We start from the raw sequence: 62,640 nt of genomic DNA on the forward strand, positions 1-62,640 counted from the left end.
TTCTGCATAATGAGTACTTTTACTTTTGATATTTTTTATATTTTTTGAAGATAAGATTTGTGTAATTTTACTCAAGTAAAATATTGAATATAGGATTTTTAATAGTATATTTAGACATTGTGGTATTGCTACTTTAATAAGTAAGTGAAGAATCTTAATAATCCTTCCACCACTGGAACCTACCCCCTGACATGAACACACTGATTTTCAGCTTTTAGTGGGACAAAAGTGCATCAAGTCAAACTTTATTATCCCACCGGGGGAAATTTGGTTGTGTAATTCCAAGTGAAGTGTTGCAGCTGGAATAAATCCATCCACAGGAAAATTGCACATGTATAGAAGAAGACAGAACAATTTATAAATTGTGACATAGTGGTTCTGAGCTGATAATGACATTCAAATTACAGCCAGAGTCCACAGACAATATTCATCAGATTACATTAGTGACACTGGGCAATGCGTGTTTATGTTTGTTATTGCTCATTTCAGTGGGTGAAATAATATAATGCACTTAGTCAGTACACTGTAATGAGATACATTGGGAAAGGCAGTTCAGCAATCACATCATCAACCCAAAACCGTACATCTTTCCTCAGGCTATTGTGTGTGTTGTGGCAGTTTAAACACCTTAAACTGCAGGGTGGAGCTGATTGGCCAAACTTCAAATTCAGTCTATTAAAATCAACCTGGGAGGCTCTCTGCTGTAAACCCAGAAAGTCAGCTATTAACCCAAAGCAGAGAATAGAGTCCAAACCCTGTTTGGGTAATTTATGGACACGGTGGGAGATTGGCGACACACTCTGAGAGCTGGACCTTTAATGCAGCCATAACCCTGCACACACACCGAATGTCTTCCACATATCCGAAATGTACTACGACTTACTTTGTCACACACCATATGCTTGTGTATTTTAAGAGTTTAGGTGCAATAACATTGTTAGGGGTAATGGTGTGTACAGTGTGTGTGTATCCAGCCAAATAACTACACCATAGTGGAGTAGATTGTTAGGCCGATAACTTAATTGCTGGGCATGTTGATGCATAATGCTACATTGAGCAATTATTTAGCTGTAGACCAATGTAATCAATGTCAGCTGCAAAGTGCATGCTTTATGTAAAAATACAGAACATATTTTAGTCCCCTGAATTATTGTAACAGAACACTATTAGCAGATCCTCCCACATGCATGTCTGTGCAATATACCACATGCAAAATAAAGATTTGACACTAATCATGAATGAGTGTACTTTTGAGTTTTACATGAGACCCTAGAGTCTCCTCCAGCTGCAATAAAACCTTTGATAAAGGATCCAAAGCCACAGAGCCTCTGTGTGAAAGTGCTGCTCCCCATCTGCAGTACTGTCTCATTCATCTTAACCTGCTAGTGTGCAACAGTCACATATTTTAGCGGTCACTTCTGAGGCCATTTCATCCTCAAGAACATGTTTTATGAGGATTTTAAAATGCTGTTGTTAAACTAAAAGTGAAAGTGCAGTGAAGCAAACAGTACATACGGGTGGAACATGTGACCTCACGTGCTAAAGAAGAATCCATGCACACATATCAAAAACTCTGATACTCAAGCTCAACAATAATAGCTGAATTATCGCTTGAGAAAGCTCTTTCCACAAGCTTGCGCCTTGTAAATATTTCCAAATCCATTACAGTACATGATTTACTGTTTCAATCAACACCTCTAATCCAAATTACTGTAAAACATAACTTATACATAATACACAAATGGAAAAGCCAATATGGATGAGATACTGAAAAAAAATTGAGAAAAAAAGAGAATGGGCATTTCAAAATAAAATAATGTAGTTGTTTTTTATGGGTCTGTAACATGAGATAAGATGATATTTAAGCAGACAAGATACAGGAAATAATTCAGGTAAAAACCAAAACGTGTGAGATGATACTGTAAATGCAGTTTATTTAAATTAAAGGAGACATATAATGCTCATTTCTTAAGTCCATACTTGTATTTTGTTTTTTTACTATAACATGTTTACATGCTTTATTGTTAAAAAAACACATTATTTTTCTCGTACTGTCTGTCTGAATATACCTGTATTCACCTTCTGTCTGAAACGCTCTATTTTAGTGCCTCGCTCTTTAAGCCCCTGTCCCAAAATGCCCAGTCTTTCTGATTGTTTTGTTGAATCCCATGTTTTCGGATCTAGGCAGCACACAAAAACCCTCAGACCCAAACGTATGTGCACGGGAACTGACATTTTTTTTTTTCATGATATGTCCCCTTTAAATACAATGAGATGAGATAAGGTTCTGTTTAGTGGAATGATGAGTAGAGAGGACATTTTTGAGATAAGTAACATAAGATTCACTGGGATTAAATATATTACATTAAGTAAAACATTTAATTAAATTAAGTGGGATAAAGTGAGTTAAACAAAAGTTAATATATAGTGTGTGTATAAAGCTACAGTAAGAAACAAATAAATGAAATGAGAAGCTGTGGGATGTGGTCCGAGTGGGATGAAAGAATATGCACATTCATGACATTTCCTGTACCATATGTAATTATGATTAATATGTTCACTGTGTGTATTGGCAGGCTTTGTATATGGAAATGTGAATGAGTTTTCTTTTGTTTCATCAGTAATTGGCTGTATCTCCCCTGGCCTGGCCCGAGTCCTGCTCTGTTCCTGGCTGGATGACAGTGTCATTGACCTGATGGAAACACTGCTCAGCCTGCCAGCCGGACCACACCACAGGCACAGGCACAGGCACAGGCACAGGCACAGGCACAGCCACAGGCACAGGCACAGGCACAGGCACACACAGATCACGTTTTATCAGATGATGTCGGTATCTTGCCCAGCGCTCTGTCAGGTCATCATCGCCTAGCTGACACGCACACACACGCACACACGCACGCACACACAAACACACACACACGCGCGCACACGCACACACACGCACATGCACACACACACACACACATTGCACATTGCTAAACACTAGCAATGTTTGATGTAAGCCAACAATTACATCAAATGGAGAAAAAAAAGACCACACCATTTTACTTTATTTAAATGTATGACATTATAACAATCAACAAAAAGATCATATTAGCATCTTTACTTACCCTTTACTAGAAAGCAGGTACACTTTAGTCGAAAAGTCACAACGTTAAGTGGTACTAACAACATGGAAAGTTTCACTGTTATGGGATGGTCACTTTACATGAGTATTACCGAACAATAACTTGTTGAAAATAGCATGATTACATTGAAGTGTAAAATGCCATTTCAGTACAGACAAATATCAAACAAAGTATCAAACAGATATTACTGGGATACTACAGATGAACATGTAATATCTTCATTACAATTATAGACACCACCGACATCTATCGCTGTAACAATTTGGCCACAATTAAGCACTTACACAGAAATAATGCACAACTCTCCACTTAAGCCAATAAATTCCAATTCGTAAGGGTAGTTTAATCCACCTGGCCTTCTGAATAGATTCACAGGGACAACATAAAAAATAAAATGTACTAAATCGTATCTGACTGAACAGGGGCAAGCATTAACCCTGCATTTTGTGCATAGTACTAAGTGTACTTTTAAACCCTGGTTTGGCAGTGACTTCTTATTTCCAGAGAAAAAAAAACGCCACCACTTATGCTATGATGCAATTGATAATTTGCAGACAATGATGAAAATATATTTTGCTTGATTGGATGTTACGCAGCTGTATGGATGGACCACAATGGGTTGCTTATGGTATCGCTGTACATGCACGTTTGTGAAAAATAATACGTGTACCTGTCCCATCCCAATGCCTCGAGATCCCCCCCCCCCAGAAGAGCTGAAGGACGTGGGAAACAAAGTCTGGGCTACCCTGCTTGCTTCCACTGCAAACACGAATTCTGATAAGTGCCCGAAAATAGATGAGGATTGGTGGATTCATAAAGTCCTGAACGGAAATATTTTGGTCTTACACCAGTTTCACTGATCCCTGTAAAGATGACAAGTACAAGGATTGGGTGAGGGGTAGGAAATAACTCAAACTCTTTCAGATGTCTTCTCATTGAGTCTGTTTAAATCTCACTGCGGCCCAGTAAACACGGCAGCGTTTATTTACCTGCCACCGTCACAGTGTGCTTCTGTGTGAGTGTACATATACTGCACCTCGTCGGTATATTTAGATTACTACTGTATGTGTATGTGTTCAGCTAGCTCTTGGCCTCCTGACCGAATTTGAGATCCAAATAAGTACCTTCATTATTGTAATTTCAAATAATTCTTCTCCATTTGGGCAAAATGACCAATAAACACCTCAATTATGGCCTGTCCACCCATGGGGCGCAGCCAACCGCAAGAGTCTCGTTACAAATTAATCTTTGGTTCTACGGGTGTGGTCGAGCTCTGTTGACGTTTTGACTGATTTTACTGTCATTTGGTTGAGTAGACCAAAAAGAGGCATAAGCTGTCCTAAAACGATGTACTGTTCATGTCACTGAAAAGATAGGTAGTATAAATACAGGTTTATAACATTTTTGAATTATTATACAGAAAAAGTTGAACACATTTTTTTACTTTTGTCCAGCATGAAAACATGAAGAGTGTTACAAGAAGGGAGGGCATTCCATGTGCAACACACTTTAAAAAGTTGCATTTTTTTAGTGAGGTTGTTGGGTGAACTTCTTCATAACAAAAGGCATGCAATAATTATATAGTATAAGTATAATTTAAATCTTGTGTTGTGTTCGGGTCAAATTTGACCCGTTGTCTAAATGTCTATATCAGAAATATGGGTTTCTTCAAAATAACACGGATGATTCCATACAACGCCTTTTCACAAGAACAACAAAAATCTCTACTTTCATGGAATTTTGTGTGTTTTGTTCAGTGTTTTAGTATTTGAAAAGAAATTTAAATTTTTCGAAACAGTATCCTGACTGAACCTTGACCCTTCTGTGATTATCCTTCCTTTAATATTAGTCTAAATAATTCATTATTTCGGCTTTTTAACTCAAGAATTAGGCATAATTTCCTATAAATTAGTTTTTTTTGGATTATCCATAAATTCCAGAAATAATTGTATATCTTACAATGAGTTGGTGTTAGTGGTGTTTATACATGGTGGTGAAAAGAAGCATTAAACGTCAAAGTGCCAAAATCATTGAAAAAAAGCGCCAAGAGAGACAAAAACGTTAGAGAAAGTGATTTTCGGTTTTGACCGGGGAGGACGATGCATGGTCGAAAGGAAGACAACCCAAGGGTTAAAGCGGTGTTATTTTTACATTAACAATGGACCACAAGACTCATCACCAGGGTGAAAGTAAATAATTAGTCTAGTCTAGTTATTGAAACAAAGTGTTTTCTTTTTTTTTGTGTTCAAGTATTTTTTTTAAATGGGTAATTTTTACTTTTACATAAGTACTTTTTTAAAGAATTTTTGGGGGGCCAGTGGATAGACAGGAAAAATTTTTGCGTTTTTATTTTGGGCGGGAAGGGTGCATAGCGACGGTCGCACCCGGCCCGGGGCCTTGTATTTATTGAACAGTACAAATGCACAACAATGCAATTAAATAAAGGACCACGTCCTCATGGGTTATGGTTAGCATCATTGTACCTCAATCTAATTAACATAAGGGGTCAAGTCCCCCTTGTGTAAAAAAATGTAACGCAGTAAAGTTTATGAATTTGTACACAAATACTTGTAGTTTTACTTGAGTACAATATTCTAGTAGTCAGCCCCAAATTAGCGACTAGCTGGTGAACATAGTGCAGCATTTAGCGACTAAAGATCCAGATAATTCTCTCAGCAGTTGTTGGAGAGTTGGAACTGAAAAAAAAAGAAAGAAAAAACTGTCTCTCAAAAAAATAAAAAGTGACATGAAGAAAATATCAGAAGATTGAAAACACATCAGAATGCAAAATCATTTTTTTTTTAATGCCTGTGTTTTATTTTTCAGTGGAACTTGTATCAGTGCCAATACATGTTTCGGTGCCAATACAACTTATTCCAATACAATCTTTTCAATACGAATGTTTCCTCATTCAGTTCAGGTCTCGTTTTCAATGCCAAATTTGATTTTCGATGCCAAAGTTTACTGCCTCTTGTCACAAGCTCCATAGATCCAGAGGGGGCAGGGAAGAAAGATTGAAAGAAGATAACAGTGCAAGCAATTAAAAGTATGAAAGGAGCCTCAAAAGATCTCACGTCTTTTGATGGTGGTTTGATGAGATTGCGATTGTTAGATATTTTTGGGCAGCTTGCCCTCGCTCATCAGTATGACTCACTCATCACGTTGTTGTTGTTGTTGCCGCGGGCTGTTTCATGCGTTATATTTTTTACAAAAAGTGAGCAAACCTTAGAAATGACTAATGATCTGTTAGCGTGTATAATATCACAAGTCAATATGCTTTTTTTTTGGTCAACTGGCAGCATACTGCATGCGTCTCTTCTGTTATGCTACTTAGTTGGGAACCATAAAATGGCAGCAAATGCTCTGCACTTTTCTCAATTCGTAGAGAAGCATGTAATCCTCCCTTTAAAGTTACGCCATGAAAATTCCCTAAAGTGTTTTTTTCACAGTGACAGGAAGAAAGACTATCAGTGATGTAGGACAGTCTCCGTGTTCAATTAGCCTCACGCTGCGGCCCACAGGCATTATTTGGAGTCAGAACATTCCATTTCATAGCAGAAAACCATTTTTCAGAGTTCCCTTTTTCATTTCATCTCTCAGTTCGTTGCTGAATTTGGTGCAGTCAGTGCATCAGAGGGATTCATTGTAAGCAGCAGCTCAATATGTTCGACTGCATAGAGCTTGGCTCTGTCGAGTAAATCTGCGGTCATACCCTATAGAGCATTAACATTTTTTTTTGCTTGTGTATCTTCTACACACACTGGCTGTTATGGCGGTTGAGTTTTCTACAGTGCCAGCATTTTTTGGTATCTAAATTAAGACATAGGGGCACATCACAGTTGTCCAGTGATTCCTGATATTTCTGTAGAACCAAACAGTTCAGGAAACCAGTGCTAAATTTCAATGTAACTCCAGTGAGTTACATTAAATGACTGGTGGGTAATTTGAGTAGCGGAACAAAGTCGACCAGATGAGATTCATTAGGTAAAACGCTCCCTTCTTTTAACCCCCCACGCATGTTTGTGTGTGTGTGTGTGTGTGTGTGTGTGTAAACTATATACTGCCTACTGAGAATTTGCAACACATGCATGAAGACACAGCTCTCTCTCTCTTTGTCTCACACACACACACACACACACACACACACACACACACACACACACACACACACACACACACACACACACACACACACACACACACACACACACAGGAAAAGTAAACTTCCCAAGGTGTTCTATGAAAGAGGCTTGTGTTTCGACTTTATTTTCCACCACACTCGGTGAACTCAGTGAACACAAGCCAGCACTTATGGAAACAAGTACGCCAGGAAGTTGAAGGGAAAACCTGCCCAAAAAACTGATTTTGCAATACTTCACTTATCCCTGTAGGATGATTATCTTCTCTCTTGTCCCCTAAAACGGACATCAGAGGTCAGCTACAGAAAAAGCCTACCGGGAGCTGCCTGGTGGGGATAAAGTGTCTTACGCACAGACTTACCACCCCAACCTCTTGTGATTAATTTGCTTACATTAAGCCACATCAAAGCAGAAATGTCAAAACTAGATTGCTGACAACTTTTGGTGCTGCACCACTGCTATTGTCGGCAAGTTCATTTGAGTTTCTGCATCAAATTGGGCTTAACGTGATTTTTTATTGCAGTTAGAGCCAGAGGTGTGTAAAACTCATCCGCTGACAGCAGTGAAAAGCTCTGTGGGTGAGTTTAATATCTCTGTATGGGAACTTGAACCAGTATTGTGTGACCGTGTTGTGTGTGAACAGTTAACTTTGTTAAATACTGTATGTGGGGTTTTTCTTTTGCAGGGGGGGAGTGTTCCACCAAAACAAGTTCCTTCCCAAAAACTATTTTGCAGAGCCACCATTTCTGCGACTGGAGCTTAGCCCCTCCCCCACCCACCCCCCAAGATGATTGTGATTGGTTTAAAGAAATAGCGAACCTCTGCTTCTCAAGACAAGTCCCCAGGGACTGAGCCACTGCCGCTACAATTTTCTGTGTGTTACATCTTTAATGTGGCTGAAATGAATAAAAACAACAAACTCACCCTGACATTTTTACTTGCTCGACTACTTCTCTCTAGAATGTCTGCAGTAAAACTCCTGTTGCGTACACCGGGCACACCATACAGACAGAAGTAGTACATAGAAAACAATAAGCTGGGGTTTTGATGCACTGTTGGCTACAATGTATTTAGAAGTGAATTGCTATAATATAAATATGGGAGAACTTGACAGACTACTTTGGGTCACCGCTTTTTCTGCACCTACCATAGCTCAAGTTAGCTCACTTTGGACAGTTAAAAACAGCAACATTCAAGTAACTCACAAAGGGACTCATCTCAGCACAAAGAATGGTCTGGGTCTGTGATTTGCCCCCCTCCCTCCTACACAAACCACTCAGGTGCCATATTTCATTTGAGATGCCAAATTGTGCTGAAAGGATGTAGTTGCAAACCATGATATGACATGGGAACAACGCTGGAAGACACACTGCATATCCACAAGGGAGAAAGGAACATGTAAAAAGTCAGTTTTGCAAGATAATAACGAATACTGAATTCATGTTCTTTTTCTTTATGGTCTTCTTATTAATTCAATCCTTCATAAGACAGCTTTTGTCCTGAGGAGAAAACTGTACTAGCAGTGTGTGAGACATGGCTGACACTTGGCCTGACAGACGTTAGTTTGTGTTAGAACATGCTAGGCGAAACCAGATGATGAAATTATGGGTTTACTTAAAAGGTCTCCTGTTGCCTGTAGGTGAGTGTATGTGCATCTGCACATTTGTGCGTTATTGCTGTGTGTTGTAAGTCTTGTGCGTGTGCTTATGAACCATAAGTGTGTATGTTCCTGTGTATGAGTTTGGTTAAGAAGCCTCCCCTCTATAGAACCAAATAAGGGCTGTTAGTATTTTGAGCTTGTGAAATGATGTTTAGCTGTAAAATTATTTTGTGCATATGTAATTAAAATTTGTGGAGGTGGTTTCCAATGCTGTAGATGCGTAAATCACCATGCTTATCAATATCCCTTCCCCATCAGTCAGGCACAAGATCTGACCATAATTACACTTGTGCTTTCCATAAACTGGCGTTGCTTTAGCTTATTATTTCAGTTGCAACCCTGGCAGTGGTAAGCGATCGTGAGAGCAAATAAAAAATCTAAAAACATAATTCAAACCGATGTGCACATTAACACATGGCTCAACAAGGCGACAAATAGCCTATATGTAATTCCCTCCTCTGAAAATCTATATCTTTCATAAAAATACCCATTAGAGAATGTTAACAGGGTTGTCGGTCTCTAAATGTTTGAACTTTAATGAGTGCGTCTCTCTCTCTCCACGCACCGAGCTCCACCTGTTCTTCTAAGAACGGTGACGCCGTTATCAACCGAGTATTGATTGGTCAGTAGGCGGTGCTTTTACACCGGTTGATCTCTAATCTCCAACATAACCTGCTCCAGAGCAGGTTAGGTGTTCAGCATAAGTTACTACGGTGATTTAAACCGGTAACAAGTGATCCACCGTCGTGATACACAAAACCCTAGGTTGAACCTGAAGTTACCTCGTTAACGCCAAATCTTGCTTCGTAGTACAGGCCTCTGATTGGACAGTTTGACTTGGCTAATGTGCTGATTTGCTCAGCTCAGGCATAAAAACAGGGTCAAAATGTGTGCTTGTAACATCAGGGATGGAGATGTGTGTGTCCGTCGCACAGACCTTTTGAAACCTCACTGGTGAAAACATTCCTCCACACATGACATGAGAATGACACATGCAGTAAATAATTCCACAGCCACAAAACTTTGATTTTTACACTTGTGCAAATGACATCTGTGTACACAAAACCTTTTTTCACACAAGCGCAAAACAATTCTACAGCTGAATATCATTTTGCAAGCTCAAAATATTAACGACCCTTTTGATTCCATACCTCTCCATCTGCACAACAGCAGACGCAGCGCTAGCAAACAGCTTTTTTCCTCCACCCCTCGCTGTGAATTCCTTACATTCACAAGACCTGAGGGCAAGTCGGAATGAGAGCGCTCGTCACAAGTGTGTTATGTTTCCCCTGCTCTCCTTTTTACAGCGCTCTCCTGTGCCTATTTTAAAAGTGTGCGTGTGTGTGTATGTGTGCCTCTAATTCATTGCTTCTTTTCTTAAAGTGCTGTTAGAGTGAGTGTAAATAAGTATAATGTAGCCGCAGAGCTCCTATGTAGCTGTAAATAACGTGTGGTAAAAGGTGGCAAGACTGGGAGGGCGGTACATGTGTTGCTTATTTTATGGCTCCCATGTGCAGGAATATACACATATATGTATGTAAGCCAAGCCACAAGCGCACACACACACACACACACACACACACACACACACACACACACACACACACACACACACACACACACACACACACACACACACACATGATTACATAAGAGAGAGAGAGAGAGAGAGAGAGAGAGAGAGAGAGAGAGAGAGAGAGAGAGAGAGCGAGAGAGAGAGTGTGTTGAGGTTAAGCGTCCTTTCTCTCACTGCAGCTACTTGAGACACGGCAGGTACGTGCTGACAAAATTAACCCTCCCTGCACCCCCCACCCCCTCAACAACTCAAATGTCCTAGTTTTCCAAAACACAACTTCTTTTGTCTCTTTCTCTCTCTGGCCCGTTCCCATGCATATTATCTTCTTTCGTCATGTGAGTGTTTGCTCTGGTCTTTTCATCAAAAATAAATAACTGACACAGATTGACACGGACATACACTAAATGGCAGCGAACAAACGGAAAAGGAAAGTTCTGAAGTGTTTCAGTGTTTTAAAGGCAAACGTTTAATCTCTTGACATCACAAAAAAAAACTTTGAAGATGCAACCCGCCATGGATAACACAAAGTATGTTTTGAGTTTTCTCCAACCGGGAACGCTATGTGACCAAATCACAGAATAGAGTGCTGAGGTCACAAATTGGGCGAGTAATAGGTTCAGTATGCTTTTAATGGAGTAGTTTGTACAAAGCACACACTTTTGTGTTCTAGTTCTGTGAGAAATATGAAACCAGAGCTCAAGAAAGTTCAAATCCTGCCGACTGTACTTCTGCATACCCGGGCAATCGCTGTGTGGTTTCAGAAAGTAACATAAATTTATATATGCAGCCTGCTCAATTCCAACGTCAGAAAGATTGGATGGGAGGGGTGCACACGTCACAGTAGTGACGCTTTGAAAGATATCTATTTATTTAGAGGTCAGAGAAAGTTTTAGCTTTGGTGACTTATTTTCCTCCTACTCTCTGCTTCTTTTGTTTCACAGTAATCCAAATTTAAAGGCATGACCTCTGGCAAAAGGTCCAGGCTTAAACGTCCATGATATTTCCTTTTAATGCGTCATTGGTCTAATTAGGCTTCCATATCAATGGCCCTCAGGCCAAACTTAGTTCTCCAAAACATTATTGTTTGTCCGCCAAATGGCTCATTATAGTGATAAGGCTTTGCTTTTGGTCTGTTTATGATACATTTAAATTACATATCAAAGGAATGATATTATCAGGGGTAGCTGAGCTAGGACTACTGCTATACCCAGGGGCGGACTGGGACAACAATTCGTCAACGACAATTCCGTCCCTTACCGGCCCAATTTCAGACGGGGACGTACTGTGCTTTATAATTGCAAAAATCAGGCTCACACGGCACCAGTGTTATGCGGTTCACTTACAGGCTTTCATGAGTAAATCAGTCCCTCCAGAAAAACGCAATTATGCGATCGCATAATTCAATGCATAATCAGCCAGAGTCCGCATATTCATGCGGGGGCCGCATTTTTTTAAAATATGCCGCACTTTCTTCGCATAAATTGCCGATTTCCTTGCATGATTTCACAATCCCTGCATTTTCGTTGCAAAAAAGTCACATAGATCTTAGCAGAAAGTTGAAAAAATGTTGCGTTTACTTCACACAAGAGCAGCCATTTTCCCCTGTTGCCATGGGAACGTTATGAAGTGACGTAATTACGCGACGTGAACATCATGGAAAAGCAGGTGTTGGAGGTTGAATTTGACATGTACTTTGAGTCTCTTAAGTTGGATCCAATAAGAAAGCTATCTTGATATCTGATGTCTACTCAAATCTCTTTGTTTAAGTGCTCCTGCTGTCTTTTATTAACGATTTTTGAAAGTCTGTCTCTTTTGTATCTTTTATTTCCCTCTGTTTAGACTATTACTTTTATTTTTACTTTAATATTATATTATTTGTATATATTTTTGTATCTTATTTGTTTACTTATTGCAATGACTGAATATCTGTAAACTATTTTTGGAAATTAGGTTTAAAAAAAAGCAGGGTTTTGGGGGAATCACTTTTTCTTCTCTTTTTCATCAAACCGCAGTTTCCGCAATATTTGCAAGTTCCCGCATTTTTTGCAAGTTCCCGCATATTCCATCGCAGTTTTTAAGAAAACGTGTAATCAAGGATTTTTCCCCTCAACAATCACAAAAAAACTCTCCAGTTTTTCTGGAAGAACTGGTAAATACTACAACCACAACAATATTGGTTAACTTTAGTTGCACCTTACTTTTTCAGCACCTCCTTTTCTCTTCTAACTTTTTTTTTCTCCATTTGGCAGTGGTTTTCACGTAGGCCATACTTGTTATTTCACTTTAATTCTGTGCGATTTGAATCACGACCCCTGAACTGTCTGGGCCGATCCACTTGGGGGCGGCTGGCTCCCGCTCGCCACGTGAACGACAGTATGGTGTTGATTATGATTAAATATCCAGCCTCTAACCCCCCCCCCCTCACACAAAAGTGGGCAAGCCCATTCTATTTAGTAGGCTGGTATGATATGCCAATGTTGCCGCCTGTGTTGAATTTCTTTTTTCCAGCGGCACAAATCGGCACAAGAGTGCATCGGCCCTTCTGGCATTTGCCAGAACTGACAGATTGCCAGTCCGCCCATGGCTATGCCCTTTTGTCACCAAAATAAGCGTGCATGTGCATGTTTTTGAACGCAGGAAAACCCACTCAAAATAGGCGATAGACTTAGTAGACGAGTATGCCTATCTGTCTGTTGGAGGTCATGAACGTGCCATACAATAGGGTTGGTAAGCAGCATGGGGGCCAGTGAAAATGTTACAGTGGTTATTTGGGAGATGGGCTCTGTGAGTTGCTGGTTTACTACTGCATTCATTGGTTAGTTAGTTTGTTAGTTCTGTTAGGTCCTAACCCTTTTAGAACACCAAAGTCACACATAACACAAACTAGCCAATTTGCATTATTACGCCATGCAGGTTGAAGTGGTCTATTGAGAGTCTTCCCCACAAAATAATTCTTAAAGGATGCTGGGCTGGAACAACCTCATTGGCAGAAACATTGGATGATTCCTTAAAAGCGCAGATTACTTCCAATGCCAATGTATTTTTTAACATCCAATGCCCAAAACTTAAAGATAATTTATTTTTACAATATCCAAGAGAAATCAGTTAAAGTGATAATTGAAGCTTAATTATGGTAAACACACAAAAAATGTTTTCAAAGGGGTTCGCAATGGAGGTAAGCATTTCTGCTCTGACAGTGACATGAATGACGATGATAACAAACATGTCTATGCATGCACACATGTGTGCACACGCGCACACACACACACACACACACACACACATACACATCATGGACACACGGAAGCTTTCACAGATTGAAACACCCACGTTGCTCTCTGGCAGCAGAATGATTGTGTCTTTGCAGTTGCTGTTGACGACAGATTATGGTCATCATGGCCTTCCCTCAGGGGGTATGACTCATTAGATAAACACATGATCAAGCCAGTGCTCACATTAACACTTTACATCACAGCCTTTTAAGTGTTCGCCAGAACAACGAACACTACTGTGTACTGGAGACACAGATAATGACATCTTGAGACTACTGGATCAAACTCCTCCGCAATTCCTTCTAACATCTCCTTTACTTGCTCAGCTTGTCAAATTATCTCTGATACCAGACAATAACATTGAAAGCTGTGAAAGAAGTAAAATTTACCTATTTCATCGTTCCAAACAAAAGTCTAATATCCCAAAAGTGAGTTGACAAGAAAACGTGGTTGACATTTCTACAGCACTGTGCCATTATCCATTTTTGACAGATCACATTAACTTAATACAGCAGACTTGGTGTAAATCTCTCTAATATGTGTTAAGCAGCTGTTGCTAGCCTAATTCAGCATAACCAATGGATTTCAACTGTGGCCAACATTAACGGCATTAAAAGTATAAAAACTCCACATAAACTTCTTAATCCACTACTGCAGGCTAATAGGCCTCTTTCACCAAATACATTTTGACTAGGAAAAGAACAGGTGTGAATAATCGAATGAATGATGGCTGGATTTGGGTTTTAGGGTCCTGGCATTGTGCATGCTACTGTCACACTGTCATGACCTACTGAAAAGAACGGAGCCATCGTTAATGTTATTAGAAACACCTGTGCTTTTCCTACGACAACAGTCTTTTCACCAAAACTATATAGAGCTACACATTGATGCTAGCACCGATGTTAGCTTGGCGTGGCTGTCATTCAAACTCAGTCAAAGTAGGTAATTCTGTGAGCTAGCTTTCTCTGGTTTAAAATAAAGCTGCAATGTATGCTCCCCTCCGATACCTATGTCATACCAGTTAAAAATGCTTTGAACGTCTTTAGCCTGGGTCTTGCCGTCACGCTTCAATTCCAACCCCATGAGTGCCGGGCCTCTCTGGCCCTCTGCCCACCGACTCTTAGACAGCTAGAGGTGATTTTAATGAAGCAGAACAAACTGGCAGAGAGAGAGAGAGAGAGAGAGAGAGAGAGAGAGAGAGAGAGAGAAAAATGGGAAAAGAAGGGAAGAAGAAACATGATTGATTTCTCCTCTCTACTCTGCCTTTCTTCTAAGGCCCTAGTCAAATGCCTAAAATGTAAAACATATGTTAATGTGGTCAGATAGGAAAAGGAAGGAATGAAAAATATAAGGAAGAGAGTAGATAATGGTGACAAATGTTGATGCTGAATATTGGATCTTGCGCAGAGCCTGTGAATATCCAAGTGTTTAACATTCAGTGGGTGTTTGTCTGCGAGATTAGGGTGACCCCCTAATCTCCCATTGCCAGACCTTCCTCGACAGCGCTGAAGAGGAGGGTCTGGCGAGTCCACACAGCATTCTGGGATGGGAGAATGGGGTGCTCTGGTTTATTGGCATTTCTTTAAACCAATCCCAATCTTCTTGGGCGGTTGTAAGCGCCGCACGGAGCAACGGCGCCTCAGCAAAGTAGCCTTGGGAAGGAACATGTGTACGTTCAAAGGTTGTTTTTAGTCGTGCAACAGAAAACTCAGATTCAACATGTGATCTAGCTAGCTGTCTGGATTTACCCTGCAGAGATCTGAGAAGCAGTTAACCATAGTCTTCATAAAATCGACCGGAGTTCAACACAAAGAAAGCCCAAGGTGACGAAATGAAAGACATCCAGTGGAATTTCCGGCGGCCCCTGAACAATCCCGGAAGTGGAATGTCGTGGATATAGACTAGGGTCACCCCTGCCGAAAAGAGCTGCTAACTTTATTCGTCTGCATGGTTTTTCTAAATACGGTTTAAGAGGGACTAAATATGTATGAAACAAAAGGAGAGGCCAGAGAAAGTGAGGGAGGAGGAGAGCTGTGTGAAAGGTGAGCTGAGAGCTTGGCATGTTGCCTGAGGCAGATGAATGCTTAAAATGACAGCCCACTCCTTTGCATACCACACTGCTTTTCTACTCCTTTGAACTGCAGGTTCTATTGACTATTCACCTCTCTCCCAGCAGGTTGGTGTCAATCATCTCAGAGACAAATTGTCACTATGCTCAGCTACTTGATGTAGAGTTTATGTTATAAGTGAGTAAGCTGGCGGATTGGCTTCTGGGGCTCCAGCCCAGAATGTTTTCTTAAAAGCCCCGAATCTAACTTTACTGTTTTTCAGAGGCTGTAGCAAGCTCCGTTTTAAAGCTAGAGTGAAGATATTGGATGAATGATAGATATCAAATTAAACTAGATGAGCTAAGGAATCCATTGGTTTCACTGTGTCATGCTAGCTTGTCGGAAAGGGGGCAAAATAATGCTCCAAAGTTAGGCTAAATTTTGGCAAGTGAAAAACTAGCATTGGCGTTTTCAAAGGCTCAAGATATCAGAATGGAAATGGGTTCTTTGACAATGGTACTGTATTTTTTTTTAAGGTAACACTTGTATCAATGCAGAACTTTAACTTGTCATGGAGGACTTTTTATATTTGTTTATAAAGGTCTGGATAGCTGTCAACTGTTTTCATTAGAGACTACTTTCTATTGAAGTTTTATTGCTACTGGTCTCAATGGAAATTTTTCAAAACAAGCAAGCCAACCCTTTTACTGAGGGCTGATGGTTATGTGGCTCCTGAAATGGCTTAACAACTCTCCCCTCAGGCAATTTTCCATGTCTTAACTGCATCACTGCGTGTATGAAATGCCGTAATACAGAGGCATGTTTTGGATTGAGATCATTTCGTACATAAACAAGCACACCATTTATAATAAGCTGTGACTGCCTAGGTGCTAAATTGACTCACCTGGGATCAGAGCCCAAACTTGTGTGCAAAGAAGCTCTTCTTTGGTGGAGATGATAAACAGAGTGACTTCTTTTAAGTTCTGCTTACAGCTAGTAAACCTGTATGAGACTTTAACAAGTAAGACAATACACATGCCAAGCACAGTGAGGCTATTCCGCATGAAAAGGGAACTGCAGAGTTCAAGTCAGTCATGAAAATGCCACAGCAAGATTCCTGTCCGCTACAGTGGTTCCATCCTTGGGAAGGTTCTTTGTGTCCACCTATTGCGTAGTGTCCTGTGGGAATTATGTAAGACATGTGGGCTCTTTGAAACACATGAATAGCCAGAATTGTTGGAAAGTGGACTCCATCCCCTCCTGCTGTCATACATTTGTCTCCCAGTTGGCTGGTTAGATTCCAATTGTCGACAGGATAATTCATCACCCCTCCACGTGAGTGTGGATGTCTGTGTACAGGATATATATACTTACCGACCTGCCCATTTTGCATGCCTGGCTTCTGAACAACATGTGCAAGTTGGTGTGTTTTGGTTTCTGTTGAGTGTGTCTTTTCATGTGTGTGTGTGTGTGTGTGTGTGAAGGTTTCTCCTGCTTGCCCCCCTGTGTGTAAATGAAGAACAGTTTACCAATCCCATTGTTGCAGTCTAATGAAATGAACTGTGCTGGAATTTCGCTGGCACTTGGAGACCCATCTCAGCACACTGTATGGTTATGTGTGTGTACCAGCTGCCTGCCAGACCAAAAGAACATTGTGTGCCTGAGATCCCGCCACTATATGTAAAACCCTTTTTACCAGCCGCGATAGGATGCTGGTATTGTTTCCATCTTGTGAGTCTGTGTGTGTGTGTGTGTGTGTGTTTGTATAGTTTTTCATTGCCAGACCTTCGGCGGATCTTCTGGCGGCATCGGAGCAATCCCGTAAATGAATCGTTGTCTATATAGACTAGTGTTTGTATGTGTGTGTGTCACAACGTTTTGAGGCTTTCTCAAATTACTTTTTACACAAACTCGAGAGTGTAACATCATTTAAAAATGTAACCTGCTTTTAGCTTTCAATCGCTGATAGTTGTACATACATTTTTTTTGTGATTTAATTTAACGTAGCTGACAGCGTAAGATGTATAGACTTTCAGCTGTCCTGATGTCAACGGGCAGCTCGTTTCCAACATTTAGGAGCCAGGAGAGCAAACAGTCGGGATTTTGTTATGTGATTAGGTGTCCCTCGCAGTGAGGGAGCAGGCAGCACATGTAACAAAGTTATAATTGTCTCCAAGGAAAAAAGTGTTGCCATGTGAGAAAATACAGGCAGGCTGTGAAGGTAACACACACGCACACACGCACGCGCGCATACACACACACACGCACGCGCGCGCAGACACACACACACACACACACACACACACACACACACACACACACACACACACACACACACACACACACACACATGCTGTCTCTGAACTTGGCTGTAGAGTTGTACACTGTTACATAACAGTTATTATAGGATCCCACATGTCAAATCAGTACATAGGCTGTTGTTGTTTGCTGCAGCGTCCGACCTTCAAATTGTGTCCCTCAAACCAGTTTAGAACCGAGAAGCCCCAAATCAATCATTTTCAGTATCTGTGTCACGTGGGTATCGCCACCGCCACGCCCTATGTATTAGACTAGCGGCAGGTCCTGAGTGTATTCATTCCATTGGGAGAATTGAACATGAACAGATTATGACAGGTTCTTCCGCTCCATAGTCACCAAAGTAAATGTACAAAAGTACATTTTTCACAAGAACATTCTGACACTAAAACTGTACTTTTCAGAAGGACAAATCAGAAGAAAATTGTATTTGTTCAAGACCTGCTTTTGTCTCAGCAACAAACTCCGGGAGATCTGGCACCACGGATAGGTTAAAGGCCACAGATCACTTATTTTCTTAATGCTAAAAACAACTTTTAGCTGTGCAAATATCTGGGTTGCGTGGGCTTTCCCCTACATATCCCTGCCTCTGCTGAATTATTTTTATCCCCGGTGGGGACAAAATGTACCCCCCTCCCCTCAAAGTGATCACTGCTACTTCACCAATAGTCCATATGTTACGGTATATACCTAAAATAGAAGTATTTTAAACTAAGTAAAGCGCTGTAACTTGAGCTGTCTATAGTGCCATAGAACATCAAAATCTGAGCGGCAGTTGCTGGATGAATTTATCCGCTACAGAGCTCCGGGACGCCTGCTGCCAGCGACAGTTGTTTAGCCGCCAATAGGTGACTGTGAGCCAGGTACAGCCACGGCCAGTCCTTTCAGGGGCCATGGTAGTGGAGTTTAGCCAGAAAAGGTGAGCGTCATGCGGCGATTACATTTAAGTTTAGGCACCAAAACGACTAGTTAAGTTTAGGAAAAATATTGTGGTTTTCGCTGCGAAGTGAACTCTGCTCCACAGCTTGAAAGCACATTGTTTTATGTTGGCACCACATTGTGCTATTTCATTTTTGAGATTATTTTACTTTGAATATTGAAGTTCATAAATAAGTGTTTTGGCATAGCCGTCCGAGTAGCACTATATCCATGGTAGGCCTATTGAAAGGGGAATTTAATTCTTGCATATTTTGTTCTGTTGTGCATGATCAACAAACATCCCCCCCTCTGCTTTTTTCACAAATTGCACATATATATATATATATATTCTGAACATTATTTTAGCAGCAAATAACTATTTGCTATTGAAAGATATAATGGTGTAATGGTATCCTGAGCAGAGAATGAAACAAAAAACATAACGTTGACTTATTTTGTGTGTAACTTATGTTACATAAAAAACGTAGTACTTATTTTAACCCAAACCCTGATATTTCCTTAATTTGTTTTGTTGCCTAAACCTAACCAAATAGTTTTGTTTCGATTCACAATGTTAACGTGTTTAAAACTGTGAACGATTCACAATGTGCTTGTCGCTGGTGCGAGGACGTGTAACCTGGGAGAAAATACTCTCTAACATAATTAGGAATGCAGTTTAGTTGCATGGGAACATAATACTTTAGGAGACAGGGTTAACCATGCATATGCATATGTTGCGTTTAGAAGTTACTAGTATGGTTATAAACTGTAATTTGATTCTGCTGTTGCATGTTCATACATGCTCATGATCAGTGTTTAAGTATGCCTCGGTAATTGGTGTCTATATAAATAACTTACTTTTCTATTTTGTCTTCCAGAAAATCTTAGACCCACAGACATCAACAGTAAAAGGAGCCTGAATGCTAAACCTGAGGCGAGCAACCAATGGAGTGTAGTTCAGGTCCAGATGTATTGAATTAAATCCTTCTGTTGCATCCCAGAATGCCTTCTGAGACTGCACTGGCTCATAAATCAACATGCTCTATATCCAGAACAGACATCGCACAGACAGACGCAGCTTGCTTTTGCTGTTTGCTGCTACCTCTTTCTTAACCTCTTTGCTTTTCACACAATGACTCAGCAAACACACTCAGAAAAAAATCCAAAGCCAAAATGTTGTTAAGAAGGAAGAGTAAGTGGTGAGGAGAAAAAGAATGTGTCTGGATGAAGGGAGAGCAGAGAATGGGGCTATAATTTCCATGCAAATTCACCATGTGGTACAAATCTTGTACATTTCCCAGCTTTATGTCCCTTATGCAACCATACGGGAAACAGTTTTTTTTCTCTCTCACTCCCTGAGCTATACAGTATGTGGATACAAAGCACAGGATCATATATTTGAATGAGTCACCTAACCCTTCTTTTAAATATGGGATTTTATTATGACCTTTGAAATACATACTAGTAAAGATCATGAAAAAACATCGCTACATTTACGAGTAAGTGACAGACGGTAAGATATTAAAAGCCAATAACAGCTTTGTTTTATAGAAGCTTGAACCTGCTATAATTTTCCATCATCAATGGCAGGTGTAGAGTCGCACAACGTAAATTTTTTTCATCTATAAAATGCAACACATTGCATTGTGGGATTGTAAGCAGAAACTAGGAGATGTTCCTTCCCTGAAAAAAAAAAGACCCCATAGCTTGTTTGTTCAAGGAGATAATTATGACCCATATTTACGTTTAGTGTTATGTTAGGTGGTAATTATGACAGGAGGAAAGCAGGAAGTCATATAATGCCCAGAAGGTCTGTTTAGTGCGGGCAGTAGGGGTGGTTGTTGGGTCAAACAAACACAGGACTTTGACCCAGGAGACGACTGCTCATGTCCCGTTTGAAACTAAAAGTCAACGTTGTGGTATTTTAACTTTACGTAACAAAGGTAACTACGCCACATGTGTAATTATGACATGTACTTATGTACGGAAGTGAAGGAACGTAAAGAATTCACTAATTCTGGGCCCCTGGTTAGCTCAGCTGGTAGAGCAGGCGCCCATGTATAGAGATTATCTCCTCGATGCAGCGGCCGCAGGTTACCTGCGGCCCTTTGCTGCAGGTCATTCCCCTTGTCTCTCCCCTTTCTCTCCCCTTTCTATCCAAAACAAGGCCTGAAAATGGCCAAAAAATAATAATAATAAAAAAAAAGAATGCACATATTCTCACCCAAACTAGACAATCTTTTCTTAAACAAGTAGTTTTCCGCCTAAACCTAACCAAACTGCGACCATTTCACTACGGTAACCAACCCTCTAAAGTCGTATGTGACATACTTTGTGTCTTATTTAATATATCCAGATCAATACCTTTTAGAAGCAGAGAAATGCCTTTCAAGTTGAGGTCCTCTAACAATTGTAGGCCATCCAGAAACCTTTTTAATCCATCGTGGAACTACAGTGTCTTTGTAACATAAATAGATAATTATGAATCAAAAAATCCACTCACAAATCTACGTTTTGCTTCTTGACATTTCAATCCAGCCCAGTCACATCTTGTTGTTAGCTTTGTAGCCATTAGCTCCAGATTTCCAGCAATCTGTTGTCTTTGTAGTCCCTCCAGAAGTTTAGTAATCTGGCTAGGAAGACAATGACTTTGCGTGAGTAATTCCAAAGCGATAAATCCCTGACTGAACAGCTATTTAGTCATCTTTCTGTATATATATATATATATATATATATATATATATATATATATATATATGTAAAAAAAATGATGGGCATGATCCAAGATGGCACTGACTGATAGCTCTATGGACCAATCACATGCAGTATCTATGTATTGGGAAATGAGGCCGGGAGGCTGAAATGAGTGTGATTTGGCCTACTGATAGCAGACATAAAATGTATCAGAGATGACACAACTAACCTTTTTGGATAAAAGCATATGGACTTTTCTGGGAAAAAACCTAAATAGTTTTATATTTTTGTTAATTACAGTTTATTTTTCCCTGCCCTGATTGCCAAGACTTGGGAGTACAATTATTAAAAGCCAAAAGGTTTAGTTTTGTATGTTCTCTGTGTGCTTTCAATACATTTTTGTGAAGTTGTATTTCCGTTTAGTCTTTTCTTTTGTCTTCATAGTCATATAACAATTTATATATTTATGTGACATCCGTGCAGCATACATATCCTTATAGCCCAGGTTCTCCTGAAAGAAATTATGTCTATGACTTGATTATGCACAACAGGATTGAGGTTACACAAGCATTATTAGTCAAGGAGACCAGGCAAACTGGAAAAAATGGCTTAGACCTGGGAACTGCGACGTTACATTCAGGTACGATGACGTGTTGATATCCTAGGGGCACTAAATTAGGAAACGTTCCTGTGGGTCGTATCAGAGGGTAGAAACAAACAACCTACATGGTCGTATAGGTTGGAGGACTTGTTAGAAAGTAGGTTATGTGCCGTTGAAACACTTTGTTTTTCTGTTTTTGTGTGACAGCACTATATAGTGGATAAACAATCAAATAAAATGGAGCAAGGTGAATATAGTGCACTTTTACTAAATATAAAGTGATTTCAGATACATCATCATCACATTATAAAGTTGATATGTCTCAAAAGTAAGCAAACAGTTGCCTATTAACAGAGGAGTTAGAACTGTACTGCCAAGAGCCAGACATGTTACATCACTAGGGTTTACTGAATGTTCAGGGCTGTGCCCTCTCCAGTACTGTTATTTACATGTTTCTGGTTAATATATTGCTGTCATATCAGTGGTGTAAAAGTGTATTCTCAACATAACAACACATTTTGTCTTTACCAATTTCAAAGGATGTGAGGGAGACTCACTTTACAGTCAGGGTTCACCATATAATTGGTATTGATGAAAGAGTCCAAATGCATCTGCTTTCTTGTATATTACATGTCATTGTAAATCCACACTGACACATTCTCACAGTGCTGGGGCTTAGTTGTGGAAGTGTCAGACAGGAGATTAGGGTTTTCAACCCATGTGGTTTCCAATGATCTCTCTTCTAATTAGACAGTTTACTGTCTTTATTTTGAAATATGGACATTATCATTTCTAGCACGTAGTGTAGGTCACTGTATGTAGTGCAAGAGAACTGTCAGTTTAATTGTTTTCCAATGGGAGATAATTTAAAGCCATATTTCACTGGGTGCCCCTTTAAGATAAGTGAACTATATTCATGTTAAGGCGAGTCTGTGTAACTTTTAAAAGAAGACATTTAATTCCTTACACATGCAAAGTTTCACTCATAAGACATAAGACTCTCATTTGCTCAATTCAAAGCACTTAGCCGTACTTGGTCTGGTATGGCCAGTAGCTTACGGTGGCTAATGTTAGTAAAGTTTAGATAGATATTACTGTCTAACTCACATTACTGAGTCAGTTTGCTGACTTTGTGACTCATCTATACCTTGGTATACTATGCTTTTGTATCACTACATTTTAGGATTTACTTCATCCCAGAAGTATCACTTGCGTCAACAATTGCGGCTGTTCAGCTGAAGTTAGTCTCGCTTTACTGAATTTATTTTAGTGGTTTGGGGTTAATCTTTTCCCAACCTGGCCTGACTTGAACATTTTTCCTTAGCCAACAACAATAACTGAATTCTACCAAAGAAAGGAAAAATCAGGACAGCAATGTAAAAAAAAGAAATACACACACTATGATTGTGTGATAAAGCTGAGAATGACTGTTGGCCTTTTGAATAGTAACTACTAAGACAACAACAGAACATATCTTTGGTTTTGGGATTTTTATTGTAAATGTGTTTTACGTAAGAACAAAAGCAAAAATATAACATTTTAAGTAACTCTTTCTTTGTTTACTGAGCACACAACATGCCCATCACATGTTTCAAAAATACATTATGCTTCATTGGAATTTGCACTTGACAAGAAAATGTTAGGGAAATGCATGGGGAAAAATGTATTATAAACTCTGACCCATGGATATATATTGTGAAACATTTCATGAGCCTTTTAATAAATGTGTTATGTAAAAACCTGACAAAAAAAAGCAAAGTTACCACATTTGTCACTATATATTTGAATTATCACGTTATGTACTCTTTCTTTACATTTACTTAAAAAATCTTTCAAAATCACAGAAATCACTAGAAGAATATTTCAGTTCTCCTTTCAGATGCATATACAGTATTTACATACATTCTTGGGCTCTCATACGACACCCATTCAGAAAATGATTTCTTCTGATTGTATGGAAGGAATGCCTGACATCGATAATAGACTTCTTCCATACAGCATCTCATTCAGCTGCTGCTCATTGTAGATTTCAGCAAATCAAACACTTCCAAAAACAACTCCTTTCCAGTTCAAACTTTTAACATTCCTTTCTTCAAACATTTTCAGTACTGAATGTTTTCAACTGATCCTCGACTCTATGGCACAGGAAACCATGTCGGAACTCTGTGCAGCAGGCATATTGCGTCCCTCCCAAGACACATTTGGTTTAATTCAATTGAGATGCACAATGACGCACACTAAGCAATCTATATAGTTTAATGTGTAATGACAAAAAAGCAGTCACTGTTCCCTTACAGTACAAGACAAAGGCATCTCATTTCATGGCAAGAGATCTGATATGTTCAAGACTAGCGACAGATAATGTTTTTTAAATGCTCCTCAATTTCCTCTTTACCTTTGACGAATATGCGGTAACAATTAATAAGACCAGAGTAAATGAAAGGGATTCATAAAGATTCCCTTTGATTTGATATTTGATGCTGTAAAGGCAAACAACTCCAGTCTCAACAAAAGGCAAACAAGTACAAACAAATTCCAGTTAAATTTGATATGCATATCATTTCTTTTGTTCATTTGTTGAAGGAATAGGAAATACAACTTGATTGGGCAAGAGAAGAGGCTTCAATGGGAGAGCCATATTTTACTTAATGCCTCTTCAAGAAAGGTACAAAATATTTCATATGTTAATGCGAGTCTACATAACTTTTGAAAGAAGACATAGCACATTCAAAAAGTTTAATTTATAAGCAATAAAGCACTCCCTTTTCAAATTCAGTAGACTCAGGCCTTCTTGGTCTGGTATGACCAGTATCTTACGGTGACTTTCTCTTCTCTACTTGTGCTACTGTTATGCTACGTTTCACCATGCACTATTATCCTGTAATTGCCATTTGTGGCAACAGGGGCTGCTATTCAGCAAAAGTTACATTGGCTCGCTGTCATACATTTATTTACGTGGTCCGGGGTAAATTTGTCATTTGATTTTGCAACAACACATAATTCCAGTCCCAAGAAATGGGCAACAACTGCAAAACAAATCCACTTAAATGTGATATGTAAATCATTCCATTTCATTTGATATGTATTCAGTTGTATTGATTAATTAATCTATGGACAGAAGAGGGAAGGAAAAGGGTTTTGATTTGGCAGGAGAGGAGGCAAGAGTTTGGTATGTTCAACACCAGTGTGAATCGGTGTGAATCAATGTGTCCGACACAAGCATTGCCTTGTGCCTCTTAGCAATGTGAATTTACCATCTTGCATTATTTTACTTATTTCTTTTGACAGCAGTGACATAAAGTCAATAAAGTGACATGAAGCAATAAATGAGATGGCATCACAAAACCAGAAAACAAATGTTGTGATATATCATGAGTTATACGAGTCATGAGAGACTGAACAACAGGCATACTTCCGTAAATACTTTTTATGTTTTCAAACTTGGATGGAAATATTCCGCAGATAATAAATTGGATGCAGCTGCACCCCATTTTGTTTTGATTCAAACAGACCATAATAATGTTCTGATGAGCAGTCTCTTGACCAGATGAGACAAAAAAGGTGTTACAGAACAGTGGATCAAGTCAGACTATAACTACACAATATACTGAGTGTGGGCAGACAATACGAAATGTCATGTGTGCCAGTGCAAATTGCAGAGTGACATGATCTTTGTTGGTGAGCAGTAATTCAACATGAACATTGTTCTTGTGTTTGAGGTTACTACAGTGTTTGTTTCCTGTAGTGAGACTCAAAGGCAACAAAGACACTTACTCAAAGCTACAGGAATGTTGATGCATCATTTAATCTGCCGTCTATAGAAGAAGGCCCCAACAGTTCCCAATGTCCAGTAAGCTCTTGTTCTTGGGCAAACAAATTCAATTCAAGCCATTGAGCGATGAATTTTTGCTATTTAGTTTAAAACATCATTTGGCTCCAGGAAGGTAATTTTTTTTTTTTAAATAGTAGCAGACCCCTTAGTGATGCATTTTTTATTTATTTATATAAGGCTTTTGACTCCAGCGATACCAATAACACACACCTCAAAGGGTAAAAATACTATGAGTAGCAAATATTTCTTCAAATTAGATCAGCTACAAGATTTGAGTGAGACAAAAAAAAAGAAATTGTGATATACAAGAAGCTTATTCCACCTGTGAGGGTGTTGTGTCAAGTAACAGTTTTCTGTTTTCACGTTAGTTTTTACAGTCTTTTCCTCGCCACCCAATAAATTAGAACAGTACCATGAATGTACGTCACATGTACACATTTGGACATAAACACACACAAGCTCAAGAGTCCTGCGCGGACGTGTTTGGACTTCTACCCCCCCCCCGTCCTCTGTCTTTCGTCATATACACACGCACGTACACGAGCACAGCCCCCTCTCCGGCTTAAGCGTCAGTCTGTCAGAGTGGGGTCAGAAGAGTCAGTTTGCAGAGCGTCCTGTCCTGCTACTTCGTGGAAAGCGGTGGACTTTGAGGTGTTTGGACAGGTGATCGCTGCGGGCAAACTTCTTTTCACAGACGATGCACTGGTATGGTTTCACTCCCGAGTGGGAGCGGCGGTGTCGGGACAGCTCGTCGGACCGGGAGAATCTGCCGGGAGGAAACCAAGGATGTGATTTATCAAATTTATACAAAAACATTAAGCATCTTTAACAATACGTCCCCACTCGTTACTTCCAATGTACACTCAGTAATGTAAAACCCTGAAAAATTGACTGTTTCTCTGTCATTTTGAAATACTCCCACCTCTGTGCATAAATCAACCTGTACAGCACTTCCTATATAAAAATAATGGATGCAGTCATGCTTCAAGCTGCCAAATCACATTAAAGCCATGTCAAGCTATTATATGAGGGTAATCTGAGAGGTGTGACGCTATGTATGCACTGAACATGCGTTTTGCCCTGTGTCTTCCCTGTGAAGTTAAAGAGGCCTCCCATATTTAGCTCAACACATGAGTACTACAAATCCAAGCCCAGTCTATTCCTGGCCTGCTCTGCTCTGGTCTCTATGGGCTCCAGTCAGCTTGGATCTCATGACAGCGAAGGGTTAAGAGGATGATAGCGTAGTGCCTGTTATATAGGTGTGTGAGTGTGTGTGTGTGTGTGTGTGAATATATATGAGAAGCCGCCTTGGCCAAAATTGAATACTTGACTTGCACATACATATTTACTAGTACTAACCACTTGCACACTCTCATGCATATACAGGGGCTTAGCAGAAAATTCTGGGCCCTGTAGAAAGGCATTCTTTATGTTCCCCTTCCCGCATCCACAGCTATTCATTTTTCATCTTTTTGGGCTCTCCTCACGAGGGCTCTGGGTACTCAGTCCCATTTCCAACCCCCGACACCCCTGTGCATATACATACATGCACATGCATGCATAACGTGAGAATGTATGAGGGAATATGAGTGTGAGTATATGTGTATGCTTGAGTAAGTGTACATGTGCATGCTTAGTATGTAGGTGTGTGCTTGAGTATGTATGTGTATGCTATTTATGTATGTATGTGTGCATAAGTATGTATGTATGTGCAAGGTACATGGTTGAGGTGGATGGTTGGGTCAAACAAACAAATGACTTTCATCCAGGGGATCCGTGTCCTGAAAGTCAACTTTTTTACCTTGATTACTTAACTTACATTTGTATGTAACAAACGAAGAAATTTCAGGAATTAATTTACATTACATGTCATTTAGCTGACGCTTTTATCCAAAGCGACTTACAATTGCTATATATCAGAGGTCGCACGCCTCTGGAGCAACTAGGGGTTAAATGTCTTGCTCAGGGACACGATGGTTAACGTATCACAGTGGGAATCGAACCCAGGTCTCTCACACCAAAGGCATGTTTGCGCCATCACCACCACCACCACTTACAGAACTAACAATTTACATCTAATTCTTTAACTATTGTAAGAAACGTTTCACTGGATAGAATCTATGGATCAACTTAAATGGCACTTCTTTTACATTATTTTGTTAGAAGAAACATTTGTGGTAAAGACCAAACTTTCTTCCAGGCAATATTACTAACAAAATTACTCCGATCCATTTAGCTTTCCAGCCCTCCATCTGAATCGCCCATCATAGGAATAACATGACTGCAAACAACATAGCAACTCCTCGTCGGACACATGGTCACAGTTTTAGACATTGTGAATTCACACAAAACTACTTGATTAGGTTTAGGAAAAGATCTTCTTTTTCAGGTTTGGGTTAAAGTAAGCTTGTTTGTTATGTAGCCTAATTAAGATACGTAAATTAAGTTACAAATGCAAGGATGTAAGCATGCATATGTACAGTATGTATGTATGTATGTATATGCATGTGAGTATGCATGCATGTGCAATTGTTTTCTACCGGTATTAATGTATGTCCAAGTTAAGTATTCAGTTTTAACCTAGGAGGCTTCCAAAACATATATCTGTCTGTGTCTGAATATATTAGTAAAGCTGTTTAAATCAGATTAATCTGTAACACGGATTTGTTTCCTGGCACATTTACAGAAGCAGCGGCCGACTAAAGACATGGAGGCGATAAATCACAGAATGATAAAGATGTCACTCACATTTATTTCCACTCTACACATGGATTACACAACCGGCCTATTCATCATTTTAATGGACCAATAATAAGAAGATAACTGACAGAGCTTATAAAACTAAAACCTGTAATCTGAAAAGCTAAGAAGCTCAAAACAAACACTCAGACTTAAGGACTCATTTGGTTGATTGATTGGTATTGAGATCTTTTTAACCTGCATCTCATGTTGACATGGCCTGTAGTAAGACAGAAAGCCTGAGAATATCTGGCTTAATGTAAAGCTTATATCTGAGCTTACTTTATAGGTGGTAGCCCTGCTTCTATTTACCTTTTTACATGCCCAGGTGATGTTCTTATGACAGGAGCTCATAATGCTCCAAGTAGTACAGATATTCAGTCACCAATTTAACAAGACTAAAAACGGTTTCATGCCTCTGGCGTTCAGCGGGGTCGGGGTGCTGCGGACGGTGCTCATGGTCGCAGCGAACTGTCAGGGCAGCTGTCAGAGAGACTTCCTCTCTTCCGTATCCAATCATTGCAACGCGGTGTTCGAGTTGTTAAAAAAATCTTTGAGGTGCACAGCTAGGCGTTGTACCCTCCGCGCACATTAGCCCAGGCCGCAGTTGCGGCATATTGCAGTCCACACCGCCCCGACCGCGCTGAACATCAAGAGTCTACAGTAATGCGGCCTTGTGAGACTATACCCAGACTCAACGGTGCTTTGAGTTAAATGCTAATGTCACTATGCTAACATGCTCACAATGGCAATGCTAACATGCTGGTGCTAAGTACTTTCATTTACCTTGTTCCCCATCTTTTTTGTGTCATGTTAGAATGCTAAAAATGTTTTGCTAACAAAAACAATGAGCTGCAGTCCAATGATAATTCTCTTTGGGTTCGTCGCTTTAAGTGACCTCTTCCGCAAATGCCATTTGATCCATTCTGAATATAATCCTATCATAAAATACTGCCGATTTAACACAAAGAAATACAACGAGGGAGGAAAGCCTTCAGGCAAAATAACTTTGTGTTGACTTGTCTGTCGTATGAATATTACAGATGTTAAAAGGGATTATTAGGGCTTCTTAATCCACACCAAGAGGCATGTCATTATCGAGATACAAATCTAAAACCACATCAGTCTCTTTCTGCTCTGTACGTTATGTGACTGTACATTTGTTCCTTATGGTAATTTGTGCATGCACACGCACATGCACACATACACCCTAAGCTGTACTATATCAGCTTCAAGCTGGGGCATGATAGAAACCATGTACTGCTATTCTACTGACTCACACTGGGCCTCAGCCCAACTATAACATAAAGCACCGGGGAGGATCTTTCAACAGAACAGGCATTTAGTCTTATGGACAGCCTGGTTGTTCTTCTAAGCCATTTCTTTTTTTTTTTTTACAGATCATGTGCCTCTTCTTTCTCATAGCCCCCACCACCTAACTTTTGCTTTATCTTGCTTTATTCCTCCCTTCCTCATCACACTTCCTAAGGTTTCTCTGCTCCATATGTTCCAAGGATGGTGGACAAGCTCACTGAGTTCATAACTCCAAGGGGTGGAGGGCACTTCTGTTGATCACTTGAATGTGTTTTTCACTTGCACCTTAAGTCCTTGGGGCAGCTTGGCGTGGGTGTAGCACGACACAGTATACATATTAGTGCAGGTGCGATGGGAAACACATACTCAAGCTTTGTTCTGGCTTGTTACTAAACTGCCAACAGTGAAAATAGGCATGAAAGGTGGGGCTGTCAGGTTGGTAACACACCTGGATACAGTAACAGAGATATTGGCAAGCACACATACTGTACAGAGTTCATCTGTCATCTTTTTTTTCCCTTGTCTCTTTTGTAAAAGAAAATTACATTACTGCATGACAGCACTAATCAATAACAGATGTTTGCCTCCGACATGCAAAACTACACACAAGCAACCATAAAACCTCTGTTGACTTGGTTTCCAAAATGGATATCATTAAACCAGAGGAGCTGGATTCAGTTCCTCAATTTGTTCTTTAGCAGGACACTGGATCCTTTCTAGCCCCACAGAGGCTGTTTTCTGGATGACCCAAATCTCGCTGTTTCCCAGGAGGATCAATAACATATCATAACTGACTGAGAGTAAGGTATTCACTCTCTCTTGTCACACGTCAATTAAGCTCCATTTGTCCAAATGTAATGCTAAATCATGTGACAGCTCTGTCACCAGCCAACAACATAGTTTTGTTGTGACGATAAATGCACTGGCTGACAAATACAACACACCAGTGCCCTGATGACAGCTACAGAGTACACCCACGTCACAGTGTTATTACAGCAAACGGTTTGGGGTTTGAGCTCAGCCCTCCAACGCAAACCTAACGTGAAAGTTTCCATGCAGGTCCGAGTTGCCTGCATTAGTTTAAGTGTTCACATGTGACTTTGTCTGTGTATCCAGATCTGTACATGAGCGCGACCATAAACTACAGCCAGAGAGAAAGAGAGGGATACATGCCCTAAAAGCTTAAAAAAAAAAATTGGCAAAGTAAGAAATATAACTTTCACTGAGTTATATGAAGGAGTCCAGCCAATGAAATACCACTCCTCTCTACTTCAGAGGGGCAAACACATGGATCTATTCTGAGGAGGTGCCTGACTCCCCAGCTCACCTTCATTTCCTGGCCAAGAGGGAGAGGAGCAAGGAAAGGGCAACTGCATAATACAGTATATTGCTGCTGTCATGTAAAGACTGCAGAAGTGTTGTTTGGGGAGGGCTTGGGGTATTATTATTATTATTATTATTTTATTTGGAACCTTTACCCTCTCTAGAAATACTTTGAAACCAGTTTTAAAAGAGAAATGCCGGTGCAATTATTTGTTATGATTCTATTAGCCTCCGATTCCTGTATGTTGTGTGTCTGTTGTTGTGGTTTGGTTCTATTGTGATGTTATCTGTCCCTGCTTGTACTTCAGGACGTTTGTACTTTGGACTGCAGTACATAAAAACTGATTCTGTGTATAAGTGTAAGTTACATTTTAAGTTACATGTACTTCTTGTGTTTGTAGTTGCCCAGTTAAGTAGACTTTCAAGATCCAAAAAGCCAAATTAAAAGAATAATTCTACATTTTGGGAAATGCCATTTTTCCACTTTATTGCAGAGAGTTAGATGAGAATATCGTTACCATTCTCATGTCTGTTGCTAAGTACCTTGAGCCAGATTTCATTGGTTTAGCTTAGCATAAAGACTGCAAATGGGGAAACATTTGGCTTGGCTAAACATATTGCCCAAAATGTCAAAACAGCTCTTTAAACGCACCACAATCATTGTAAGCTTGATGCCATTACAAATGCTCTCAAAAGGAAAAAAGTGTATTCTACAAATGCATTAAAAAACATAATTCCTTTATCTAATGTGACAAAAAAAAAACTGTGTTTGCCTTAAGCCAACTTTAAACAATGCATAAGGGTCTAATGACACATTTAAGTTTTTGTCCAGAATAACTTGATATTATGTAATGTGCTTACAAATACTTGGATACAAGCCCAGACATAATGCGCAAAGTGTCACATCTGGCGGGGTTTGAAGTGGCTGCAGGTGCAGTACTTCGTCCTCACAGAGTGCTGATAAAGTGTCTGCTAAGGCTGGCCAAAGTTATCTGGTTCACTCCTAACCTAACCCTGCCTCTGTCCATGTGTAGAAAGACATGCACACAAGCAGGATAAAGGCAATGATTATAGGACAGAACAGAAAAATTACAGTACCAGTTTGCAGCCAAGGAGTGTTTTAAAAATGCATTGTGGTTTGAAAATTAATTCTGGGTGCCAGGTGAAAACTTTGAACTTGACTCTGCAATAACCACACGTCTCTGCTGCATGAATGTGTGTGTGTGTGTGTGTGTGTGTGTGTGTGTGTGTGTGTGTGTGTGTGAAGTGGTTGCAGACAGTAAGCAAACAAGTGTAATAACTGGCAGGGGGCAAAGTCTGCCTGCAGAAGACTTCAAAAAGCGTTCTATCTAATCTATAACTTAAACCATGGTACACAAACACACAGATAGTGGGGCCAGCATGTAGAATATAATTTTAACCATCTTGAATAGACTTGTTTCCCTCAATATGCCCCCTTTCTCCTTTCCCTCCCAACCATTATCTATCTATCTATCTATCTATCTATCTATCTATCTATCTATCTATCTATCTATCTATCTATCTATCTATCTATCTATCTATCCATCTACTAAACCTCCTGAATCCTATATTTAACACATATTTATGTCCCCATTAAACCTTTTACCTCTCCTTTAAAACAATATATTTTAAAGTGGTGAGATTAAAGACACTCAGTGTAATAATGTAAAGGACTTCTGCCTTTTTTCTGTTTCTGTGAAAAAGGATGAAAACCTTCCAACATGTTTTGGCCCTCAGAAAGGAGTTCAACAAACAAACAATAAAATCGTTCCATCCGATTGCACTCGGTGGATTAAGCTCTGTCCTTTCCTAAAGAGTGTCACAGTCTCTTCTTATCTGTAATGACCCCACAATAAAGAACACCTTAATCACCGTTAATTGCATGACAAACTCATTACACATCTCTTCAAAGTCTATACACATTTGAAAAGTCAATTATCCACGTTTATCTTCAAATGTCTGTATATGAGTCCAAAGCGGAAGTTGATAACCCAGGTTACTGTAATCTTGATAAACATAGTATATACACTTAACACTGCAAATGCATTGCATATACATTTAGCTGCACTCTGTGTACTGTATATTTTATCCACCCATCAATCTATTAATTAATCTCCATTTACTCATCTAAACGTTGATCAGTTCTAGGTTGCAATGTGTGTAAGTCTGGAGGTAGCAAGAGTGTTCTAACATAGCTCTTATTTGTCTTTATCTTTTCGGTCAATGGCTGCTCTAAGAAGACCTTTGGTTTTGCTCACCTCCATCCACAGCCGGGCCACGTGCAGGCGAAGGGCTTCTCCCCCGTGTGCCTCCTCAGATGGGCTTTTAGGTGGCTGCTCTTGGTGTACATCTTATTACAGCCAGGAAAAGAGCACTTGTGCATTTTAATAAGGTCTGCAACTGCACTCTTCTGGTACCTCTGACCTCCAACGAGAACCCCTGCAGTTGAGCCTCCGCCTAATCCGCCTTCCCCAAGCCCAATGGGTTTTGCAGCAATGGGCACTGGTGCGATCCGCACAAATTTGGGCGAAACGATGCTTCCATTTTTGCTTGAGCCAGTAAGGTTTGTTGGGGAAAGCAGCTGAGGCACCAAGGCAAAGGTCTGCCCCTGGATGTTGACCAGGAGTTGGGCGATTTTGATGTCCGACGGGGCCTGGTTTGGCTGGGATTGGGTTTTGGGCAGTTGGGTTTGCACAGCATCTGATATGGCACTAAGGTTGGGCTCTTGTTTGATCTGTATGGGCTGGATTTGTAGGATTACAGGCACACTGGAGGTACTGGTACCTTCTGATGAGGCTGCTGGTGAACCACAATCCTCCTGTTTGATCGCATCAACACTACTAGTAGAATTAGAACTAGTAACATCCACTGATGATGGTGAGCTGTCCATGTCAAATGCACATGGTGTATGTTTGGTCTCTGTGTAGGAGGAGAGTGGAGAATGAGCCACGGGCACAGTCTGATCTGAGTTCTGTGATACCAGTTCTTCTGCTAATCTCGTCGTACGTTCCGCCTCTGCATCCTCGGGCATTGGTGACATCGCCTCATCGCTCCCCTCCTCTTCTTTCTCCATTGCCACCGCCATGTTCTCCTCAAGGAACTCCTCGATCTCCTCCAAGGTGGGCTGAAAGAGGAGCGCCGCAGGATCCTGCAGCTCGTCCAGGAAGACAGGGAACTCGTAACAGTCCTCTTTGGCCTGCTGATGGAGGAGAGTAAACCGCTGCTCCCTCTTGGACTCCCAGGCCAGGCCCATGGACAAAACAGGGTCAGATGAGGGTGGGGAGGATAGGGATAGAGAGGAAGAGTGAGAGCTGCTGCTGGCATTAGAGCTTATTGAGGTGGTGAGGGAAGTATGCGAGAGGAGGAGGTCCAGCAGGCTGTCTTGACTCTCTCCGCCTGAGGAGCTACAGCTCCCACTGCTCCTGCTGCTCCTGCTTTCGTAGCTGGAGCCGAGGACGTGGCACAACGTGGGCGACGAGGACTCGGGGCTGGAGCAGAGGGAGGAACGAGGGCTGGAGGAGTCGCTGAGGTCATCCTCCGAGAGGAGAGGGGAGGAGGAGAGCGTCACCCCTTGGTAGGGGTGGTGGTGGTGGTCGTAAATGCATGCGTCAGTTACCATGATGCCCGGCAATGCACCACCACTGGCGTGGCGACCGGGGCAGTTGTAGTCAGACCCCGGGGAGCCGGTATAACACAGGAAGGTCTCCTCACCAAGCGGCAAGTGATCCACCATTCCTGTGCGGATGAATGGCAAATGGACTCTGCTCTGAAGATCAATCTGTTCTGCTGGAGATTGGCTAAATGTTGATGAAACGCTTCGGTATTCTTCCTGCAAAAGACAAATGAGTGTGTTCATCAGCTATGGCAATGGAAGAAATTTGTCTTTGAATTGGACCGCATGCCAGCCCAAACTACATTGTTTTTGTATGAAAGGTGACCACCTACTCTGACTTTGTTGATTTTAATTACGTTTGAATTAAATCTAACTTCACAGTTAACAGGTTTGTGCACTTGGAGTGATCATGACTCCCAGCAAATGCAGCATGACAACACAGAAACCACTCAGCCAGGTTAGTCTGATCTGGGGTTAATGTTTTCCAATACCATCCCTGAAGTTGATGCTGTTTCAATATAAATAAACCAGCAGAAAGACTGAAATTGGTCTTCATGCACTACCTGCTGCTGGTTCAAGAAGTGTGCAGGCACTTCAAAAGGAAAGTCAATCACGTGTGAAGGAAGTGGAATTTGAAGACTGTGTGTGTGTGTGTGTGTGTGTGTGTGTGTGTGTGTGTGTGTGTGTGTGTGTGTGTGTGTGTGTATAAACGCTGCAGCTGCTGGTTCAGACTTCAAGTTGACCATATGGAATCAGGGGTTCCCATTTCTCACCACTTCTAACATTAAAGCCACATGGTTCTGCTGTCATTTTATGATGTGTTTCTACTTATTTCTCTCCAGTGGTCTTTAGCCTGATAGAATTTTTTTTTTGCAATGTTTTGCAAGTTTTGCAACTTTTGGAGACATACACATTGATATGGTCTCTGGTTAAAACTACAAAGTTCACCTAATAAACGTGCTGCAGACTACCAAGGTGCATGTACACCAGAGAGGTAAAGGGAGTGGTTAACACGGTTATATTTCATCAAGATCAACAGATTTCAATAGGACGTTGAGTGGAGGATTTAGTGTCTGTTTTTATACAGCAAATAAACCATAAACAATACAACGGATCTATATTTACATGGATCAAAAATAAAAGGCATTAACAGATGCCCTTAGAGGCAATGATTAAATATGACAATAAAATCCCCTTTAAAACATTAAAAGGTGAAATTGAAAAATGTGTATTGCATGAGCAACGAAAAAAAAAAAGACTGATGGTGCGCCCTCTTCTGTAAAGAGGGTGCACAACCTCATGTAGTCCAGGGGAAATTACTAGATTAATCGGATTGTCATTATTAATATTATTACTACTACGTCATTGACTAGGCTATCAAAATCACAGGCCGTTAAAGACAACTGTCCCTATAAGGTCTCACTGCTTTTGTTTCCCACCTTCAGTTAGTTATGTAATTTTAGTGATCTATAATGCCAAAATTCGACTCAGATATGGTTGCTTTTGTCATAAATCACATGGGGTCTACTGCTGCCGTGCCGGGGCGATACCTCACGGGGAAAAAAGTTTAGGAAGAGAGTTTGGGAATACTTTGGCTTGAGTCACTTGCCCTATGGTAACCCTGCCGCCCTGAAACATCAAAGAGGCTTTGACAGCATGATGCGCTCACCATGCTGCATGAATAATCAGTTATGGAGGTTAACTCGGGATTTAACACCGTGACAGCTAGTCAGATCACAGAAAAATCTCCAAGTCCCAATATTATAGTTACACGTGGTACAGATATTGTGAGAATATGTATCAAATATGTAGTAGCCTGTATGAGATACCAAATTCCTCTACATTCACTCAACAGAGCCACGCTTCCCGCTGTAGGCTACTCCGCAATGAGAGACAGAATACACACATGCACGAATAGAAAAGCTGTATTAAATCACACCAGCGTCCCTTCTTAGACTCACTTGTATATGCGAGGAATCCAAAACTCCGCTTCTCGGCGACGTGCGCTCTTCTTTTGAAAGTAGCTGTCAGTGCGTAATAGTGCGTAATGGCAATGTAACTCCACATCACGGTCTTTGCGTTGCTGTACGCCTCCACATTTTCTCTCTCACACAGACACACACACACACACACACACACACGCTTACACACACGCGATCACTCTCTCTCCAGACGGCTGCTAGTTCGCTTAAACCGTCACATGATCGGAGATGGGTATGTTATACCAGTCAAATTAGGGGGGTCGGCTCATGAAGGCTCGCCTGCTCGGCGCGCCGCAATTGGCTCTCGGTAGAGGGAGGCCGGCCTCAGGCTCCGGCGTCACCGGAGAGAGGGAGTGAGTGTGTGAGGGAAGGAAGGAGGGAGCATGTGTGCAAGTGAGCCCAGATCATAAAACCGCTTTCATCATACCCTTATAATAACTATAGAGGAGTTGAAATGGGTCATGCAGTTTTTTTGTTGTTTGTTTTTTACATTGTGTTGTTACTCTGCATTTACATTTTGTTACTTGTAACATTTCCATTGGGGCCTCTAGGGTTAGTGTTACTGTATATGTGACTCATTGTAATGCCCTGAGGTATAATTTTCTCAACAGGGCTTACACTGCTTTCCTGATATTGTATCACACCATGTAATATTGGTCTATAGAAATAAATAATTTCCATATATTACCTTAAAATGAGTATGTTCATTTATATGGACTAATATACAGTACATTATCATATTCAAGTGCATAAGAGACATGTAACATGGAGCAAAAAATAAGGGCACAGATATCATCTTTTTAGTGCTTAAGAGCCCTCCGCTGCCTCAAAAGCACACTGAGCTATTTGCCCGTTTCAGATGACCGTGGTTGAATAGGTGGCTGAGTGACTGAGTGAATGAGGGAGCCATTGAGTAGGTAAGTGAGTGTGTTTACATGCTGCCTAATAACATCAGTAATAGAAGTTTGGCTTTCACTCCAGCTGAGCAGCCCTCATATAAACACCTCCGCTGGGCTGAAGTAACTTTACTGGCTCCAGCCTAATTAGATTTGCCTGCGTAGGTTAGATTACCTTTCACTGTGTTTGGATAAATGATCCACTTTCAGCCTGCTTGTAAACATGAGGAGTGTTTCAGTGTGCATTTGTATAGAGTAGAGAGTCAGTGGCTATTATGCCATGTAAAAGGATACACAATGTCACACTGAGGAGGTTTGCTTTGCAGTGGACTCTGATAATGCTACTGTTACGACTGTGACTGATACTGCTGCTGCTACTAGGGTTGCTATTGATACTTATCCTACTACTAATACAGGCCTACTACAGCTGCTACTACTACTGTTAGTCCTGCTAAGACTACGACTGCTACTACTACCCTGCCAAGTCAATTAGCCTTCTACAATTACTACTGCTGGTAATACTACAACTATTGCAGTTACTGCAACTGCTGTTACCATTACTACTATTGAACTGAACTGATAGTCCATTGAGGGATTGCTCAATAAGTGAGACTGTGTGTATGTAAGGATGTTCATGCTGCGGTGGTATAAATGCCTGTTCATGCTGCTTTTAGATACTATGTATGAATTTGTTTTTTGTACTACTTTTGGTTATATCTTAAGAATGAGTTCTATTCTACAGCTGCTGCTATAAATAAAATAAAAAAGGTTTGCAAAAATTGCTGCAAATTGTTCATCGGTATGTCAGGTCTTGGTCACGGTCAAACTCAAAGCCCCTCCTACGTGGGAACGACCACGTACCGCGCTTCATAAGGCAGCTAGGTAACTGGGTGGAGATGTCCAAATGAAGCTTCATGAACCATTATTTGTATTTGTTGACCACACTAGATGGCGCTCTTGTTTTAAAGAAAAAGGCTCAAGGAATGGCAATTCAATGTGCTTTCAACCCTGGGCTCATTTGGCCATCACTATAACTATGCAACTTTATTTTGCCTCTATGGCCTGAGGTTGATGCTAATCAGCTTCACTTTACCCAGTAGCTGGGTAGCAAGACACAGGAACTTTACTTGGGTCTTGAGGAAACCTGCGCTGTACATTTACAACTTTACTGCTAATTTCCGCTCCGATCGCCAACAGCTGTCTGCACTGAGCGCATCCGCCATCACTCTCTCCCTCTCGCTCAACCACACACTCGCTACGCTCACAGCAGCACTGAGCTCGGCGGTTTGTTGAGTTTACTGTCACATTTCGCCACCCTGTCATTGGGAAAACAAGTAGCTGAAGTAAAAGTCCTGTCACAAAACTATGTCGTTACGTATCTTTGCACAATTTTCAACCCATTCTCATTCCCAACTCGTCAAATACTGACGCTTGGTCAGTGGCTCTCAGCGTCAGATACAGACGCAAAAATCACCCTTTAGAGTCTGTATGGAACGCCCCCGGCATAGCAGTAGCTCGACCTCAGCGCAGTAATATTACGTAATATGTAGGGCGGCAATGGTAGCGAATTATATAAAAGACCAAAAATCTGCATAAGGATGCAGATTGGGATGGTGGGTAGGTCAAACAATACAAGACTTTCACCCAAGAGACCGGGGTTCGTGTGCTACGGTTGTCATGCGTGTCACTAAAACATACATTTTGTAACCCCACCTACGATCTTTTCCTAAACCTACCTATCTCGTTCTTGTGCCGCATTTCCATTTTCGTCCTGCTCGAAAAGAAGTAGTTGGTATGATGTGTTGTCCGACCACGTCTGTCACGGAAGGCATTTGTAGACAGATACACAAAAAGTGCTGCAAGTTTGTGCAACAAATGTAAAAAGAGAGCTTGAGAGAGAAATCAAACACGCTTTTCTTTTGGTCCAACAAAAATCCGACGTCGAAAATATGTGTGAGAGTGGGGTTTGAGACAGAAGTGTCCGAGAGGCAGTTCTGATCACACTGTCATGGATCACTTGGGCGCTTGAACAGAGCTATCGTTGGTGTTATGGCCGTCTTTGACAAGGCCAAATGTCTGCTGTGAAAAAAGCCCTTACAGTAACTGTATGATTCCTACCACTGGCCCTGCATTGAATAAATACCTGATGTGATTTTATCTGTGATACCATTTTTAAGGTTAAATGTTTCCTATCTCAATACTTTTGCTTTCCCCACAAATGAAATGGACCACGGCTCATTTACTAAAATCTCAGCCTCTCTCAGTTGATTCTGAGGTCCTTCCTGTAAGGTTGTTGGTTACAAAGTGCTTAAAGAGAAGCAGGGCGGCTGCTGTTCACTGCATCCAGTCAACACTTCTCTGTTTTCCCACATAGATTACATCTTAGCTCACATCAATAGTCAGCTTGTTAAATATATTAGGAAGTCCTGGTATCTACAGGAGTTATCTCTGTGACCAATTTTAGGTCCAAAGATATATATGTTGGGTCTAATTTGATGTTATGTTTGAGGAAATGCAGGGCTCGTAGTGATTACCCACTAACAGTTTAATGAAGTCCACAGAGGTTCTTCTCTCGGCCCCACAAACTAATTGGTTTCGGCTGCTCTATTCAAACTCACAAACACCTACACTCATGCATATTATGTAAGCCACAGATGGACCTAATGAGTAAAATTCATTTGTTTCCTTTGGTAATGCTTGCAATGTGCCAAAAGTGAATTGGGGGGGAAATGTGCGCTTCTTGGGTGCATTTGTCAAAGTTGTAACAATGACAGACGATACCCTTAACAAAGCTGGCACTCTCACCAGGAAGCATATACTTTCTAGGCAGTATACGTTTCTTATCCATTGTGGACAAGGTGGTTATCACGAACATTGAAAAAAATATAGATTTAACTGTGAAATGGGATTTTGCCGATAGTGGCAGCTGGGTCTTTGTTGTGAGATTTCAGATGGCACACAGTTGTGTTTACCCCTTCTAAACTGTGACCAGTGTCAGCCTCACCAGAGGGCTATTTCTCAAAAGCAGAATTAAGAAAACCAGGATAACAAAAAATGTAGGCTTGGCATAGTCTCGTCAGTGCGACCTGTTTTTTTTTTTTTTTGTGCGTTTAACGTTGGCCAAGCCAGGCTGAGGAGGTAAGACTAGGTCAAGCCAGATGTAAGGCCGGTTACACACTGCCTGCGTGGCGTGAGCGTGGCGTTTCTGTTGCGTGTCAGCTGCGTGGCGGCTGCGTGGATTTTTCTATGTCTTTACACACCAGAAACGTGTTTGACGCGGTGCTGCTGCTGCTGCTAGCCTTGTCTGGACACATGTATGTTTCCCATTGATAAAATGAAATACCATGTTAAACATAAATATACACTGATTTGATTACAGCAAAGACAACGTCGGCAGTATTGACGGCAAAATAGGCTACAGAATATTTCGTTCTGTATTGACAGGTGCAATATTAGATTTTTTATTTTAATTACATTTATATCTGCATGTATATCAAAACCTAGAGACTTTCAAACATCAACATGTCATTTATTAATATGCATTTGTGTCTAAATGACATATAAACATCTTTTCCTATTCTATTTTGCCTGGAAACGCTTCCAACAGACGTGCGTGTCACGCAGGCAGTGTGTTAGCTCTAACCTGTTAACATGGGAGCCGGAATATAAACGGACATGCCACGCAGCTGACACGCTCGCGCGACGCATCCAGTGTGTAACCGGCCTAAGTATCTAAATCGATGCGCGTTTCCAGCTTTCGTCAAAAAACCACAAGGTTGATCACAGATTTACTGATGATGAAACACTACCGTGTATTTCACACCAAATGAGCAGCAGCTACTAATGGAAGCTTAACTGTACGTACACACCACCGCCGACTTGAGCTTCAAAGTTACAGGAAGTCATTCATTTTCAATGGAAGCCGGCTTCTCTCAGCTGCAAGAAGCGGCAAATCCGTCGGCGTCGCGTTTTGGGCGTGTTGAGCGACCAGAGCGTCAAGCAGAAAGTTGAAGTTTGGTCAACTTTATGATAATGAGCTATGACGCGGTTCAGCGGCAAACGACAAGCAACCAATTGGAATATAGATGTCCTTCGCGCTGGCTGATTCCAGAGAACATACGATATACATTTTCGTTCCTACCAAAACATTAGTTCCGAGAAAATGCTCATCATCGCTGTTGCTGAGTTCCCCTATAATTTATGATATTACTTTGTTTGCGTATTCATATATATATATATATATATATATATATATATATATATATATATATATATATATATATATATTTTTTTTTTTATATATTTTATGGGATGTATATATACTTTTACGACTACTCAAAGTGCTTTTACATCGGACATCTACACACATTCGTACACCCTGGCCGAAACTGCCACGCAAGGTACCACTTGCTCATATGATAAACATTCACACACCGAAGGCGCATCATCAGGAGCAATTTGGGGTCTTGTCTTGCCCAAGGACACTTCGACATGGGACTAGAGCGCCAGGGATCGAACCACCAACCTTCCGATTGGCAAGCGACCACTCTACCACCTGAGCCACAGCAGCCCCGGTGAGCTTTCATTTTGCATACATTAACAGTTGCACACTTTGCCTTAAAAGTGAGCAGAAGCTAACGTTACTCGGGGAATTTATCATGGAGAGCTATCTACATTCACTAGCCTAGTCCACAATGAGACCATGTACTGTATATTATGCGCACATCTGTCTCTCTCATAGGCTAAAATAAATTTCATATTGTGACATATTAACTTCCACTGCTCACTTTTAAAGCAAAGTGTACAACCTTTTTACATATAATATAATATATATATATAAAAAATACGCTTTATGTTTTTGTATATTTGAAGATAAAAAAACAAAAACAAAAAAAAGTACACTGAGGAAATTGGACTTGGAAATCCAAAAACTATAAGACAATTAAGTATACACAATGTGTTAATCAGTTCCCAGCAGACAACTGACAAAATAAAAGGTCAGAATACATTGAGGTGTCCTCTCCCTGTTGTTTTATAAATGTACAGTACACAATATAGTTACTGGTCTACTAAACTGGGACTACAGTTTGGGAGGATTATGCAATCATGAAACCTAATAACAACAAATAATGTGCTAACATTGGCAAGTAAGATGCACATGGAGGAGCAACACATCCATATATATATATATATAAAAACTAAAATAATTATGGAAACACACATGTATATAGGACTTTTTAATGAAACTGAGTCATAGCTAAATACAGACAGGATAAAAGGAAAATCATGGCTTAATCCACTATCTAGGTTTTGTGTAATCTCCCCCAGCTGATCCAGGCCCCTACAGCTTTACAGTAAACCCTGCCACATAAACAGGAAGCTGCAGCAGTTCACTGAGTGATTGGAGCAGGTCTTTGGCTGAATTTACACTGCTGTGTCAGAGCTGATTATTTCCCCTCAACTGATACCATAGAAATCTGATTCAGGGTTTATTGTGTGTTGACGGCTGTGACCCGATCTTTGCCACAGGAATGGAGAAAACTTGTGACCGGTTATGTTTTTGTTTTTCCTCTGAGATGCTAAAAATACATTTCCAAGAAAAGTTTTTTTTGTGAAAGATTGCATTTATTACAGGACACTTAACCCTTTGCCTAAAGTTGCTGTTTTTGTCAAGTACCAAACACACACACACACACACACACACACACACACACACACACACACACACACACACACACACACACACGCACACACGCTCTATTTTCAGACACTCCCCTGAGAAGCTCACTGTACCAACAGCAACGTGAAATATAAAAACCCAGCTTGTTTTTGGGAACAAAGATTCCCTCAGAGAATTACGCAATGAGTTTTTAATAAAGCTGCAAAGAACCCTTCCACCCCCAACCAATCACTACCACTGTCACCAACACAACACTCACTCGTACAAACAGCCCCCTTCTGAGTCTAATGCACTTCTTAGACAGCTTAGTTGGCTTTTAGTTACACAGGCAAGTCTCATCCTATTTGATGGATTAAGTGTGCTTGCCCTTTGACTACATACTGACTCACATTCAAGGATATATAATAATTTGTACAGAGCCATAGTGCAGGAAATACTCTGTAAACTCTTACTCACCCTGAATTGTGTATTTACATAATGATTTTTGTGTGTGTGTGTTGAAACTTTGCAAAGCATAAATCTGCTCACTTTAAATTACAGTCTGATCATCAGGCTGTTTTTACCTTATTACAGATATATTATTATCAGCATATATGTTGGCCAATAACTCTCAGGAAATTGCAATGCCATTTTCTGCTATTTCAATGCAGAAAATTGATAGATGATATCCATTCCATCTATTTGTTGCTGCTTATCCAGGTCTTAGCTGCAGTGGTAGCTCAGACATCCTTCTCCACAGCCACTCTGGGGTGTTTCCAGGCCAGATGGGATATATGATCCAGCCAGAGTGTTATGCCCTGGCGTTTTCTCCAAATAAGACATGCCTATATCTGCACATGGAGACACATAAACAGCGTACAACAATAAGGGCGGCAGATTTACCACTAAAAATTTGTCTTAATATTTTTTGGAACAATGGGTGATTTCAGATAGAGGTACACAAAAGCAGAACTCTAATTTCCAGCAGGCGAGTTTCAATCTTGCAAGCTAAAATTACACATTTTATCATTATTATTATATATATTTAGCTAGCTTATTAACATTAACCCATGAGTTGGTTTAAAAATATTTCTCCGACTGACTCTTGTGAACAAGAACCCTTGTAAAGAGATAATAGATGCTACATATCCCAGGCAAAAGACAAGTATCCATTGAGCTCTTTTTTAAATCAGGATTTTATCTTCTAATTTCTTTCATCATGGTACCAGATGTCAATTGCTTTATTGCAATGCACTAATATGACTGAGTGTTACTGTAATATGTGGCTCTTGGTGCAAGATGGCAGCAAATGTAGAGTGAAGCAACACAAACTTTGGTCAGAAGTGAGTCCAGGTTTGTTTCAGGGTTAAAGAGAAGCGAGCAACACTGGTTAATGAACTATGACTTCAGACACAATGACGCACATGTTATGTGATAGAGTTCACTGTCCCACATCACGGTTATTTCATACATTTGTAACGGTATTTGTCACGGTAGCTGCTTCTGGTCCCTTACTTTATGTCCATGCATCCTGCACTTATTTTGGCCTTAACTGTTCTTCCCTTTTCATTTGTTTAACCTATGAAAAACACATCCAGGCCAAAGTTCTAACCTGCCTTTTCGAGGTCAGGAACCAATTCTGTCGTCAACAAAGCTCAGGCATCAAGCTATTTGTTGGCAAAACCTGTCTACTTACGCTTATACATAGCTCCTCAAACATTTCTGATATTTATAACTATCTTTCATCTCCCACAGCAGAATTCTCTCACACGGATGTCTTTAGGCTATGTTCACACTTCTGTGTGAGCGGTGCTGCTAACGTTACATAAAACAAAACGAGTTCCCTGTACAGGGCGCACCCGGTCATACCGTGTAACCCCTCAGTCACATTAGCTACAAGAGACAGTGAAAATGCGGCAGGCTGCCATTCATTTTCAATGGGAGTGGCCGTTTGCCAGCGACAAGCGACGAGCTAGCCGCTGCCACGATCAAGGCTGGGCCAAAATAGGCAAGAAGTCTATTTTATGCAAATGCTGAGCGATGCGACAAAGCGTCTGCCAATCGGAGTGAAGGCAGCGTGACGTATATACTTTTAAAAAAAAACATCGTTCTTGTGACTTGACAGTACCTCTGAAGTGACTTGTAAGACCTCTTGCAGATACTAGGCAATAGCACGCTACTATCGATACAGAAGCGTCACCGTGTCAAACTTTTACTTTTGCCAAGCAACCAGGAGTAGGCTAGGCACGCCCGGGAACGCCCATCAAGCGAGTGCAAGACACTATCTTTTGTAGCTAATGTGACTGTAGGGTAACTCGCTGTGCTCTGACTCCTTTTTTCTTGTTGTTATGAAAACGACAGGTCTGGCTACTCCGCTTGTCATTGGTCGGCTGTCAAAAAGGCACTTGACGCAGGGCGTTTTTTTGCTCCGAGCTGCAAAAAGAAGTCACTCAGGACTTTTTTGAAAACACAGTTTACTCAGTAGGATTATAATGTAAAACAGATGTAAAAAAAGACGCCAAGTGAGAACATAGCCTTAGTGAATATTTAACGACGTGAGGCCTGTGTAAATATGTTACTCACTATCCAACCTGATATCTGAAATCAGATACTCCATTTAGAAGAACTAATGGAGCAGTGTCATCTCTCTCTGTGAGTGGGTGTTTGATAAATACCTGATGCTAATGTGGAAAAAAAAAGAAGTTCACTCAGACACAAACCCGACGGATGGCACCAAAATATGCAAAATCCCCATAATGCCTGCTGGGAGATTAATGTCCTTTGCTTTGTTGTCTCTGCTAATGCTTTCTACTGGCTGGTGGCCAACTGGATCAGGTGCATAAAGGCAGTCTTGTTTGGCTTTCATTTGTCTGCATTTCTCAGTCCACAGTTTATTAATGAAGTAGAGGCAAGTTTACTGTATAGCAAACAAGTAGTTTAGCAAATAAAAATGGTGTTCCTGCTTTCCCTGGATGAGGTATGTGGCGTGCGCTAAGACATTTTAACAGCGTAACTTTGTTTGTGTCAATAGGTCATTGAATCCGTGAAATATATTCCAGACTGACATCCCTGTGTGTTGCACAGCGCTCGTGTGTGTCATTAGAAACATGCTCTCTGAAATCCTGGCCTGAATTTCCGCTTGGTGCCGAGAGTTGTTTTCATGCAGTCGAGGCTGCTGCTGCAAAACCTAGCAAGCATAGCTGCGGACTGCTTGCTAGGTTAACTAGTTAACACAAACGTGAAATAATAAACGCCATAAGTCTAACGTGACTAACTCTAGCTAAAGTTATTCAAGTGTCTCCCTCCATAGACAAGTTAAGGCTAAATGACAGCATTCAGACAGTTTCTGTTACACAACGTAATCTTCATCATCTGCTCTACTTGCCGCTGTCTTGCTTTCTTTTCTCATCATCCTTATTTTTTCTCTTCCCCTTTTCACTCCCAGGAGGATACTTCTTCTTCATTTTTGTTTGACTTAAATCAATTCAAAAGTTTGTTTATCATGCTTCTAGGGAATGGCATGGGGCCCCCTCGGGGAGGTTTCTAACTCAGATGTCACTGCAAAAAGTCATTTGTTTGTTTAAAGGGGAGGAGGGTTGCGATCACTGTGGTTGCCACATTTTGAGCCATTGCTGTGGAGTAAAGTTTGTTAGCCCTGGGGGGCCCCCCTCACAGCCGGGGGCCCCAAGCAGTTGCCTGGTTTGCCTGTTGACAAGTAGCGGCCCTGATCATACCGTGAATGAATTCTTGCCGTCGCACAATGATAGTAAAATTTCAATTCATCAGATCGTTAGGGGCCCCCCTGGAGTGTCAGGGCCCTGGGCTCGTGCCCACTTTGCCCATGCCGTAATCTGTCTATGACCACAGTTGTGTATAGACCACTGGGGGCAGCAAAACGCCCACTGAGCAGCTACTCTGACAGACATTTAGAGTAAATTACATATATATTTTATTTTTTAAATATATATTAGGGCTGCACGATATGAGGAAAATATGCAATATGCGATAACGTTAAATGTCGCGATAACGATGCTACTTGCAATGAATACAGATACTGAAGTGTACTCTGCATTTCTGCTGCTGTGAGTATTCTGCTAAAATACAACAAATTGCTTGTTGAATTTAAAATGAATGAAAGGAAATCATCTCCAACATTCAACATACTGAACAAATTGAACATTGAATATAAATGGCCCCACTAAAAAAAAGTGACAGATATTTTGAAGTGCCATTTTCTACTGATAGTTTCTTTCAACTAACACCAAAAATCGGAGTGTCTTTCGCGATATGTATGAACGATAAAAAAAGCGATGTATTTTGCAGCCCTGATATACAGTATGTATATATAAAAGAATATTTGTCACACAGTACAATGTGCAGTGAAATTGCATTTCAACCCAACCTAACTAATTAGGAGAAGTGGGCAGCCATAGCCTGGTGCCCAGACTATATATATATATATATATATATATATATATATATATATATATATATATATATATATACACACACACACACACACACACATACACACATACATATACATATATATATATATATATATATATATATATATTTATGTATTTATTGTGTACGGCCCTTCCTTAGAAGCCTTGGGCTGAGAGGCTTCATTGCATCACTTTTTGGTTAAACCTTAGGGATTGTACCTTTAAAAGGAATGACCTTTTGCTGCTGGGATCTACTTTGCTCTATAAAGTAATAATACATTCAGTCATCATCACCATTGTTTTCCAAAAACTACCCAGGACAGAGGCTGCAGTGTTTAGCATCGCTGTCAGGGCTACTGCCATGCTCCGCAGAGAATATAATGCCTCCAAGTCCTGGGTCTGTAGTCCTAATCCAAACCGTTTACAGACACAGAGAACAAAGCTTTGCCTTTATTCAAACTCCAAAACAGGGGTATTAAGTATCCCCTTCCTCCTCTGGCTGTTCTGAGCCTAAAATGGTTTGCTTCAGTATGTACATGATGGTGGCCAACTTGTGCTTTAATGGCTTTAAGTTATGTCTCTGCCTATTCAGATTCCAATGACGGGAAGAGACCAGAGGGATTATGTGATGAGGAAGAAATGTATTGTTGAACGCTGGACTGCCTGCTCACATTGAGATAATCAGTTGTGAGTAGATTTAAAAGGGAATTAACATGACATGACATGAGAAAAGTACAATAAGATGCAATGGCATCCAAGTATGCTGTTAGCATAATTGTAGCAGAGCCTACCAGACATTTGGTGGATGATTTCATCCAAACTAGCAGCTCACGTTACCATAAGTGTTTTAACAAAGTGTGTTGTCTTTATAGCAACAAGGAGCAGCAGAGTGCTTCTGAATTTGTACTCCAGCGTTGTACCACAAACTGTTAACCAACGCATCCTCTTCAACGGTAAACAATGTTTCATTTTTGTCATTGGGATGTAAAAGAGTAGGATGTGCATTTATTGCTTTCTTGCCGAGAGTTGAAAAGAAGATTGATACCGCTCTCATATCTAAATATGAAGCTGGAGCCATTTGATTAGCTTAGCTTAGCACAAAGACTGGAAGCAGGGGGTGTCACAATTCAGAGACAAAGGAACCCATGAGCACAACTCACAAGGGAAAGGATAGAACCAAAGAGTCCTTTACTTAATAAGGATGCAAAACTCCAGGCAGGCAACAGCACAAGGTTGTCAGGCTGAGGCAACATTCGAAACACACAAACCGTGTCAAAACTAGGTCAAGATCAAAAAGTGTAAAACAAGAAACTTAACACTGGACCGCTAAGGTATAAAGCACAAAGACAATCTGGCAGAGGACTAGTGGAAGTGACTTTTCATTATACTAGGGAGCTAATGAGGGAATGGAGAACAGGTGAGTGGGGAGGATGAGCAGGTGAAATGAATCTACTGATGGGAGTGGCACGGTTGGAAACGGCAGCAGAGTTACACACAACATATAAATAAGTAAACGGGGGAATGAAGAATGAGCAAACAGAAATTCTAAACCGTGACAGGGGAAAACAGCTGTCCAAAAGGTTAATTATAGATACTGTCAAATCCAGTTACCTCGCACGGCAGCTAGATTCTGGCGATATCACGAGATCACAGGATCACACGTCACACGAAAATCCATCTTGTCGGGCTTCGAGTTGTCTCGCATTGCCAGACCTGCCTCCACAGCGCTGCAGAGAAAGGTCTGGCTAGTCCACACAGCATTCTGGGATGGGAGGAAAAACATGCTCTGGTTTATTGGCATTTCTTTAAACCAATCCCACTTGTCTTTGGCAGCGCTGAGTAGCTCAGTCTCTCTGAATGAACGTAGTCCTTTAGTAGCATGTTTACATCCAGGCAGAGCTTCTCCTCTGTCTCTTCAAGTCATTACGTTTAATAGGCCGTCGCAGCTCTGCAAAATAGCCTCAGGAAGGAACTTGTTTTGGTTGAAGCTTGTTAAAGGTTGTTTTAGTCGTGCAACAGAAAACTCAGATTGGACAGACAGTCTAGTTAGCTGTCTGGATTTACCCTGCAGAGATCTGAGGAGCAGTTAACCATAGTCTTCGTCATAAATCGACCGGAATCTGGAATACCGACACAAAGAAAAAGGAAGGTGACGGACATCCAGCTGAAAATAAGTGACATCCGGCGGAATTTCCGGCAGCATCTGAACAATAAACCGGAAATGAAACGTCATCGATACAGACTAGGCTTCAAGGCATTTTTTTGAATGAACTACCAGCTTACCGAACCAATCAGCATCCGATGAGGAGCTTCTGGCAGATACTGGCGTGGTTTAGGTGTTTATGATGGCCGTGACTGTTTGTTCAAAATAACAATGGCATGATGTGATAGACAGATGGTTCATCCAATTCCCTGCTAGGTTTTTTTTTTTTTTTTTGAAAGTGCCTGCCCCTTTCCCAAACAGTTTCCAATGGCGGCTTCTCAGATGGTTCTGTGTAACAAAAACATCACCTCATCAGCACGTCATCAGCACCTTTTAAAGCTCAAAACACTTTCCATCTCAGTGGTTCAAACTGTATGAAAATTGAAGTGTTCAGACAACAAGGTTGCATTTCGCGAGGGGCTGGAGTCTGGACTATTTCTTGGTCATGCTTAGTGATTTCCTTTTTTTTTCTATTCTTTTTTTGTACAAATTAAATTTGGAGTTGCTGGTTGGTATATCTATTTTATTTTAGACAGAGCCAGACTAGCTATTTCCCCTTTCTTCCAGTCTTTATGCTAAGCTAAGCTAAGCCGCTGTAGCTTCATATGTAGCAACCAGACATGCGAGTGGTATAAATCTTCTCATCTAACAGAAGTTAAGCATGTTTTGTACAATTTTAAACTATACCTTTTAAAAGGAATTGATTACAGTAAACGGGTTTACACATCGTGTGATTGTGCCGACTTTGGCCATGTTTCTCTTTGGTTTGGTACTCCGTCCACAGCACCTCTCAGCTGTGAGAGCATAAAACAACAACAACAACAACAACAACAACAACAAAAAGCTGTTTTATAAAGCAGCTCAACAGTGAGGTAAGTGGAAAAAAAACGCCAGAAAGGCTACATGTTATTGGGTCTTTTACAATTACGTCTCCTTGATTATTTACTCAGCATTCATTTGCAGCGTGTACAGTGGGATCTTTCACCTTGAATTAAGCATAGTCATTCTAGCAGTCTTGTAACTGATCATATAGCCTTGCTGAGCTAAATTTAAACCTGGTTCCAGTTCATGTTTGAGGAAACCACTTTGGAACAGGCACAAAACCCTCAGTATACTTAGTTTGAGACCACGAGTTAAAGCAATTTTCTTGGAAAGTGTTGCGCACAATCCTACAGTAGCCCGTCCAACTCCAGTAGCCCTCAAGCAACTCGCTGCAAACTTCAACTGCGCCTCCTCTTTCTTCCTCCTGTATTATTATTTTTTTTTCCTCAAGCGTTCGTTTCTGTTTGCCCAAAGTTTCCCTGAGCTAAGCCTCTCTGACCTATTACCCAAAGTCCCACAAAACCGGGTTTGTTCAAGTCCCTTTAAAAACACACGTTTTTGCCAGATGTTGTTCCTTGTTTCTTTCCACATACTCATTAAAAAAATGATGTTTAGAAAGAAGAAAAAAAGAAAAGAGCGCAGTAATGACATCAGGATCTGCTTGTTGTTGTCCAGAGCTGCAGGCGAGTGATGTGCTAGTGGGTATGTGAAAATGAAATCATTTTTGGGTAAGTGCACCTACATGAAGGGGAGACAATCTTTCTGCCCAGCATGTTTAAAGTTTCTACAATGCGGCCCTTCACTACCCAAGCTGCTTCTCAGTCTGTCTGAATGAACGTAGTCCTTTAGTAGCATGTTTACATCCAAGCAGAGCTTCTCCTCTGCCTCTTTAATTCATTATGTTTAATAGGCCGTCACAGCGGGCTCGGCATTGACTGTTCCTCTGTGAAAATTGCAGTGATCTGTTTAGTCACTTTTTCTCCCCTTTTTTTTCTACTAGCTACATAACAGCATATTAAATAATAATAAACAGCCTGTTCAACTATTCCCTGCGCAGGGACTTTTATGTTTTTAATCACATACACATAAATATTGCATCACTAACCATTTTTCTAATCAAACAAAAGTGTTCAGATTTGTTTCCTACCCTCCAGACAGCCATATCCATCACTGTCAATATAGTCCATGTCATTATTTGATTTGATTTATTTAAAAAAAAATACAAATATGTGCTCATTCATGTGTAATTACTTCCACCAACTAATCAAAGTATTCTCGTATGCGTAGAATCTGCCATTTAGAATCATTCAGAATACATAGGAGCGAGTCGCTCGAATGACAGCAGCCATGTTGCGCCTCCATCTTTAAAATACATTAGCCAAAGAGGGACATACCTCACTTTAATTAACACTCAGTGGCACCGTGACGATTGCCAGCCGGGAGATTACTCGTGACTGCCGGCAGATTTGAAAGCCTGTTGAAGATTCTGGAGCACATGTAACGGAGTCGCCACGGAAGTGAAAAAGAGAATTAAAACGACAACGCAACAGGCAAAGCAACAAGACCAAAGTTAATATTGGAGTGGATAGAACAGCTGCATGTAAACGATGGCGATACTAAAAGCTAATTTCGGGTTCGGCCACCGTAGCAGTTAAAACGCGATCGGAATGAGAAGGGCTAGAAAGTACATGTTGCACAATGCTTGCACACAGCTGCAGTTCTATCTATTGTTTTATTTCCGCTGTCATCATAGGTAACATGAAATCCAAAATGTTCCCACACACCAGACTTATACGATGCTGGCGCATCCTCCAACTCCGGGCAGCCTTCCTTATCTCTCCCACTTGCCATTTCTACACGTGACGTGACCTGCAGCACTCCACACGCCACTTGAGGAGCGGTCGGCTTGCCGCCTTAAAATCTGACGAAAATCTTTTAAACTGACCTTTGTCGATCAAAAAAACAGACAGATTCAGCAACTGTATGGCCTATTTCTCGCTTTAAATGTTTTCAGAAACACGTTTTGGTGAACTATTTTCGTAAAATACGAGATCGTATTCAGAACGAGACGCCATTAGAGTTGAAATTCGGGAGCAGCAAGACCCACGTGACGCGCTCGTCCAATCAGCTGCCATGCGTTGCATTCGTCACGCTCATCCCGCTCGTCATTTCCAGTAAGTGTTTTAACATAGGTGTCGAAAGTGGGCACTACGGCAGTAAGCGGTTAGTGCACATTAACAGTGTACTGCACAACCGTGCGACGCACACACGCTCCGAACCGAGACAAGCGAACCGAACGGTCCGGCTGTTTTTTCATGAACCGTACCACTCCTAAGGAATTCTAAGTAATGACAACAAAACTGTCGGCGCGTCCACATGATACTAGCATTCTACGACCGCAATACATTTGAAGTGTTATCAAGGTTTTGGAGATTTCCACATTACAGCTTACATCAACCCTGCTGACAGATAGATACAGCCACTTTCACTTGGTGTTACATTTATATTTGCATCACAACTCTCTGTCAGCTACTGCATTTATTTTCAACACAAGATGGAAACAGATACAGGGGATAGTGCTGTAAATCAACAGGCACACATCATGTATAGTCCTGTGTATTCAAGTGCTTTTAATCCGTTTACTGAGTCAACCATTTAAAGCCAGATCACATTTTCATGAGCACTCTGCGTAGTGTCACGAATCAACTTGAAATTATTGTTCTGCGGAAGAAACAACAACATACAATAATCAGACTGTGTCGCTTTATGCCTGGTGTTGCAGTAATGCAGTTCATCAACTTCATCAACAGGAGATATGAGTGAACACAGATGTAGTCAAATCTCATATCAAAACACAACATATTTGACAAAACAGTTAAAGCGTAACTCTCGCCAAAATGCAACTTAGGGTCTTTTTGTGAATGTACCCGAGTCAAACTTTCGTTTAAAAGCATAATTAGGATGGAAACATCACTTTTAAGTTTGACCATATTTTCGTTTTCGGTCAAATGGCCTTTTGAATGGGAGTGCTAGGGGCACTACTATGATCGCATCAAAATCGCTATTTTTGAAACACTAAGAAGGCTCGACACAACATGAAACTTTGCTCGAAGTATCACCAGGGGCTCTACACATGAACTCGAGCATTGAGAACATTGTTTGCGTACACAGAGTTTACTAAAAAGAAAAGTTTTAACAACTCACTTTGGCTGTTGGTGTTTCCGGTCGCCGCCACCTTGCCAGTCAAAAAGTGTCGATCTCCGAATGCGACGTAACAGGGAGGAGAGTAAAGATGGAAAACTCCTAAAGCTTAGTTCCATATAAATGCACGGATAATTTGTTGTTTTGTCATTAGTGAAAAAGAATATTGACCTTGTAGTTGAAAAAGGAGCCTCATATAAGAATGACATTTCCTCCTATGGAGTCCGTTCATTCGCATTCGGAGATCGACACGTTTTGACTGACAAGATGTCCGATAGCGTAAACCCCAACTGCTAAAGTGAGTTGTTCAAAATCTCTTTTTTAGTAAACTCTGTGTACACAAACAATGTTCTCAATGCTCGCGTTCATGTGTTGAGCCCCTGGTGATACTTGGAGCAAAGTTTCATGTTGTGTTGAGCCTTCTTAGTGTTTTAAAAATGTTGATATTGATGCGATCATAGAAGTGCCCCTAGCTCTGCCATTCAAACGGCCATTTCACCGAAAACGAGAATACGGTGTTTACGTCCTTATTACGCTTTTAAACTAAAGTTTGACTCGGTTACGTTCACAAAAAGACCCTAGGTTGCATTTTGACGAGAGTTACGCTTTAAGGGTTTCTAGTTCAAACTACATTTTTATTAGACATTCATTAAAAACGGCAACATACAATATAGATTTATTATTAGAGACACAAATTCAAAAAAGGCTTTTGTAGCTCTACTGTATAAGCAAACAAGTGGGAAACATATTTCATCATGTACTGTACTGTATATACAGTGAAAATGATCATTTCTTAAACACTATGGTCAGTAGGCTGAATATGCACTTATTCATATAGCCATTAAGACAAAGATAAGAGACAGACAAAAATGCTCTTGTTGTACAAAAGTCACACTACAGGCTTTAAGTGCCATCAGAATACGTTTTGATACCGTTGGGTGTCTTGCAGAGACCTAACACGTCTGTTTTTATGACCCTGGAATCATTCCATATCATTGCAAAATATCAAAAATACACGTCTCTCGATGGGGAAATTCACAAGTTCTGCTTACTAAATATACCGGGTTTCTGCAAGACACTTAGTAAGTCAGTTCTGAAATCTGCAAACCAAAATGTACCGTTACACAAGGAAAAAATGCATATTACTTCGAGATATGCTTCTCTTCTTTTTTCTTTTTTTTTCGACAATCAGTTGCAATGACAACAACTACTTGAACACTGGAAGGCTTTTATTTCTCAACATGCAAAAAAAAAAGAAAACCTTGACGATTGAGCAAATTGTTGTCCATGTTTATAAAAATCAATATACTTACTTACACAACACATGAAACAGCATGAACACCCCTCTAAGCCACCATCGTCACACTGACATTAACAAAACGCCTTTTTAAAAACAGACCGTCACATTTCACATGAGAACATACATGTGTTGGGAGTTTGTAGTTCTTTATGATGCCTGAATTCACTGCACTCACAGTCAGTAAGGACAGTTGCTTCAGGTCATGCGTCTGTACTGTGTGAGTTAGTATAGGAATGTACAGTTAGTCATGCATAATAAAGACACCCTGCCATATAAACAAGGAACACTAGGTGGCAGGCTTTGGCCACTTTGTATACACAGCTCCAGTCTGCCTGGGAATAAAATGTCAAGTCATGGCAGGGGAGAGGGAGGGACATGCATAGGGAAAACGTTACACTGGGAGTCTGGTATATTGCTTGTCGGAGAATGTGCATTTATCCTTCATTTGGATTTATTTCCCCAAAACATATGCATACAAAGACTTTTCATACAGAGTAAAAACTCAAAGTAAAGACTGAGATAGTCTTTCTCTCTCTCTCTGTTACTATCTCCATCTCAGCCTCTCATCTGCCACCGTCTCCCATTTTCCTCCCATCAAACAAACTAATCTCTGGATCCTCTCCTCTTCCCTCTTCCCTTTGTCCTTGTCCGTACTTGTATCTTTCCTCTTCACTCTTATGGCCTTGTCCATTTTTCTTTTCTTTCCATCTCCCTCTCACTATCCTACACCTTCATATCTCTTCTCTTTACTCCCACCTCCTCCCTGTCCCTTCCTTCCTTCCTTCCTCCTCCTCCTCTCTGCAGGGCAGCCGGAGAGACTGGCATTTCTCTAACAGCAGGAGAGGAATCTGCACCCGGCCTCAGCCCACGCTGAGCAAAGAGGGGTGGGGAGGGGGGTGGCATGGCAGACAGAGGTGTGTGTGCGTGTGTGTGTGTGTGTGTGTGTGTGTGTCTGTGTAAAGGTCTGTGATTAATTCATCTTGTTGGATTAAACCAGGGGTTTTCAAAGTCTGACACTGTGGGCTCATAGAGAGAATGGAGACAACTGCATCCCCCACCCCCATAATATTAATGGATTTCATCTCTCCTATTATTCATAATTATTGACATAAGAACCAGCGATAACCAGGCTCTCAGTTGGCTGTGGGCTACAACTTGAGCCCAGTTTCTTCTGCTTATATTTGTTCACATTTTGACAAATTTGTGACATAAAAAAATATGCAGAATCAGCTATTAGCAGTTCATGTTTGCAGTATACCCATGCATGTTCAGACTATCACAGGAGTACTTTGATACTGAGGAAAACTTTAAAACCTGATGATTCTCATGCAAGTTCTGTTCTTCTATGATTTCTAAGCATATTCATAGACATTTATTCACAATGCACACAAAGATAATGATATCCCGGACAGTGTAAAGCGTGATTTATGCTTCTGCATTAAATCTACGCTGTGGCTACGTACGTAGGTACGTGGCAACACAGACCCTACGCTGCACCCATGCCGTAGCCTGACATGCATCTCTGGAAAAATGTAACTACACGTGTTATCGACGCACGTTGCTGGGCCGTGGCTTGGTAGCGTTGCATTTCCCCCGACTCATTTCCTGGTTCTCCTTCTCCACAAACAACATGAAATCAAGGAGAGGGTTAACTTTTCCTGCTACAGATTTCCCACCGTGGTCAGAAAGCACAGGGGAGACACTCTCACTACGCCTCTAGAGCCGGCAATCGCACTGAAGCTAATCGCCGTCACACTCTCACTTGCTCTACCACACACTCCCCACGCACACACACATGCCGGCCCTGCTGTTCTCTTAAAGAGATCGACGCACACACACACGCGCACAAGTATAAACATCAGGCCACTTACGTAGGCTACTGGCAAAAGCTCTGCGTGGAGCCTCCGCAGAACCGTAAATCACGCTTAAGACGCAGTAAATCTAGGAATGTGTGTATAATATACAGTATGTGTGTTTAGATTTGACTGAGTCATGACTCCAGGAAAGGAGTATGATGTTTGACGCAAATTTGCAAATATCGGGCGTTTGAAGTCCCTTAATCGCCTCCATGAGTTGTATGTCACAGCCACTGTGGCAGCTCTAACTGCTGACTGTGGCGATAAGCGGACCAAATCAACTGGCCACACTACGATAACTACGAACGTTGCTTTTAGAACACCGACATGCACCTGTCATTTTGCCTCATGTCCCCCCTCCCTCTTTTAACTCACCCGCACGCCTCACAGCTTGAAACACCCCTGGATTAAAATAATTGTTTGGGCAGCCTCTATTTAAGTTTTAAAAAGATTTGGCATAGCGTGTTGATAATGACGATGGTAAAGTATAAATCACACACCTGTCCTCACGGTGACCAATTACTCCAATGGATTACAGTCAAAAGCTCGGCCAAAAATCCCCCCCCCCCCAAAGCATCTGATACAAGCTGGTGTGTATTGCTCAACAAGAGCTCTGCTTTCATTTGGGACTGGCTTCAATTTCATTTAAAGTCTTGCACTTCCTGGGACTCCTGCCAAATGTGACTATAGTGTCAACACTTCCCGAGGACAAGGACACAAATGTAAAAAAAAAAACGTTTCTGCGCAGAACACGTGCCTGGTGATGGAGAATTAACAGACAAATTAAAAAAGTCAAGCTTTGAATGACAGTCAGTGGGGGGAAGGGGGACAGTCATGGCTCAGTCTCACTGCTCTTTCATACAGTAAATGGAAAGTAAAGCTATATAACAGGGGGGGGAGTTAGAGAAGAGAAGGTGAAGAACAGCAGTGGGTCAGTCAGGGATGAGCGCCCGCTGTGTCGCTGTGATGTGCCTGTTCACCGGTGATGAGAGAGGAAGAGGACAAGTCACGGGTCGATCCTTCTGCTCCTTTTTTAAAGTGACAAATAACTGTATGGGCAGTGAACAAAGATAAGCAGAAGGGGGAGAGAGAGAGCGAGAGAGAGAGAGAGAGATAGAGACAGAGAGTCAGGGTAGAGAGGCAGACATGAGTGGCCGTGGCTGTGTCAGATATGCCGGTGTAGCTCCGGTAGCGGCGAGGTGGAGAGGGCCGGTCGCGGTTCAACTCCTCGGCTCTTCATAAAAGACAGCAGCTGGTCGGGGATCTCCGCGAGGACGTCCTTAGCCAGCCGGGCCATGCTGAGGACCTGGTTGCCGGATCTGTCAATGTAGTCTCTGAATGGAACAAACTAGAAGCAGGGGTAAATAACAGATGAATACATTTTTTTAATGCACTTCAAATATATATATTTTTTCATTTCATGTTTATTTGAATAGGGACAGATGCTAAGACATAAGACATGTGTGCAACAAATCTCCAATGTACTACATCACAGCATTTATACTGTAGTCTCGCTTTGCTAGACCTTCCTTCACAGCGCTGTGGAGGAGGGTCCGGCTAGTCCTCATAAATCAACCAGAGTTTAAAATTCCAACACAAATAAACATGCGGCAACGGAGCAATCCCGGAAGTGGAACGTCGTAGATATAGACTATAGCATTTATAGCTATTGCTAATTTCCAATGCCAGTCCCTAGTAATAAAGACTGATAACGTGGACTTTGTTCTCATAAGCCCTTTTCAGACATGAAGTACATAACACTGCTGGCTTCATCTTTCTGTTAAAGACAGACAACTTCTGTTATGTAAATGTTCGGTACGGCTTTATTCAGACGTGACAGGACTGTTACGGAACAATTACGTGAGAGGAAGAAAAGTGTTTTCTGATCTCATCACTGATGGATTTTTAATCGTTGATAGAAAATGATTTTCTTATCTGGCTGCGGAAGCTTTAATTAATGACCATCCTGAGGGCGAGGGACGCTTGCCCCAACTGCTCACAGTGAAGCCCCTCAATTATTTTCTCATCAATGTAATCTTATATGTGATGGCAATTTGTGCTGCCTACTTTATCATGTCCGGCAGTGCGCAGACATCGAATGACAGGGACATTGTATTGTAACTCTTTTGTAATTTGCACACATGCTGTATGTAAAGAGATATTCTGCATTCCCCTACACTAAAAAAAAATGTTTTACAGACTAACCTAATATTAGAAAAATCTTTTCAATAACTTGAAATTGGCAAATATTTCATGTCTTACTTTTCATCATTTGAATGCATTTCTGTGTTCACTAATCGTAGCAAAATAAACCAATAAAGTCAAACCTTTTGAGTACGAAGTAATATATTTATGATTACTATAACTTTACTAGGCCATATATAAATGTTGACATTAGAACTAGATACTTATTTTGCAGTAAACAGCATGTGATTTGGCTAGAATTACATGTTTGCTATCTTATATACTCACATGCCTCCTCTCAAAATCTAGACACTATACATTTATCATTATAAGCGCTCATTTTTCATTGTACCCTATATACTCTGCCAGCTGACTCGCCAGTCTTTTCCACTACTATGTAAAAATTCAAAGGTACAATGTTATCAGAGGCCATTGCATTTGCTTCCTGTTTGTGTTCTCATATCGGGCTTTCTAAAATTTCTATTTACTGTTGCCAGACCTGGTTTTGTCAGTCCCTGATGGGCTTACTGCTTGTTCTTTATAAAACTCTCTCTCTCTCTTGTTGACTTTAAAATAATGATAGATGTGGAAGAGTGTTTGTGTGTGTGGGGGTGATTCTGTCACTGGACAACAAAAACCACAACAAACCCCTGCTGACACCTGGCGTGGGAAAGGTTAGTGGGAAAGGTTACAATTGGCATTCATTCGAGGGACAAATGTCTCTGAGGTAGTTAACGGGTAATTGTAGGCTCCAGGCAGCTCCAATCAGCAGTGATGGAAACAGGACACCTGGTTGGACACGCTAATTTTCGCCCCTTTTACGGTGCGATAGCTAGCTGTCAAAGAGGGCGGCTGTTCTTCACTTAACTGTAGACAGAACACACTCACTTTGGGAGACTACTCACTTCTTTTTTTTTTTTTTGCCTCTAAATTTTTTTTTTTTTTTTTTTTTTTTTGCAGACGTAACGCAAACCCGGGATATAATTTAAAAGGATGCGAGCAGGACGGTAAAATTAAGTGAGGGCGGCAGAGAATACTAGCAATGGTAAGGGTAGACAGCATTGTGAACAACACAACATGCCATTCTGTCTATTTCTTTGTTTTTCCCGTTCCTTTCAAAAGTCTGTCCGCCATCTACCTGCCTCCATGTGAATGCAGCATAACAGATTTAAAAAAGAAGTAACCACCATAACATTTTCACTGGTCTCCATGCAACTTTTTGAAAGAAAAAAACAGAAAGCCATACTCGTCTACTGGCAATGGGAAAGGAGTTTGTCACCTATTTTTAACGGGGTTCCCCACATTTAGAAACTCTGCATATACGCACTGATTTTGGTGTAAGGAGGAGAAGTGTGAGACTTTGCTCTGGAGACCACTATTAATAATAATTATTATTAATATTAATAGGTGTGGGAGAAAAAACCTGATTCACACAAGAAGTGCTATTCTTACTATCTACAAATCTCAATCTATTCACAGACTCCAAAAATTGTTATTAGTTAATTCATTGTTATTAGCGATGGTAAAGTAATTTGTCAAAACTTGGTATGCCATCACACACCAAACTCCAGCATCGACAGCGAGCTGAGCAACCAACACACACTTTCAGCTACCTCTGGTCAGTTGAAGGAGATAACTTTAACTATTTATCTATAACAGCCGTTTTCAGGAACTTTTCCACTGAATAAGAAAAAATACTAAACGAATTCCGTTGTGAGACTGCTTTATAATTTATGTAGGCACATCACTGAGAAAAATGTGGGATTAAATCGGTTAGAATGGACCCTTTGATTTTATACTGAACAGTGTTGTGAGTTGTGTGGACAAGTAAAAGTAGTGTTACCCTTGAGCAAGACACTGCGCTTGTTGATGGGTATTGTACTGTATATTGTATGAGGCCGTCCCAAGAGTGTGTTATTAACGCAAGCCATCCTCCTCCGAGGATAGCTCCCCCATGCAGCTGTTGTTGACAAAAACATGCTCAAGTTTAACCTGCGACAGTAAACAGAATTATGATGAGTACCTGTACAATGTCTCTCTCAGCAAGACGTCCTCTGGAGGACACTCTCACCTCATCTCCATCCAGCTCCTCCATAGCTGAAAGGAGAGAAAGTGACAGAGAGAACCACCGAGGGAGAATTTAAAGACGGTACAGAATGTTCTTTCGTATTTTCAGAACGTAACTGCTAAATGGGAGCACAGCATGTATTTGGCGGATAATGGTCAGAACACGTGCACCAAAAATGCAATTTCTTAAGCAAAAATGATGCACGATTACACTACAGGTCAGAAAAGGAAAATAATTCTGTCAAGTACAGCAGCGCTTTCAGACAGCAGTTTCAACTATGGCCGAAAAGGTGTTTGGTCTGAAATGGCGCTCTGATGGAGTCCTGTCTGAGAAATCTTCAAAAACAGAACCTGCACAACAGTGTATGTCTGGAGTCACTCTGGCAAGGACACAAAACAGCCTGGATGTGTGGCACTGCAATGGAAAGGTGGCTGAGCACAACGTGAGGTCAAATCAGCAAACAAACACACATTAACAGGACCAACACCAGAACTGACAGTGTAATACTTAAAGTCACATGCTAGGAGATTAAAAACACTCAGAAATGGAGTACACAGACTAAAGAAAGATCAAATAACAAATAGAGGCAATTAGGTCTGGCAATTAGACACACACACACACACACACACACACACAGTGCGTTTCACTATCTTTGTGGGGACTCGTCATTGACATAATGCATTCCCTAGCCCCTTACCCTAACCTTAACCATCACATCTAAATGCCTAACCTTAACCCTTACCCTCACCCTAACCATAACCTAATTCTAACCCTAATCCTAAAACCAAGTCTTAACCCTCAAACAGCCCTTTAAAGTTGTGGGGTCC

General features: G+C 40.9%; 2 protein-coding genes across 3 annotated transcripts in view; both read right to left on the reverse strand.

Moving 5' to 3' along the window:
- Positions 1 to 26,739: 26,739 nt before the first annotated feature.
- Positions 26,740 to 37,399, reverse strand: LOC120559355 (Krueppel-like factor 15). Of its 2 annotated transcripts, XM_039801011.1 has the most exons (3): positions 37,156 to 37,399; positions 33,840 to 35,410; positions 26,782 to 26,950 (listed from the first exon to the last, which is right to left on the reverse strand). In XM_039801011.1, exons 2-3 carry the CDS (start codon positions 35,312 to 35,314, stop codon positions 26,782 to 26,784), a joined length of 1,644 nt encoding a protein of 547 aa, XP_039656945.1. In that variant the 5' UTR covers positions 35,315 to 35,410; positions 37,156 to 37,399. The 2 variants fall into 2 exon arrangements, with proteins under 2 accessions (XP_039656946.1, XP_039656945.1); XM_039801012.1 differs by lacking the exon at positions 37,156 to 37,399 and having other exon boundaries at positions 26,740 to 26,950; positions 33,840 to 35,314.
- Positions 37,400 to 57,919: 20,520 nt separating this feature from the next.
- The window catches only part of cpne9 (copine family member IX), a 98,002-nt gene continuing 93,281 nt past the window's right edge, over positions 57,920 to 62,640 (reverse strand). The window contains exons 19-20 of the mRNA XM_039801739.1: positions 61,769 to 61,842; positions 57,920 to 58,909 (exon numbers count right to left, since the gene is read on the reverse strand). Coding sequence (XP_039657673.1) covers positions 58,727 to 58,909; positions 61,769 to 61,842 — 257 coding nt within the window. The 3' untranslated portion in view covers positions 57,920 to 58,726. The remainder of the gene's footprint in view (positions 58,910 to 61,768; positions 61,843 to 62,640) is intronic.

Source organism: Perca fluviatilis, chromosome 5 (assembly GCF_010015445.1).
Source record: "Perca fluviatilis chromosome 5, GENO_Pfluv_1.0, whole genome shotgun sequence".
NCBI lineage: Eukaryota > Metazoa > Chordata > Actinopteri > Perciformes > Percidae > Perca > Perca fluviatilis.

Excerpts from the sequence above, each read along its gene's own strand:
- LOC120559355 (XM_039801012.1), bottom strand. The coding sequence starts at position 35,314 with ATGGTGGATCACTTGCCGCTTGGTGAGGAGACCTTCCTGTGTTATACC. Across the intron at positions 26,951-33,839 it reads TGGCCCGGCTGTGGATGGAG|ATTCTCCCGGTCCGACGAGC; the intron begins GTGAGCAAAACC and ends TCCTCCCGGCAG.